The 72089-nt window shown below is 39.1% G+C and overlaps 1 protein-coding gene across 1 annotated transcript; it reads left to right on the top strand.

The window, feature by feature from the left end:
• Positions 1–33268: 33268 nt before the first annotated feature.
• Positions 33269–59700, top strand: EDNRB (endothelin receptor type B; the record flags this gene model as incomplete). The annotated part of the gene is made up of 7 exons (XM_080719922.1): positions 33269–33751; positions 54985–55097; positions 55233–55437; positions 57007–57156; positions 57969–58102; positions 58642–58750; positions 59566–59700. The coding sequence occupies 7 exons, from the start codon at positions 33269–33271 to the stop codon at positions 59698–59700; spliced, it is 1329 nt and encodes a 442-aa protein (XP_080576048.1).
• Positions 59701–72089: the final 12389 nt, after the last annotated feature.

Below are 72089 nucleotides of genomic sequence, written 5' to 3'. Positions count from 1 at the left end.
GAACATTCAGAGACACCATGGAAAAAAATGGATCCAAATATTTGTTTATTCTGAGAATGGTTTTCTATAGTTTTCCATGTAATGTCCAAATTTGTGAGATCGGCGCGCTTTGTGGTCTAAACTCCAGACTTTCCGTATCCCTCTTGCATTCTTCCCCTTTCTGTAGTCATTGGAACTTTTATGTCTTGATCTCTTTTCTGTGAAGAGAACCTCTTTACTTCTAGGATGATTTTTTTTTGTTTTTCTTTTACCAATTTTCTTCTAACTCAATCTTAATGTTTCCTTAAAATTTGGTTCAGTTAGAAATAGATTATTTAATAAAGGGTTTTTCAGGAAGGGAAAAAAGACTATATTTAGGACTGAAAATTAAGTTACATCTTCACTTATTTAAAGTTACTAAAATCAATCTCAGATGCAATTAGAAAGATGTACAAAAAATTAAAAACAGGAGAAAATAAGAAGTCATTTGGTAGTTACTAGCTATATTTCTGGAGGGGGTAATAAAGTATAAAATTAATGTTTACATTTAAAAAGGAAAGATTGAAGGATTGAGTAATAGTTTAGATTTCTGATCGTGTAAACAAAAACAAAAGTAAAAGGCAAATGACAAACTAGAAGAATATATAAAACAGATCATCTCATTCTACTCATGATACATAAATCTATGACCTCAGGAGAAAAAAAAATTAATAAGGAAAAGTCTATGACCTCAGAAGAAAAAATTAAAGGGCATGGATAAACATGAGCATGTTTATTTTTATTTTTCTCTTATTCTTCTCTGTATTATACACACTTCTCACAACTAAATTATATTTTACTTTCAAAAATATAATGTAAAGTATGCATAAAATTGTTCTGTACAGCAGTGTTACAAATGGTGGAAAACTGCAAAGAACAAGCATTAGGAATAGTCAAAGATTACATATTTTTAAAAAGTCTTCTCCAAAAGGCTTCTGTCTCATGCTGGGCTGGGTTCTCACACAGTGTGGCTTCAACCCCAGTTTCTGCTTCCCTTGGGCTAATTAGCTCCTGCTTTTTAAATATAGCTCAATCAAATAATCTGGTGAACTTTTAACTTCCTTCTTCAAAGGTACTCTTATCTCCTGATACCCCAAGGTACCTACAGTTACCCGCAGAGGCTTCTGGCCCTATAACTTGCTGAGCCAATTCCTTGGAGGACCCATCTCTTGTCTGTCAGCAGCAACATACTTGGCCTTCAGGACTTCAAGTATCATTTCAATAGGATTTTTTCTGGCTTCCCCAAGCAGGGTGAGATACTTTGCTTTCCATGTTGTTATAGAACCCAGTGGGTCAGATCAAGACCAAAGTGGAAGAGATTTACTCTATGACAGATCTCTGGAAGATAAAGGGCAGAGAAGTAGGAAGGACAAAAAGGAGACACAGAATGGCCTACAGGTCTGGAAGAGAAGAAAGTGCAGGAAGGAGGAGTGACCAGGAAGATGCCCAAACTGCAGTGCAAAGTCCCAACCTTCACAGTGGGAACTACCTCCCAGATCACCACGGAAGAGCCCAGTGCTGGGCGGTAGCCAGGCCCTGCTGTCCCTGCCTTGCTCAGTCCTTGTCACAGGCTGTCTGTAGCATCAGCCCCACGGCAGTAAGAGATTCTGAATCTCTGCAGCTGGAGGCTGTCACCTGGACCCACTACTAGTCATAGGTTTTATCCTCAAGGACACATTGTTATGACAGCACACCATGTAATATCACCTATTAGTTATCCCTCTTTCTTCCACCATAAGAGCCTTAAAAATAAGCAAGATGGTAAGATTGAAGTGATAAATTTAAACATATTTGTTATGTTTTTATGTGTATAGACACCATCTTCTCTTCATATCCCCAGATAGATGCTCAATAAGCATTTGCTAAACAAATGAATGAAAACCAGCATAGTAATCTCTCCCAAAATTATTGTTTTAGCTTTGTAAGAACATAAACCATAAAGAAAGCGTATTTTCTACTCTGATTTCTCCTTGTATTAATTTCATCTCGCCAACAATTTGCCTGTGGCTTTGGTAGCAATAAAGAAACAGAAGTGGCTAATACAAGTCCCAAGGTTAAGCAAAAGAAACCCAAATCTCAGAATTCTTACAGTAAAGGTATCAAGTTCATGGGGACAGGGACACACAAGCTGTTATAAACCTTCCTGTCATCTCAACAGGTTAAGATAGTCTTGATGCTACCTGTCAGGTATGAACTCCAGATCTCCTCATTATCTATGATCCACTTGAAAATCCCCTGAGAAAGCACTATATGAAGACATACAGAACTGCAGAAGGAGCAGATGCTGAGCAGTTTATGATATGCCAAGCACTGCACTGAGTGGTTCTCCCCAGGCTCAAATAAGGACGTGGACCTAGAGGAGATTATGTGGGTGTCCAAAGCCAGGTCCTATTTTTAGAGCAGAACTTGAGGCCAAGTTTCTTTGACTACCAAACACAAGCATGTGATCTCCATGACACTATTGACTTTAGCTTAAAAACTCCTATTGTACCCAAAAGACAGCTATCTCAATCAAAGCAAATCTCTGTTCTACCTTTTAGAAGATGGTTTGTCAATCACATCAGAGACTTTTGGGAGAATTGTACCAGTTGATCCTTGCAGGCAAAATCATTTGAATGTGGCAGTCTGGTTATAGGTAGTAGTAACTAGATTAATTATAACTACTGGTAGTCTAGTTATAACTAATAGTAACCAAGCTAATGTAGTAGGTATGGCTTAGATAATTTTTAAATAAAAGCAATGAAATATTCTCTCACAATCAAAACCAGTTCTTCCTAATTGTTATTAAGATGATTAAGTTAACAAGATATATTTTATTGATATGTGGCTAGTTAAAAATAAACTTAATTTGTCCTTAAATTTTTGAGGCAATCATCCAATAAGAAATCCCATAAAACCCATCTTCTTAGATGAATGTAGATAGTATAAAGTCAATAAAATTATTGTTAAAGTTACATGTGGTCATTTACAATAAGGAACTCAAATCCACAGTTCAAATAAACATTCTTTAATTTGTTACACTCAAGAGTTGTGACCAATGTCAACATTAACAAAATAGCTTTCTTATTATTTAGAAAAACCTTAATGATTCTGTGGCCGTTTCAGGATAGACTTAGATTGCATTCTTCACCCTGTACGCCCCTGGGACTTGCCTGAAATTTTTCTCAAGTAAGTGCTTGCTTTCAAGAACCATTTCTCACCCTTGCAAGTGTGGAAATAAATCATTTTGTATAAACGTGAAGCTGCCTCGTGTGATTTTTATAGAAATAACAATGGCAGTTCAACAATGGGACGGAGGGCGGGAGTACAAACGGTTATAAATACATCAGTAACAACGTCAGTGTATTTCCCGTGTCTTCCACACAACTATCTCTGGGGAAATAAAAAACTCCACGACACGCTCACTCGAATTCCTGTCATTGTGCTCAGTACATCAGTCTCTGTGGTCTCAAGCTTACAGCCTATGGCTTAAGCTATCACCAAGTATGTTACATCCAGCCACTGACACAGACCTGAAATCAATGGGAAAAGAGATTTGTTTTCCCCTTGGAGCAAGAGAGGAGAATGATTCATGAGCTCAGCAATAAAACAGAGCGAACCAAAAACAACCGAGCGGAAGGACAAACCTCAGCTAGAAAACCAGAGCTTTCCAAAGGAAACGATATTAACTCTAAACCCTTTCCTATGTGTTGATAACTCGATTTGTTTCGAGTTTCTGATGACATATCTAGCTTCACAATACACCAAGTGCATCATTTCCTTCCCTCTCCCTACACCCCACCCCTCTTGCCACATTTAAGAAAAGGGCTAAGGACAGCAAACTCTACAATTTCACTCAGTAACCTCTGTCTGGCCTATCCTGGGAGAGTTCTAGCCTTTTCTCTGTTTTTCTAAATGTACTTTTATTGGTGCATTGTAATTAGAGATCAGAAGGAAGTTCAGAGTGCTAGGGACTTAGGTGCACACAGCACTTGGTGAGCTGCTCGCCGGGTCCCATCCAACTGTCCCCCCTTCCCCATACATGATATTGAGATTGGAGTTGATTTAATATATATATACCTCGTGTACATGGAAGGGTTTCCTTCAAGTCTTCCTCCCCTCCATCACCCTCCACTGGGGTTTCTCCTCCTTTATCTGAAGTGTCTCTTGTATTCCAATTTCTCCCTGGCTTCCACATATAAGGGGAAATGTACAACCCTTCATTTTCTATGACTGCTAACCTTTTCTCTGGATAATAACTGTTCAATACAGAAACAAGTGTACAATTTTTCTGTAATACTTCCAAACTTCTGTAATATTTCTGTATGTATATGATAGCTCAAATATTGGCTTTTCAGTGATTTTGTTTTATAATTATGAGTTCTTCATCAAAGAGTCAGGACTTGTGGCACAGTAGATATCTCAAGCAATGACTGTCTGGGTCTGATAATCCCAATACCTGTGCCATATCTGAATCCAATTCCAATTTCAGTTTGGTCTCTGGCTTAAATTTTTTTCTTGGCTTTTAGCATGCCTTATAGTATTTGGTTGGAATTCTCTATCAGATAATAAGAACTGAGGGACGTGGGTCTTTGGTGTGAGATTTTACATTAATCTGCTCAGGAGATGAGCTGTGTATTATATTTGCTATAGATGAAGATGCCAGAGGCTTTCAATTTCACAGTATCCTTGGCTTTTGCCTCCTATATTAACCTGGAGCTTCCCTGAGCACCACTCCTCAGAGAATCAGCATCATTCCTCTCTCTCAGCTATCATCTTCTGTTCTACTGGATCCCAGCCTATGCAGCCAGATAGACTGATGTCAGCCATGACTCTCTGGCTTTACCTTTCTCCATATATTGTTGTGACAGTTTGCCCTGTGATCTCAGTTCTCTAATGGGTCAAAAGTGTTGTTTATTTTTCAATTTTTCGGCTTATTCTTTTGTCATGAGGATTAGCATGATAACTTCTAAGTTCCTTATAAAATGTTGGACCTGGAACCAGAATCCCACACCATTGTCCTGAAAATAAGCAAAGAAATGTATTTGTTTGGATAGTCAGAAAGAAGACAAGTTATTACCCCAACATTTTCCTAGGATTTTAGGTTTTATTGTTTGTTTTGCTATGCTTTTTATTTAGAGGAGTTTTTTTAACAATAACAAAAATTTTTCTATGTGTTTTCAAACAAATATCAGGTGTATAAAAACATAAAAACATGTACAAAGTCAATGAAACCACATATGCCTCTATTTGTAATCCAATGTCTTTTTGAGATAAAGAGTGTACTATAGTCACAGTAACCCCAATAAGTTCATGCATTCATTTAATAACTACATCACCTCCAACACTTCGCGCTTGGAAATTTTACCTACCTATTAATTCTTTCATTTCTTTTCCCCAAGTAGCTATGGCTAAAGTATTTTATCACTGGCTCTTTTAGTTCAGTCTCACAGCCTATTCATTGCATAAAATTCACCCTTACTTCTGGGACTGGTGCCTGCCCAACTTGCAAGTGCTAATCTCCTAAGGTCCAGGTAAGGTGGATAACTTGCTGCTCACTGAAATATGTGTTGGCTCATTTATTCAGGCAGCTTCCACTGTCTGGAAATACTACTGCCTCCACTTCATTCTCCCTCATGAGTCTATTCAATTCTATATGAAAATTTCTTTCTTTGAACTACACAGTTTTCTTTAATGCTTTTATTATACACTTAGTGTACTCTAAATCTAGGTATATCTGCTTTATCTCTTCTAATAACAAGTGAGCTGCAGTTTTCTTTTAAATTACAGATTATACATGTACTTTATGCAAGGCCAAAATTAACAAAGACTTTCATTCTTCTCTCTCTTCACTGATATTTATTAAACTGCAACATGATACTTAATTTACCCTGTTTCTTTATTCAAAATGACACTGTCTACCAATACACTATGTTGGTATTCTAAACAAAGTCTTTGCTTTATTTGATCACTAGTTCAATAAATAGAGATTGAGCGTTTATTATGTGCCAAATGGATTTCAGTGTATAAACAATTGTCCGTGCCCTGTTCTCCATACTAATATGGCTAGATCCCCATTCCTAACATCTTGAATCCTCTTTTTTTTTAGTTTATTTTTATTGGTGCATTGTAACATACATCACATTGGAATACAAGTCTTGAGAGGACATACAAGCACACATCATCCAATTAGCCCTCATCCAGCCCCCATCCCATTCCCTCCCCCTCCCTCGATCCCATGCTTGTTTGGTGATTAACTTTGATACATTTGTTTATGTACCTCCTGCGTTTTAAAGAGGCTCCATCCTCCCCTATTCCATACCCTCTGATTGGTCACCTTAATTGATTCACTATAGGGCCCTTTCTATAGCTCGACCACTTCCTGTTGCCCCTTTCCTCCTAGTTATTGCTGATTAGGGGAAGAATCTGGTTTTAATTTTCTGCGATATTTCTGTGCATGCCACGTTGAAAATACTGATCCCACTCTTGACGGCCCCAGTTGTAGCCTGGCTACCCGGTGGACTGATCCAGACCTCGCTGGCTCAAGCAGTGGCCTTGCCTCACGGGAGGCCCCGATTCTGGTCTTACTGGCCCCGACACTGGCCTAACCCCTCAGCTGGCTCCGATCCCTGCCTCGCAGGCCCCAGCACCGGCCTTCCTCACGGCAGGCTCCGATGCTAGCCGATGGCCCCGGCATCAGCCTAACCCCTCGGCAGGCTTCAATCCTGGCCTCTGAGACCCCGGCACTGGCCTTGCCTCACAGCAGGCTCCAATCCCAGCCTTGTGGCCCCAGCACCGGCCTAATCCTTCGGCAGGCTCTGATCCTGACCTCAGAGGCCTCAATAGCGGCCTTGCCTGACAGAAGGTTCCGACGCCAGCTGCTGGCCCCAGCACCGACCTAACCCCTCAGCAGGCTCCAATCCCGGCCTCAGAGGCCTCAATAACGGCCTTGCCTCACAGAAGGCTCCGATGCCAGCCGCTGGTCCCGGCACAGGACTAACCCCTTGGCAGACTCCAATCCCAGCCTCGGAGGTCCCGGCACTGGCCTTGCCTCGCGGCAGGCTCCAATGCAGGCCGCTGGTCCCTACACCGGCCTAACCCCTCGGCAGGCTCCGATCCTGGCCTCAGAGGCTCCAGCACCAGCCTTGTCTCACAGCAGGCTCCGATGCCGGCCTCGTTAGCTCCAGCACCGGCCTAACCCCTTGGCAGGCTCCAATCTTGGCCTCGAAGGCCTCAATAGCGGCCTTGCTTCACGGAAGGCTCTGATGCCGGCCGCTGGCCCCAGCACCGGCCTAACCCCTCAGCAGGCTCTGATCCCGGCCTTGGAGGCCCCAGCACCGGCCTTGCCTCACGGCAGGCTCCAATCCCGGCCTCGCTGGCCCCAGCACCGGCCTAACCCCTTGGCAGGCTCCGATCCTGGCCTCGGAGGCCTCAATAGCGGCCTTGCCTCACGGAAGGCTCCGATGCCAGCCGCTGGCCCCAGCACTCGCCTAAACCCTCAGCAGGCTCTGATCCTGGCCTCGGAGGCCCCAGCACCAGCCTTGCCTCAAGGCAGGCTCCGATCCTGGTCATGCTGGCCCTGGCACCGGCCTGACCCGTCGGCCGGCTCCAATCCCGGCCTCAGAGGCCTCAATAGCGGCCTTGCCTCATGGAAGGCTCCGATGCCGGCTGCTGGCCCCGGCACTGACCTAACCCCTCAGCAGGCTCTGATCCCAGCCTCGGAGGCCCCAGAACTGGCCTTGCCTCACAGCAGGCTCTATTGAATGCTTTTTTAAAAATGGTAAGCCAGCCAGGCGTGGTGGTGCACGCTTGTAATCCCCACGCTTGGGAGGCAGAGACAGGAGGATCATGCAGGTTCGAAGCCAGCTGCGCTGGCTGAAGAAACCTTGTTTCCAAAAATAAAATAGGTCTGGGAGTGTAGCCCAGAGGTAGAAGGGCTTCCAGGAATCCCAATACCACCAAAAAAAAAAATGGTAAGCCATGACTGCCATTCTAATTGGTGTTAGATGGACTCTCTAAAATTTTAATTTAAATCTCACTTATTTCTAATGATGTTGAACATTTTTTCACATATTTATTGGCCATTTGTATTTCTTCTTTTGTGAAGTCCCTATTTAGTTCAATTTCCCATTTCTTTATTGGATTATTATGGTTTTTATTGTTAAATACTTTTTAAAAACTTTCATATTCTAGATATTATTCCTCTATCAGAGGAATATCTGGCAAAAATTTTCTTCCATTATGTGGATTCTCTTTAGACTCTTGATGCTTTCCTTTTATAAACAGAAACTCTTTATATTAATGTCATCCCATTTATTAATTCATCTTTTAATTTCCTGAGCTTTGGGAGTCATATTGAGGAAGCTTCTATCTGTGCCTATATTTTGGAGTGTTGCATCTATGCACTCCTCTAGTAACTTCTACGTCTCTGGGAAGTCAAACAATAAATTCTGGTGAGGATATGGGGAAATAGAAACTCTTCTACATTGTTGGTGGGAATGCAGATTAGTACAGCCACTGTGGAGATCAGCATGGAGATTCCTCAGAAAATTGGGAATGGATCCACCATATGATCCAGCTATACCACTCCTGGGTATCTTTCCAAAGGGACTAAAATGAGAATATTACAGTAATATATGCATATCCATGTTTATAACAGCACAATTTTAATAGCCAAATTATAGAACCAACCTGGGTGTCCATCAACAGATGAATGGATTACAAAACTATGAGATATACACACAATAGAATTCTACTCAGCAATAAAGAACAATAATATTAGGTCATTTGCAAGAAAAAATGGATGGACCTGGAGGCCATTGTATTAAGTGAGATTGATTAGCCAGTCTCAGAAAGGGAAGAAACATATGTTTTCTCTCAAATGCAGAAGTTAAGGAGTAATTAGGATACAAGAAAAACTTTAAGAAAAAAAGAAAAGCTCAAGTTGAGTGAGGGAGGTGGTCTTGGGGTGGGGGAGAATTAACAGAGGAAACACTTCCACTGACATTACGTACATACCTGAGAATACCAATGCCAATCTCAGTATTTTATATGGAGATAGGGGGAGTGGGGAGGGAGCTGGGGGAATCCCATCAGGTGTTGTGTGCATGTATGTCACTACTGCTGTGAACTACATTCTGATGTGAGGCTATAAGGTATCAATAAAAGTATAAAAATTAAAATTAAATGTTAACCCATGGTTCTGTTCCAGCTCTTCTGTCCTAATTCTGGTGGCCCATGCCCCCTCATTTAACCTACTGAAGAGAATTTCCCTGTTTGTAGAAGGGAGATGAGGTTGTTGTAAGAAAAATGAGCCAACGAAGTGAGAGGAACCTTGTGAACATCATGCGAGTATTGGCAACTCAATACAACCCAAAAGGAATTTTGACTCAAGAAAGAGCCGCCAGTCAGCACATTATCAATCCAAGCAGTTGGGCCTCCTTGAGACACCAGTCATTGTCAGATATTCCCCTCAGAACAGAGAATAGACAAACCAATCATACCTCCTCTCCCCTTTTAGAGAGTCTTTTTTTCTAGAAATAAGTATGAGCTTCTTTATTTTATTTATTTATTTTTTGTGTGTGTGGTACTGGGGTTCCTGGAAGCCCTTTTACCTTCGGGCTACACTCCCAGACCTATTTTTACATTTTTATTTGGAAACAGGGTCTCCTAAGCCAGCGCGCGCAGCTGGCTTCGAACCTGCGCGATCCTCCTGTCTCTGCCTCCCAAGCGCGGGGATTACAAGCGTGCGCCACCACGCCCGGCATAAGTATGAGTTTCTATCAGGAGTTACAACAAGAATTTATCCAATGAACTTCTCAATTATCAACACTCTGAATCTCTGGACCACTCCTTGAATCTCTGCCCTTTTTTGGCATCGCTGATTCTTTGCCACTCCCTTCCTTTCTCTCACATGTCTTCTTTTTTGTGTTGTCTGGTATTGACATTCCTCGTACCAACCCTGGCTTACAGCTTCCATTAATTGCTGATATCTCCCCAGCATGCATCTTTATTTAAGACTTTTACCTAATCTCTGGAATCACACCTCCAGTATTAGCTGGTCAGCATTTCTGGCATCATAAACTAAACTAATGCAAACCTGAAGTCTTCAAAGTTTTCTCAAAAATTCCAGGCTCCTCTCTTACTGAGTAGTATCAAAAAGCCTGAACAGCATCTAGATTCCTGTTCTCATTTCCCTCGACTTGCAAACAGAGATCACATCTTGAATGGAGTCATAAATAAACTATTCGACTTCTATTCATCCTCTTTTCAAATACATGAAGCCAAAAAGTCACTTCATCTTACTACTTGACTAGGATCATTATAACCTAATAGCTCTCTCTGTGCATCACAACCACCTCCAATTCTCTCTCTCTCTCTCTCTCTCTCTCTCTCTCTCTCTCTCTCTCACACACACACACACACACACCCTATCTATGGTCTAATTGGCTTTGAATGAGAGTTTCTGATAAATGAATTTGCTAATCACTCCTGCTCACATGCTTCCTACATTTACAAGGAAAACTACAATTGCCTTAGCATGGGTGTTGAAACCTGCAATAGCTGGTCTGGGATCCTCTATGCCTTCCCAAAATTACTCCCCTGAAATCCCCACTTCTCTTCTATATTTAAGCCATACTAAGATTGGAGTTTTTTAGGTAGAGGGTTTCCTTAGGTTAAAGGGGTTTTATATCTGATATTTTCATCAAGAGGCTCCATTTTTCTAAAATTCCCTTCCTCTCTTCTTAGCCTGGAGAGCCCTTGCTCACCTTTCACAGCTCAGCTCCATTATGGCCTTCTGACAGACCTTTATGGTGATAATCATGTCTGATTCCCTTCTATACAAGCAATGCTCAAAGCCTAGCATAGTACCTAGAACCCAGTAGTTAGTTAATAAGTACATGTTTGTATGAATGTACAAACAAATGAATGAATAGCTATAATAATGGTGACTATCACCGTGATGTAAATTATGTAAGCGCATGGGTCTATACATAAGAATTTTAAGACCAATGAGCTACTCTCATATAAGAGTATCTGCGGAAGAGAGTCATGTACCTTTGTTGAGTAGTCACAATGTGAAAACCCTTTAGTATCATTACCTCATTTGATTTGCACAGCAGTTCTTTAAAATAGACATCACAGACTGCCTACCATGTGCAAAGCAGTTTTTGTGACTTAATTGAATCCTCACAATTTTATGGAGCAGTTACTGCTTTCATAAATAGACACATGGCCACACCAAAGCTCAGAGAAATTAGATGATTAGTTGGCTATCAAACAAGTTAAAAGTGACAAATTCAGGCTTCTAAGCTAGTTCTCATCTTACCAGAATAAATTATTTCTCAACTTAAATTTCAAAGTGCAACCAATCTATGATACCCATAGGTGTTTTGAAATGGACATATGAGTCGCTAGTATTTTAGGCTGGCTTCAGAAACAAATTCCAAAAAAGGATATTTGCAGAGCCTTCAAAATAACCCATGTCATCACCATTTCTTAAACATGCATAAGGCAGCACGAGAGACATTTGCACGTTTTAATACTTGGCCAAACATCAAAGTTTGATTCTTTAATGTGATGTATCCTTTACTTGGTCATGACAGATTTATTACTACTGGATGTTCTCCAAAAGTCATTATGCTTCCTGATTTATTCATTGGTTTTAATCTTAGAGAGAGTGGAATTGAACTCAAAATCTGTTTAATTAAAACATGAAAGTTGAGCTCTGTCTAAAAAGGGATCGAAAGAAAAACTGCTTTGGTAAACATCAATTATTAGAAAGATTCACTTAGCATTTTTGGTTTGGGTTGTTTCTGTTGTTCTTTCCAGCAAGTACATCCAGGAAAGGCTCACAAGGGAGCTGTGAGCAGGACCTAGAACATGCAGCGTGCATGTACGCCTGAGAGAAGCACCAGGTCAAAAGCAAGGGATTGGGATCAGATGCGCTTAGCCACAGGTCTCAGATCTGCCTGACCCTTACTTGTTCTCTGGAACAGATTTATCTTCTCTGAATCTCAGTTGTCTTATCTTTAATGCTGTGAAAATAATAGCTATATCTGGGGCTTTTATAAGAATTTAATAAAGTAGCTACGTAATAAAATTTAGTGACTGACACACCATTGAAATTTCACAGAATGAATGAAAGCAATGTTTACCATTATTGCTTTTAGTAATACAGCCTGTTAAATAAATCACAAAGACTGGTGGGTTTTTTTAATATCTTTTCTATATGTTACTATATAGAAAATGGTCTGATAAAATGATTCAGGGGAGAGACACTGGAAAGACTGAAAATGAAGTGAAACTGTCTTTGATGTGCACTTTACTCCAGAAACTTTGGTCCCCAATTCTGGTTTCATTCTCCATGGTGTATATTCTCCAGCCTTCCTCCTCAGACATATAACGCCTAAAGGACAGGAATCTCCTCCATTCTTAGATCTATTCTTACCATGTTCTGAACTTGCTCTCTCTTCACTTTCTTTCTGATGAAATAATACAACAAAATTGTTATGTCTGGATTAAGAAGATTCAAATATTACTCTGTATTACCTTTTGTATAGAAGAGACAATTTAACCAATCAGGCAACAGTGTATAAAAAATAGTTTGGAGCCAGGCTTGGTGGCACATGCCTGTAATCCCCACGCGTGGGAGGCTGAGACAGGAGGATTGCACAGGTTCGAAGCCAGCCTCAGCTACTTAGTGAGGCTCTCAGCAACTTAGTGAGACCCTGTTTCCAAATAAAATAGAAAATAGGTCTGGGAGTATAGCCCGGAGGTAGAAAACCCCTAGATTCCACCACCAGGACCACGCGCGCGCGTGCACACATACACACACACACACACACACACACACACACATACACACACACACACACAAAATTGTTTGGGTATATTTCTTGCTGAAGGAAATTATTATTGTATGATTTTAGAACAGCCAGCACATTTCACTTGATAAACTATTAATAAGCAAGATTATAAGTGATAATAGTATAGAAATTAATTCACTTTAATTGGTCATAACTAATCATATTTTTAGGATACTGGAAATTTCAAGTAGTCAATTCTCATTTTTACTTCTTCAGCTCTTAGGACAGGAAAAGATATAGAAAATACTGAGAAAGCAGTATATATTTCTTAAAGTCAGATTACTTAAAAATGCAAATAAATGCGATTATTTTAAATAACTCACATTGTTCATGGAGGAAAACAAACTGCTTATATTTGCTCACTAAAACAGATTAAAGGAAGCTTGATGCTAAATTGCTCTAAGGACTTGATTCCTAACTCTCAATTACTTCCAAAATATGATTCAAAGCATGTTTCATGTGCATTCATAAACAGACATGCTGATTGACAGCCAAGGATAAGAGTAAGCCTAATTTAAGGATAAGATTAATCTAACTTTCAAGATTATTAAAAGCTAAAAATCAGTGGCTATGTTCCATATATCTTTCATATTTATTTCTTTAAATACTTGTTTTATAAGATGATATACTCTGCTATTTTGTGTTTTCTTTATTCACCTCTTAAATAATCTTATTTTTATATTTTTATAATCAGAGGAAATTTTACCATTTTATATTGTTTCACAAAAAACAAACTCTTGTATTGTGTGTCATATAACCTATATATTATGGGTTGAGAATTCAAAATTGAATTCTAAAGTGATAATGGAAATGTCCACCCCAAAATTATTTAATGCAAGACTTTGTAGTAATTATTATGAGTTTCTTACAGTAAAATTCTCGACAGTACTTTTGCAGGCCAGATCTTTGATATATGATTTATATCCTAAACTGTCGTAACAGGATAGAACTTTGTCCCTTTATATCACCCTAAACCTAGCCACCATCTCTTCTAGGTGATCTCTGATGAAAGGTACCAAACTGAGATTTGACATGGTTTTCTATCAAAGGTGAAGTAGAAAAATACAGATAAAATCTTCTAAACCAGAAAATCTCAAAGAAAAACTTAAAATCTAGAAGAAAATGAGATGGTTACAAATAGGACAATAATTGGCACCATGTAAATTGATTCTTTTGAAGACAAATTGACTTTTTTCAATAGCATACTATAATGAGCTACCAAACACACACACACACACACACACACACACACACACACACACACACACACAAAGCTGGGCATGGTGGCACACACTTGTAATCCCAGCATTCAGGAGGCTAAGACCGGAAGGATCGTGGTTCCTGGCCAGCCTCAGCTATTTAGTGCCCTCCACAACTCAGTGAGACCCTGTTTCAAAATAAAGAATAAAAATTAGGGCAGGGGGTGTAGCTCGGAGGTTGAATCCCGCAAAAAAAACAAAACAACAACAACAAAAGAAAACACCGAATTCAGGCTGGAAGAAAACATCCACTAACCCAACATGCGTCCAAATCCTACAGCCAACACTTAGAGAAAGCAAAACCCTTGTGACCCCTTTGAAAGGAACATGAGATGAGCTAAGTGCTGCGAAAGTCTCCAAGCCCCTAGCCAAGAAGGAAGTATCCAATGCAAAATGTCAGCAGGGTTATGACTGACTGATTACCAGATTGCACCTTACACTCCTGAAGAACCAGGACTGTGATCACAACATTGTTTTATTCCTAATGCACTAGTGGATAGTAAATAAGTATCTATTGCATCCAATAATAAAGCAAGGAGACGGGAAGAAATGGCCTGAGATGAGTGTATCCGGCTACCGGCTACTGAATAATCACCAATGTCCAAAAAAACAGAGTGATGTTTCCTGAAAACTCTAATGCTTTCAGATCTTCATAACTAGCTGTGTGTTTGCTTTGACCTCTCTTCAGCTGCTCTTTTCACAATGTAGCATCATCTGGCATTTCGTTTTGTTTTAAGGTTTCCCTTATTGTGCTATTGTGTAAAGTACTTAGAACCAGATGGAGACGTCTTACAAACTGAGTTTTCCCAGATAGATGGTGACTACTTTCGATGGCACTGCATATGCTCTACCTTACAGTAGAAAGAGAACTTTGTGAACAAAACCAGTAAAGAAACATTTTCTAATCATCGACAGCTGCACAGATATAACTAGATAAATACTCCAGTGTTTCTTGATGAATGAATGAGAGAATGAATGAATAAATGGATGGATGAGTTATATGGAATCCAACCATTTTATTAACAATCTAAGCATCAAGAAAAAGAATTATTACATAGAGGAAAAAAATCCAAGTAGTGTAGCAAACCATTCCTCCCTCAGATAGGAGATGTGTGTTAAAAAAATTAGTAACTAAGCACCCATGTACCATCACTGATGCACTCTTACCCCAAAATGGGCTCCCAGCATCTCAGCCAAAACTAAAGATATCAAGGAAACTCTCAAAAATGACAAAGTAATTTGAACATTCTTTCCTACATAGTAAAAGCAGTTAGTCGTAATGGAAGTTTCCTACATTCTTATAAAAGCAATAAATTTTTCTGCTATCTTTTCTGGTAATAAATATATTGCTATTATTTAGCAAAAGTCTCTTCCCCTCACTCACACTAGGATCCCTTAGCTTGTTAACAAAACTAATATGATCCAGCAGAAAAAGTGCGTCCGATGTACCTTTGTTTTCAATGTGCCTTATAAGCACTAAGCTGTAGATAGGTGGATTTTTCTGAATGTAACCAAACAGCTTCCTAATGAGAAAACAAATATCAATATGTAACATTATTTTCATTGTTTACTCTCATTTGGACTTCTGTTTAAATTTTATTTTAAGCAATGTAATTTCTACTAGCATGTCAAATATTTGGGAATCTGTCTATATACATATATGTGTGGGTGTATATTATAAATATTTATAAATGCTATGTAAAAAACTTCTTTGCAAAAAGGAATAATTCTTTTAATCGAAGCCAGAATCACTTCAATTTTATAAATGATGATCTATGCCAATGCTTCTAGTTCTTTCAAGTATGGTATGAACACCTATGATATTGTCAGATGTTGATACATTTCTTTAACGTTTTATGTGGTGTCATTTTCTTTGCATATCTATAGAGACCACACATGATGGCTTAAAGCTTCCATTAATTCAGCAATATTTAAAATAGATTTCTTTCTCTTTGTGAGCAATTATATATATATTAATTTGGATATTCGTTTAATAAAAAGTTTATTAAGTAATATATTTGTTATTTGTGCCTTAAAAAGGACTAGGAATGAAACCACCATAGGACCCAGCCATATCACTCTTCCTATCTTTTCAAAGCAATTGCAGTTAGAATACTATAGTGATGCGTGCATATCTCATGTTTATAGCACCACAATTCCTTATGGAATAAACATAGCTGTCCATCAACAGACGAATGGACAAAACTGTGGTATATTCATGCAATAAAATTTTACTCAGTCAAAAAGAACAATATTATGTCATTTGCAGAAAAAAAAATGGATGGAACTAGAAAATACTATGCTAAGTGAGATCAGTCAGTCTTAGAAAGTCAAGGGCCATGTTTTATCTCATATGAAGAGGCTAGAACAAAAATAGAAAGCAAAAGGGACTTCTGTCAAATGAGGAGAGAAAATTAAAATGGAGGAAGAGGTTTAGGGGAAGGGGGAAATAGTTCAGAAAAGGTTATCTTATCTGATAAGACTGATAGCCATCCATACAGGGTTTCACTACCAATCTCACTAACATGTATGGGGAAAGGAGGAGTATATGGGTATATGGAGGGATAGACACCAAGTGAAGTATACATGTATAATTTTATCACATTGAATCTCAGTGTGATGTATAATTACATTGCACTAATTAAAAATTACCACAAAATTTAGCAGCTCAAAACATCAAACATTTATTACTTCACACAGTCTCTGAGGTCAAGATCAGGGGTAGTGTGCCCAAGCAGTTCTGGCTCAGGGCTTCATCAGGCTCTGGGCAAGCTATCTGAAGCTTGAGTCAGACTTCAGAAGCCACTACCCTCCAGGTCATGCTCATGAGTGATAACACAGTAAGTCCCAAGTTTTCCATTCTGTGACTATTTCAATTAAATTGACACAGGCATTAGAATAGGTTGGAAATCATAATCCAGAGCTTTTATATCCCTTATTATCATTAAGAAGGGAAAAATACTATCCTATAAACAGAACATTGGGACTAGATAGTATCTTTTTTATATATATATATAAGCCATTCTATAAATTAGGAAATAGGCAAATATGATTTCAACCCTAAGGAAAGTAAGTGTTATAGTTGGACCCTAAGAGGCCTCAAAGAAGATTCAATGTCAACAGAACACTTCTCCATCCATCTTGGCTAGTTGGCTACTTTATTTTAATGTACCCCCCTGTAATTTGATGGAGACCATTTCATATCTCCTATGGAGATTTCCTGGTCTACTTGGTCTGGTCTTTCCTGGTCTACTTGAAAACAAACAAACAAATACAAAGAGCAATAAAATGCAACTTCAAATAAAGGCTTTGGTAGGATAGCTTGAGGAAGGTAGTACCCCCACCCATTGACTAGAGCTGAGTCATATAGTTCAAAAATGGTTTCTCTGGTAGGATGGAGAACCCAGTCTTGGGTGGCCAAGATAATTCCAAGACAAAGAGAAAAAGAAATACCCAAGGATGAAAAGCTTTTTCAAGATAAAATAAAACTGATTAGATTTGTCAAGATATCTAATAGGTTGATTATATTTTTAAATGATTTGCTATATAAAATATAAGAAATTCCTCCACAATGCAAGAAAAGGGCATGACTTTAAATATAAACTCCAATAAAATAAAACTGAGACACTTCATCAGTGTTGTTATAATATATGAAGTCTCGTTTCACTTTATTCTGAATTATTCATTAAAGTAGTTTAGATGTCATATTTTAAAAATTAAAATCTTCCATTATGCGAGGGATTTAGGAAAACAGGCTGAAAGCATCTTAACCAACAACATTATCATGAAATTGGGTAGCAACTCTTTAGATGCTGCTTTTCAAAAACAGCATCTGGAGGTTGAATTCCTACTTCTCTTTGGCTTGCAAAAACCATATTTTGTTGCTAAATATACGCCTATGTATAATGCACATTGAGGGTTTGGGCCTTTTACCTTATAAGGTAAAAAAAAAGTAGGTGTGAACTGTCATAAAATAGATAATGCTACAAATTCCACTGGCATTAATAACAAGACCCAGCTGTGCATGCGAAACTTCTCAAAGACCAAGCTGCAGGAACTGAACGCATTTAGACAAGTCTCACTATTTCTGGGAGCATCTTGGAGTTGCTAGCAGCGCTATTTTAGCATGTAACAGATGTGTCCATAAATGCTAGGCTTTTAAAAATAGCTGTGTGTATGTGGTTCTGAAAAATTAGTAAGTTACAAACTACCAAATTTCTGGCATGACGTTGGTTTCATTTCTGCACTAATGTAGATGGTTTATAGACATTATCATGGAAGTCTCTACATAAAACCATTTCTCCATCCCGATGCTATTGTTTTTCTGAAAGTAAACATCTACAGAATAAGAAAATCAATCATGTGAATTTGTGGTATCATGTTATACATGTTTACTCATATTAAATATAGAGTTAAAAAAGTTTCTGGGAGTAGTGAAACATGCTTATAATCTCCGTATTATTAGGACGAGACAGAAGAAGCACAGGTTCGGGGTCAGCCTAAGCAACTTAGCAAAACCCTCAGCGACTTAATGAGATCATGTTTCAAAAGAAAATAAAGTAGGGCTAGGGTGTAGTTCAGAGATGGAGTGTCCCTGGGTTCAATCCCCTGACCACACACATACATACACACAAACCAAAAAAAAAAAAAAAAATTAAAAGGAGTATTCTGAAATAAAAATTAAACTGAATACCATCACGAACCATCATTTATAGACCCCTCTCTGAAAGTAACTTATTTTGGAAGTACACTTCATGTATGAAATAGACAAGTCATCTGAATCCATGTAGGTCTGTACCTGCCACAAAAATCTGTTGTCCACTAAACATTTTTTTTTACCAATTTCAAGGTTTATGGATTATTTCTAAATGGTTGAATTATCATGAAGACCTTAACCATGTGTTTTCGACCAGTGAATCCATCACCAAGGCAGTCAGTCCCACCCACTCCCTGGTCATCCACACACCTGATCATCAAAAGAAGGTAACCCTAGTGGGTGTGGTGGCTACATCTATAATCCCAGTACTTGGAAGGCTAAGCCAGGACGATCACAGTTTCAAAGCTAGCCTCAGCAATTTAGCAAGGCCCTCAGCAACTTAGTTAATCCTGTTTCCAAATAAGGAGTAAAATAAAAATAAAATAGGGCCTTGGGTTCCATCCCCAGTACCAATAAATAAATAAATTAATTAATTAATTAATTAAAGGTAACCAGCTCAACCAGCAACGCCATTGATTGTACAGACTCAGCTGTCAATCAATCAATCCATGACTACAACAAGCCTCTTAGAAAATGCCCTTGCTAAAGAGATTCCATCATGCAATCTAACAAGGTCTCCATCTTAATAGAAACCTTCTAAGCACCAGAAGGTATATTAATAAAATTATGTGTCTTAATAAAATTGATGCATGTAGTGGTGCACATCTGTAATCCCAGAATTTGGGAGGCTGAGACAGAAAGATTATAGGGTCATGGTCAGCCTCAGCAACTTCATGAAGTCCTTCACAAATTAGCGAGAAACTATTTCAACATTAAAAAAATAAAATAAAATAGGGCTGGGGGAGTAGTTAAAAGGTAGAATATCCAAGGGTTCAGTCCCTAGTACTGCCACAACAAAAAAGAAGTCCATTATTTCCTAGATAATCATTCCATTCAATGCACTACCTTAATATTTTGAAAACAGAGTTTAAATCTTACAACAAAGACACTATCCTTAGTCTCCTGTTCACTCAGGAAATTTACTGAGGTAAAACAATCCATGTAGAGCTTCTTATCCAGGTAAATGGTCAGAAATTAGATGTCCAGGTTCCTCTCATTTCCAGACCCCCACTCTAGAAAAGGGCTTGATTTTATTTCTAACCCAGAAATTTAAATAAAAATTTGTTTTCAGAAAAGTTTGAAATATTTGCCTACCATGCACAAATCTGTGATCAAGGCCTTGAATGACACCTGATTAGAAATAAGAAAGTTGGGCCGGGCGTGGTGGCACACGCTTGTAATCCCCGCTCTTGGGAGGCAGAGACAGGAGGATCGCACAGGTTCGAAGCCAGCCACGCGCGCTGGCTTAGGAGACCCTGTTTCCAAAAAAAATGTAAAAATAGGTCTGGGAGTGTAGCCCGGAAGTAGAAGGGCTTCCAGGAACCCCAGTACCACCAGAAAAAAAAAAAAGAAATAAGAAAGTTGGGATTTATTTTTATTCAAGATTATTTTTAATGTAACTTTTCTTCAAGATCTTAGTTAAAAAATAAATACTAGCAACTATTAGCCACAGAACAGAAATATCTACTATAATGTAAATCTAAAGAAAAAAATAAAGGCCACCTGAAAAGGACAGATGTTATAAGATCAAACTGAAGACAATATGACATCATTAAATAACAAAATATATTCTCACAAATGTACACAAAAAGGGCATCTATTATGATTAGACCTTATGTATCTAACCAACCTTCTTCTTCTGGCACCATATCAGGCAGTGTTTGGTAAGACAAAGTCCTGTACATTTTGTTATGCTATGAGGATTTCTGATAATAAAAAAATTCTTGGTTTTCATTCTGAAACATACTTGCTAATACTGCAGAAACGAGACCGTCTCATGATCATGTTCATTGTCCGTCACTTGCAGAAACTGGTTGTAACAAGCAACCGATTTTAATTTGTCAAGCCTAGTACAAATCCAGAAGTGAATCACCAAACTTTTGACCTTCGTCAATGTCTGCACCTAAGATTTAAAGCTCACACATGTTTGAATATGAGAGAGTTTTTTGACCGAAAATTCCTACTCCCAAACCACCATTATTGCTATGGGCCCTTTTATCTTTTGTTAATAGCACGGGCCTTATGAATTTTGTAACTGTAGAAGTTAAAGTCTGGGGTGGAGGCACATGCCTGTAATCCTGGTACTTGGGAAGCTGAGAAGGAGTATTGCAGGTCAGAGGACAATCTCAGCATCTTGGTGAGACTTTCAGCAACCTATCAAGACCCTGTTTAAAAACAAAAATTAAAAGGGCTGGGGGTAGCCGGGCGTGGTGTCGCACGCTTGTAATCCCCGCGCTTAGGAGGTGGAGACAGAAGGATCGTGCAGGTTCGAACCCAGCCTCACTGGCTTAAGAGACATTGTTTCCAAATAAAAATATATAAAATAGGTCTGGGAGTGTAGCCCGGAGGTAGAAGGGCTTCCAGGAACCCCCGTACCACAAAAAAAAAAAAAAGGGGCTGGGTGTATAACTCAGAGTTAGAATGTCCTTGGGTTCAATCCCCAGTACTAGAAATAACAACAACAACAAGAGTAATAATAATAAATTTAAAAGTTGGAGGTAAAAGATGGTTTTTGTTATTGCCAAATTAAGCATTAGAAATATTTACGGAAATGCTTGGGAAGTTGTTAAATAATTTAGTAAAAATGCTACTGAGACAATGACATTTTCCCTTGCGTCTTACCCTAGAGCAAATTCAACCTTTCCCAAGAGTAAAGGTAAGAATAGCTCTGTGCTCAGACTCAATCTTCTCTTCACTTCCAGAAGCTGTGTTATGTCTGGAATTCCAAAGGAAAAGGCCACTTTTGTTTTCAGGCAAATCTATTTACATTTATATATTACAGATTGAATAACTTAAATATGTTGTTTTTAGAGCTAATTTTAAACCAAGAACATTGTCAATGGATGATGCTTCCAGTGGTAAACATTTTCAGGAAAGACATTCCTCTAAAAAACAAAGCTCCTTAAAAATACTCTGTGCTCTGGCTAATTTTATACCAAAAACACTATCATGAAAAAAAAACAAAATATTTTATAATGACACTGAAACCACCTTGTGGTAAACAAGAGGAATGAAATGTTTCTTCAGGATATTTTGGGGTATAAATAAAGACCACCAAAGGCCAGGGCATGTGGTTCTTGACACAAGTAGTTGACATTACAGCTTCAAAATATGATGATAAACTAGGCGTGGTGGTGCATACCTGTAATCCCAGTACTTGGGAGGCTAAGACAGGATGATCACAGGTTCAAGATCAACCTCAGCAATTTAGCAAGACTCTCAGCAACATAGGGAGATTCTGTTTCACAAAAAATAAAAAGGTTGGGGGTGAAGCTCAGAATTAGAATGATCCTGGGTTCAGTTCTCAATACCACATACACAAAATATGATGACAATAATAGAATAAAATATTATATATATGCATATATAGTAAAAGTTATATTTATCCCCTAGTTGTTTTTTTTTTTTTGTATTGGAGATTGAATCCAGGGACATTCTACCTCCAAGCTATACTTCCAGCCCTTTTTTTTTTTTTTATTTTGAAACATCGTCTAAGTTGCAGGTTGTCTAACTTCCTGAGGCTAATCTTGAACCTGAGATCCTTCTGTCTCAGTCTCCCAAGAACTGAGATTACAGATGGTTGCTACCATGCCCCAGCCCCTGACTTTTTATAAAGAATCAACTTTGTTGTTTATCTATTTACTTGAATATAAATGACTAAAAATACCTAACAAACAATAATGCTTTTCCAACAAATATATGACTACAAATAGGGATTATTCCTGGTTAGTATCTTAGTAACATTTTCACCAAGTAATTCTTTTCTGACATGAAATATTACAGATTTTTTTATTGTTACTTATTCTTATTAAACATCATCTTAATTCTGTGGACAATTTCAAATCAACCCCTCAGCTGCTGGAGGTAGCCTTGCATGACTTCATCTTTCTGTTTGTTTCCATATTTGGTGTAAATTTATGTTAAGTGGGAAATCAGGCTCTCCAGGAATGGGAAAATTAGTGATTTCAAGGGTATATATTTCTTTCTCTTTTGGAATTGCACTTTTAATGTTTCTGTAGACACTCGGAAATTTAGACAGTTGTGTATGCCAAGATCCTATCAGCTTCATTAAAAATTTCATAGTTTTTTTTTTTTTTTTGCCATACTGGGGATGGAACCCAGGGGCCTTTTACCTCTGAGCTATACCTCCAGCCTGTTTTTTATTCTTTATTTTTAAACAGGGTCTCACTGAGTTGCAAAAGGCCTAAGTAGCCAAGACTGTCCGCGAACTGTGATCCTCCGGTCTCAGCCTTCCGAATGCTGAGATTACAAACATGCACCACCATGCCAGCTAAAACTTCATAATTTTTGAAGAAGGCATTGGCCTTGAAGTAATAGGCTTTGTCCACAGTATCTGTATCTTTTGTCTCTCTAGACAGGTAGGTTCTTTGAACTGACTTCTGATGGGTAGCAATGCCATGTTTCCCATGAGTTTGGAAGTTTGGTCCATGAGAGAAGAGGGGTAAGCCAGAGCCTTGGTGAGAACCAGGTTTCAACTCAGAGGGTAGAACCTTATTAAAACATCACATTTCCTGTCTGTGGACCTGGCTTCATCAAATAATATAAGAACTTCCTATATATTTTCTAAAATATTCCAAGTGCTTATTTTAATAATAACAAAAACCATCCTCAAATTCCCAACTATAGATTCATTTTTATAGTTATCAAGTTTTCTTAAGGCCCAGATCTTAGTGACAGACCAAGGTGCTAGAAGAAAGAAGGTTGTGGATATCTAATTATGTGATAGCACCTGCTATAACTTTCACCTAAGCATTCCAGTGACAAGAACTATTCACTGTTTTTTCATTTAACTTAGGACTGAAAGAGTATCATGACTTGAATATACATCAAGTGTCCAATTGTCAAATTTACTTAAATGCCCAGTTTACTTTCTTGTCAAATTGTCAAAAGAAGGAGATTTGTCCCATAATTGTCCTGCACACTCAAGTCTTGTTTGCCCCTGCCTTGCTTCCTAGACTCAGACTTCCTCAGTCTTCACATTCTCAAATGGGTCTGCTCAGACTTTTCTGCAACTTCTGGCCAGCTCAAAGCTTTTATCAATATAGACCAAGGCAGGATAAAGTTCAAGAGCCCAGCCCTCAATCTGCTTCAAAATAGGAATCAGGCTGGATATGGTGGGACTCAAATGTAATCCCAGCACTTGGGAAGCTGAGACAGGAGGATTGCAAGTTTGAGACCAGCCTCAACAAGTAGTGAGACTTCCATCAATCTAACCAGACCCTATTTCAAAAAAATAAAAAAAAAATAGGGCTGAGGGTATAGTCTGGAGGTAGAATGCCCTTGGGTTCAACCTTTAGTAACCCCCCAAAAAAACCATAATAGGAATCCCTGACCTTAGTCCAGCTCTCAAATCTAGTATCTGTTGGCTCTACACTCCCCAGTAGTCCTTGAATCTCAGATTTTTACTACCGGGAATGGAAGCTAGGTAATTATGAACAAATTCTCTCCTAATAGAAAGACAGATACTTGAATGAATGAATGAACGAATAGACAGGTATACATTTATCTACATGTATATATTTAAATAAATGCGTGCATTTTAACCTGTATGAAGCCATGTGAAATAATGTATATATTAATGAGCTAGAGTTAGTCATTCTACAATTTGTCACTATGTTGTATACAGTAAACACAATTTTATCTGTTGATTAATTTTCTTAATTAATTGTTAAGCTCCAGAGGAATAGGAAGCCCAGAGAAATGAATTCTGAAACCACTTTTGCTGCCCCCAAGCATTCCCTAAACTAGTTCTAAGGAAGAGGCAATTTATTCTTCTAACCTTGACTACAGAGAAGGATAACAAAAGTTGGAATCCCTGGTGCCCTGCGGGAGAGAGCCCTTGTAAATTTTCCCCATTTTGAGCAGAGACTCAAAAGTGTTGTTTCTGAAGATATAAAATGTACCATATTAACCAAAAGGCAGTGAGCTTTCTCGTCCACTGTATCCCAGCCCCAAGTCACACATGCAGGACGCCAGCGATGTCTAGCATTAAGACAGTTTTGCCAACACCCCAACAAAAGACACTATACACCAGTCCTAGCCCAAGGCTTTCTGCTCTCCAGATGCAGCATGAGGTCTCCAGCTTGCCAGGCTCAAGCAATATCCTTTGGGGGTGGGGGGTGGAAGGCTTTCTGATTGGGGACCAGTTCCAGCCAGAGCCATGGAGTACACTTTCCTCAGCTGCAACCACACCCTCACCTTCCTTGGGTCCTGGCCCTCGGGGGTTTCTCTCACTCAGATTCTGAGACAGCCTGGAGTCATCTCCTTCTGCTGATAGTCATGCTCTTGTGTAATCCCCTCTCTAAACATGTGGCTAGACTTACTCATTTGCTTTGAATGAACAATTAGGGGGAAAGTGCTAAGGTGCTGCTCTCTTGATCTCTTGCTTGCTCAGTGGAAACCCAGGGGTCTGCTGTGAGGTGTCCTACAGAGAAAGCCCCACAGCAAGAAACTGATGTCAGCGAAAATCAAGGACCTGCCAGTAGCCATGAATGGGCTGCGAGGCGGATCCTCTGCCCTATGAAGGAGTTCCAGCCTCAAGGTGATGGAGGTTCCAGGCCACACTGCAGTCTTGCCAGAGAGCCTGAGCCAGTGCCATTTACTAAGTAGCGCCTGGATTCCTGGTCCATGGAAATTGTGATAATGACAGGCTTGTTGTTTAACATGGCAAATTATTTTCTGTGTGATACTGCCCACTGCCAGAAACTCCCCCCACCACACACACACACAGTCTCTTGCCCGCCTGCCCACCTGCTCACCTGCCTGCCTGTCTGGGGGGTGGCGCGCCCACCTCTGGAGTGCTCTCCACTGACACACTCCTCACCAGGCCGCCCTCTTCTGGAGTCTGTCTACTGAGTGGATTATATTTTTCCTGGCCTTGTCCCTTCACCCCCCAACCCCCGACTCAAGGCAATTCTCTTCACCTTCCGGATAGAAAAAGCCTGCTGTTAAGAAAGGAGCAAAGGCACATTTGCTTCCTCATTGTAGAATATAAGACAAGAGGAAGCCAAAGGGAAAGGTATGCATTTGGGTGACAGTGAGTCAAGGTGGGAAGCTTCTTTAGAAGTTCTAAAGATGTCCCTGCACCACGCCGTATTATAAAGCCAGGCACACTCCGTGCTGCCCAGCAATACTCTCTTTCCATTGCAACACCAGACGATTTTTTTCTTTTCATGTGAGCTAAGGAGGAAAGGATTACCAAAGTTCCCTAATATTACAATTTACATTAGAAATTGTTTTCTTTGTATCAGTACTCTTTGTTGATCACAGTAAGCATGAGTGGAGGACAATAAAAGAGCCATTTAAATCCTAATATACTTAGAGAGATTTGTATCATGACATTTTATAATTTAATTCACATTTTCCCTTTTTAAGTTTTTATTAAAAATTTTAAACTTCTTAATTTCTAAAAGGTAGTTTCCCTTCAATATAAACAGTATAATTGAAAAATAATTATGTCATTTAATTGTGTCATTTTTAAATGTGCACTTGTAAAATAGTATGATGCTATGTTTTTCACAGTATGGTGATTGTTCATATAATTCAGTTATCTCATTTCTTAGTATATATGCTAAACAATCAAAGCAGGGGTCTTAAAGAGATATTTGTATACCCACATTTTTATAGCAGCATATTTATAACAACTAAGAGGTGGAAGAAATCCAAATGATCTACTGATGGACGACAAACATGAATAAACAAAATATGATATCTACTAACAATGGAAACTATTTGTTCATAAAAAGAAAGGAAATCCTGTGATATGCTATCATATGGATGAACTTTTAGGACATTATGCTAAATGAAATACTCCAGCCACAAAAGTACCATATAGTTCCATTTATATGAGGCATCTAAAAAAGATCCTCAAATTAAAAATTAAAAATAGTAATTGCCAGGGCTTCATGAAGATACAAATAGGTAAAAGGTCTTTACAGGTAAAGAATTTCAGATTTGCATAATGGTGCGAGTACTTGACGCTACTGGATGGCATACTTAAAAATACTTAACATGGTAATTGTAATGTGTTTTTGACACAATAAAATGTACATACACTATGCAGATGTTCAAAAGATTAAACAACCTTTGGATTCTCAATTGCTCTATCTTCACCTCTCTTTCTTTAGTCTACTTGGTGCCCGGTTACCTGGCTGATTTCTCTCTCAAAGGCCAGCCTGGCACCCCTGGCTACCCTCTGAGGAGGTGAGTCTCCCGTGCGTTTCCTGAGATTGTGGGAGTACTTTCATGCGAATCACCCATTGCTGATAAAGCTACTTTTGAATTGCTTTCTCCACAATGATAGCCATAATGAAAGCCACTTTTCCTAGAAAAAGCCTAAAAAGAAAGGCAATTTTCTGTGCCTGCATCACCAAAAACCACCTTATAACCTTGAGCATATTTTGAAAGTCCTGATGATCACTCTGCTTCACAAAGGTACACCACAGCTCTGAGTTATTCATTTTATATCGGCGCCAAGATGACATGGTTCATCTAAGGTACAGTAAACACAGTCTCAGGAAAATCCTTGTTTCCCTTTACATTTTAGTTTGGTTCATATAGTTCTAGTTCCCTACAACTAAATCTCAATGCATGATTGAAAATTTTACGTCAACAGATTTTGATTGAAAACATTTCCATTACCAGAGCTTTATAATTAGCACAAATGACATAAAAATATCTCACTGATTAAATACAATTGTTAAAAGGAAAAAAAAACATGCCATGAAAATCTCCTTTCTTGTGTCTCCCAGGATACCCTATTCTGTACTGCAAAGAAGTTTTCCTTTCTTCAAAAGACAGCAACTGTCCTTTATTGGCCACTGGATAAAACTCCCACATTTCTCTTCTTTCTTCTTTCTAACCTTCTTTGACTATTTCACATCTCTTTGGACACTCCATTTAGATCTCAAGAAAATGCCAACAGGGAAAATGAAAATTAAAGAAGACAATTGCAGAGGGAATGCATAACTAAACTCATCATAAATTATATCCCATATGAAGTAATAGAGCTCAAAAGAGTGCCTTGCTCACGATATTACTGTTCTAGGATACAGTTATGCTAGTGTTTTCTCTACGATTGAATAGTCTAAAAGTGGTTTAGGCAAGAATTGTGTACATTGACAAACCAAGAAAGCACAGATCAGACTGCCTGCTTAGATTGGAGTTTCTAATATATTTCTTAAATTGTGCCAAAGAAGCAGAGCATGGTTACATACGCCTGTACTTGGGAGGCTAAGACTGGAGGATTGAAGGTTTGAAGCCCGCCTCAGCAATTTAGCAAGAGCCTGCTTCAAAATAAAAAATTAAAAAGAGCTGGGGGTGGTAGCTCAGAGATAGAATGTCCCTGGGTTCCATTTCCATTACAATAAAGGAAAAGAATAAAATAAAAATAAATTGTACCAAAGAGTTCTATAAACATTTTTTAAGTTTGTAAACCAATTTATACTTACCAATTTCTTTTACTAAGACTGGTATAAAAATACATCAAATAAAGCAATACAGAAATTACTTATATAGCAGGAGGGAAAATCATTACCCTTGTGTGTGGGTATGGGGAGCATACTGGAGATCGAACCCAGAGACATTTTACCTCCAAACTATACCCACAGCCCTTTCTTTAAGTTTTGTTTTTTTGTTTAGAAACAGGGTCTTGCTAGGTTATTGAGAATCTTGCTAAGTTTCTGAAGCAGTCTCAAATCTGCAAACCTCCTGTCTCAGCCTCCCAATTATTGTGATTATAGGCATGAGCAACTGTACCAGGCTACACCATTACCCTTTAATTAAAGTAGACTAGAGCCTAAACTAGAAGAATTATGTTTCTTTCCACAGCAGAAAAATGAAAATATGGTATTCCTCATCCCCATATTCTCTATAAGCAGAAAATAATCAATTACATATTATTTCTAGTTTTAAGCATATGATTACATTAGGGATTTAGACTACAGGCACTATCAAGTAAATATTGATAAAACATAAAAATCTTATCTCTTATTTAAGCCTATCTATAATCTATGAGCCATATTTCAATTAAAGAAGTCAATAATATGCATAAAATAGATAAAGCAGAAATGGTATCTTAATGACAGGCTTAATAGAAATAGACTCCCAATCCAAAATACTCAGATTTTGTTACTTTGCAGAAATAAAGGCATTTTCAAAAAGTCCTTTAGGTGTGGGTCACAGAGTGGCCACATTTGTCAAAACTCCTTGAACTCTGTGATTAAGTCTTACCTATTCATCAGCTGTCTATAAATTATACCTTAATTTACAAAACAGCCTAAGCTTAAGGCCCACACAGCTACGGGCACTAAATGTAAGAGAAATAACTAAGGCCTGGGACTGTTCCTGCTGTTTGCTATTGATTTGTGCAGTCACTTTAAACCTTTGCACGCCCTCACTTCAACCATCAGATCACTGGCTCTGGTCCTCGGGGGATGCACGAAGAAGCCATTGAAGCAACTATGTTTGCATTTTTCACACACCTTGTCCCTCAGCGCTCATGAGTTAGACAGTTCAAGGTGGGTCTCGAAAGGTACATTTATATCAAGAGGATTACATGAAAGCATTAACTTTTTTTGTGGCTAAAAGGGTTTTTCTTTTTTCTCTTACCAAGGAGAAAAAGTGTGCTTTGGGTGAATTCTCCAAGGCAAACCACTTTGAGGAATGGATTCTGAAGAGCATCCAATCCTGTCTTCTGAACTTTCTAGCCGTAACATTTGAGGGGAAATACTGGGACATGGCCCATTACCATCTCTCTGACTTTCGGAGATGACTTTAGCCAATCTGGAATTCTGACATATTTCCTAGAATATTTTGTAAAAGTGTCTTCCTAAAAGCAACTTTGTAAGAGAGTCCACATCAATGTACCCCCTCCAAGAGCAAAAATAAATTATTCACAAATGCAGAAGTAGTTGAAACCCAAATGTTTTCAGGAAGGGATTCTTAAGCTTTGATACAACATTGTGCTCATGTATACAAATGGAATTTACACAGCACTTAACTTCTGCTGAGTTTATAAATAAAGTTTATGAGGAAGAGATTTTAAATCATAAAGTAAAAAAAAAAAAAAAAAACAGTTTCCATAGCTGTAAAGAAAGTAAAAAGGCAACAGTTGACCAAAGATCCATCTGTTCCCACTGCCCTGTGCTTCAGAACACTCAAGGTCAGCTTGTTAATCAAACTGATCTACTCAAGAAGTAGCTTCTCTAAGCTTTTCCCTCCATTTTTATAAAAGAGGAAATCCATACCCAACTTCTTGTGACTTGATAATAATAATAATAATAACCACTCACAAAGGGATCTTTTATTATTTTTGTGGTATTGGGCCTAAGTTTCTGAGGCTGGTTTTAAACCTGCAATCCTCCTGTTTCAGCCTCCCAAGTGCTAGGATGACAGGTGCCACCACACCTAGCATAAGCAAATTTTTGAGATTTAATTTCCAAAATAACACTAGGCTTCAAGATTGCAGTTAGGCAGTAAATAAGCTTCTATGATGTACCCATCCCACCCTGTGTTTTGAGTTCTAGCTGAGAAATGTGCATGTTTACCTTAAAATTAATTGGCTGTGTTCTTGAGCCCACTGACTAGACTTCCTAAAACATAAGTAACTTAAAATGTAATCATCAATCAATAAAAATATCTGGAGCATGACTTTGTGGCAGGTATTGTGGTGGCACAGAAAGAACATATAATTCTGTCCGTCCTGCAGGAGAAATGAATTCACATGAGCGGTAACCCACACAAAGTCTCTATGATCAAGTGCTAGGTTTTAGTTAAAAGTCAAAAAGTTCTGTGAGAACAGGAAAGAGGTGGATCTCAGTGAGGGGATGGGAAGGAGCATCCATCACTTGCCGGAGGACAAGGGGATGGGGGTGGTGATGAAGTTGAGTGGGAGGAGAGTCGCCCAAATGGAAGAAATCTAGTGTAGGACAGGCACATTCCAAACCGACCCTGATGTGTGGAGCCATCAAAGAAAAATATGCATACTCCAAACGCACCTGTAAAATTGTTCAAAATAGCCGGATTTTGAACTACTATTTACAACCCCAGACCATATTTCCCATTCCTTTAACCTTACTCTTAAATCATGTTTTTAACCATATTTCACATATTCTTTATTTTTTTGAAACGGGGTCTCACTGAGTTGCAAAGGGCCTAAGTATTTGAGGCTGGTGGTGAATCGCAATCCTCCTGTCTCAGCCTCCCACATGCTAGGATTACAAATGTGTCCCACCACGCCCGGCTTTAAAGTTCACCTTTTTATAGAAGTTGATTTTCTACTTCCAGTTTCCCATGAAGCCTTGTACAGGTGCCGAGCATGGAAGATTTCTCCTCTCATAGGTGTTACCTAGCTATGAAGCCCAAAAAGCGCCACCTAGGTTCTAGGGGAAACTGTTAACAGGGAATGGTTCTTTCTGGCTCGGAAATTTCACAGATCCTATGGGATTATGCTAACTAGAAATATATCCAGTGCAGTTCTGAGTTTTTACAATCTTTGTCAAATCTGCCTATCTCTATCATCTCCCTCTATGCCATAAAAAAATGGATTGTAAGGATGGAGAGGAAAAATTCATTTTATTGCTCTGCCTGGTAAATAAATGTTGAGTTTGCATGGTAGCTTTCAGATCATCTTGCATGTGTCCTACAAATACCAGGTCCTTCGCGTGAGCAGTATAAATATCCCACAGAAGGCCTGAGGATGCTTGGACACTAATCGCCTTATTGTGGCAGGACATCTCAGGAAGTGCGAGAAGCCAGAGAAGAGATGCACAAGGCCTAAAGTGGGAGCCTTTCCTGAGATGACAGGATTGCTGTCTTCTGTGTTGGGACCACGTGAACTTGAAACTTAGGGGTAGACACAAAAACAGAGTAAAAAGTGCATCCAAAGGAACCAGGTCTTATACTATCACCACGCAACATTTATCTGAAAGATAACTAAGGTCTGCGCGTGAAGCGTCCAGACTAGCACATTTAATACACAGGCTCCTTCTAGTCTGGAGCCGGGGAGCACCCTGGGGTACGTGATAATTTGCTCATGATTTCGGCTCTTTCTTTGAAGAACTTGGAAATAGAGCAAATAAAGGGCCTCTGGGGATGTGTCTTTGGCCAGGACTGCCCTCCCCAGGGCGCAGCTCCCGCTGACGCTGTCCAGACCTTACCCAAGGGGAAAGGTTGCTGAGCGGTCGGAGGCACGGGAGGAGCCTGGCAGAGATTGATGGGAAGGGACAAGTGAATAAAAGTACTTGTCTGGGGACAGCGGGGACCCAGAGCGAGCTGTGGAGGCTACAGTGTCTGGCATTCTCTTCCCCTTTCGTCAGAGCCAGGCCGGCCCGCCCTGCTGGGGGCTGTTATAGGAGGAGGAGGCTGGGACCCTGCGCCCAGCGTGAAGCTGCAGCTCCGTGCCCCGGGAAGGGGGTCCCGCCGCTGACTCCGCGCCTGGTGCTCCGAATCCATCCGAGAGGTAAGCTTTCTGGCTTGGTGTGGAATTAAAATCAGTGGCTGAACTTTGTCCTAGGGTTTCCGCTTGTCTGACTAGTTTGGGGGAGATTTTGTTAAATAATTAATTACACCGATCAGACCCATAAAGGAAGCAAATTAAAAAAGGGTTGGGGGGAATAGTAGAGCGCTTGAGTGTTGGAAGCCACATGGAAGGGTCAGAAGCTTCCAACTTAATACTGATACCCTCCCCCCGCGCCCCGAATTCGGACTGAGATGATAAGTCTGCCGGGTTTTCCCAATCCTCAGGCGCACTGGGGCGCGCCGGGGAAAACTTGGCGCATCCAGCCAGAGGGTAGCAGCTTCTGCTCACCAGGAGGAATCGAGGTTCAACGCTGAGTAGCCGGGGTTCCCTTGCCGAGTAAAATGCAGAGATTGGCACATGCCTTTGGCCGCTAACTGCGATTCACTAGTCTCAGCGCTTAGTTAATACAAGTCCACACACACCAGAGTTTGGCCTGGGACCCCCCCCCCCCTACCCCGCTGTCACACCCCTTCCGCGATTAGAATGCCCCGCCCTATTGCGATTGATTTACCCCTTGGCGGAATTTAAGGGGAAAAAAACACCCTGGACAGGTCCAGAAGAAGATTCTGCGCCCCCTGACGGGTGACGCAAGCCAAGTTCCTCCCGGGCGCGCAAACTTGAGTTACTTTTGCGCGCCAGGAGCGGCAACCGGGGGCTGAGCTCGAGCTAGCGTTTCAGAGGCGTGGCTGGGTAGCTGACACAAGTGTCCTGCTTTCATTCCCCTGCCCGGCTCCAGACCGAGAACAGCGAAGCGGACACCAGGACGCCCGGAGCAGCTAGCAGCAGCATGCAGCCTGCGTCCAGCCTGTGTGGACGCACCCTGGTGGCGCTGGTTCTTGTCTGTGCAGGGACATGGGCCTGGGAAGAGGAGAAAGGATTCCCGCCTGCCCAGACCAGTCCTTCACTCCTGGGGACCAAGGAGATGACTTTACCCACTAAGACCTCCTGGGCCAGCAATTCCAACTCCAGCCTGCCATGGTCGCCAGAATCTGCGGAGATGCCTAAAGGAGAGGGGCCGGCAGGAGCCCCCTTGCATCCCCGTCTTCCTCCCCCATGCATAAAAAATATCGAGATCGATGCGACATTCAAATACATCAACACGGTGGTGGCCTGCCTAGTGTTTGTGCTGGGCATCATCGGGAACTCCACACTGCTGAGAATCATCTACAAGAACAAGTGCATGCGAAATGGTCCTAACATCCTGATTGCCAGCCTGGCACTGGGAGACCTGCTGCACATCATCATTGACATCCCCATCAATACCTACAAGGTAAAGGCTCTTGGGGATGAATGCTCTGGCAGATTAATGGGAGGGTCCAGGCTGTAAGGAGGGAGCCTTTAGAGGGAGCTTTCTCACTAAGATTTTTTCCCTCCTCATTTAACAGTCAGGTATCATTGGAACTAAATTCCCTCTGCTCAGCCTAGGACAAGTGTCGTCCCCTGACCAGCAGCATTACTATCATTGAAAACTTGTTAGAAATCATTACATTTAGATTCACCCTAGACCTACTGAATCAGAAACTCTGCGGATAGGGGAGGCTGTACAGTAATTTGCAGTTTTAAAAGCCCTCTGTGTGATTGTGATGAAATGTAAAGTTTGGAAAACACGAGTCCTGAAATCCAGTGGTCCGGGCACATCTTCTCTATTCAAACTGGTGGCACTGACATCAGCTGAGAGGTTGTTAGGAATGCAAGTATATCCAAGATCAGAACCTACATCTTACTGTGTCCAGGGAACTCGTATGTGTGCTAACTTTGGACACGCCTAAAAGTAGGGAAGTTGGAGTGAGTTTTTAGGAAACAAATGACCTGGAAGAAAGAAGTCAGACAGGTGAGTAGGCAAAAGTTCACCTGCTGCAAGCAGCTTTGGCTCTGCTTCACTGATGCCTCCAGTGGACCATGCTCTGGGTACAAGGATCATACCCTGTGCTCTTTCCTGCAGCCCATCAGTAGGAATTGCCACCATTTTCCAGAGGACTAATAGGATGCCCAAGGTCTCACAGTGCGAGGTAGAGCTGAAGATCATGGCCAGTTTGTCAGGTTCTAAAGTACACACCGTATGACTGCACCCTATCAATGATTCCATGGACAAGACCAGGGAGCACTCAAATAGGTAATAGTTTCATTAGTTAAAATTGTATTGTGGTACTTTGGAGGATAAGACAGGAGAATCACAGGTTTGAGGCCTGTCTCAGCAGCAACTTAGTGAGACCCTGTTTCAAAATTTAAAAGAATAATAATAAGAGCTGGGATGTAGCTGGAACATAGAATGCCCCTGAGTTCAATGTCTAGTACCAAAAATAGAGGAGGAGGAGGAGGAGGAGCAAAAGGAGGAAGAAGAAGAGGAGGAGAAGGAAGAGGAGGAAGGAAGGAAGGAAATTATAACATGATTACTATAGGCATCAGAGTAAACAGACACAAGGAGCCAGGCAGGACATACGCACCCACACTCTGACTCCTTGTGGTTTTGAAACTCTGAACATATCCCAGCACTTCTGGGTCTCAGTTTCCTCAATTCCACAATAAGGCTGCTAGTGCAAAAAGGCTGCTAGTGCCCACCTACTAGAGATTTGTGGTAGTAAAAAAAAAAAAAATTACCCTAAGTGAAAAAGCTAGGAAATTTCAAAGACCCATTTAAATATTAAAACTGCTTCTCTGTCATCAATAGTAATGGACAGTCACATATTAAAACACAACCAAAACATAAGGAAATGAGAGCACTCTCTGCGGAATGACCACGGGCCAGCCGTGGCCTCTGTGGGTGGTTGGGTGGGGGTGCAGTTGAGAACAGTTGTAGGGAATGTTTTGAGCCCTGTGGTAGCAGTGATTAGTCAAACCTGTATTTCCCTTCATGAACCTCTGGAAATCCTAATCCCCCACAGCCATATTTTAAGGGAATTCAAAGCATTTCAGGGATTTAGAGATAAGACTTAGATTAGGATCCAGGCTCAAGAGGGAAACAATTCCAGAAATGGTGGATAAAACAAAATCCTGAGCCGGGCATGCTGGCGCATGCTTGAAATCCCAGCATTTGGGAGGCTGAGACAGGAGGATCACGGTTTGAGACAGCCTCAGCTACTTAGTGAGGTCCTTTACAACTCAGTGAGACCCTGTTTCAAAATAAAGAATAAAACATAGGGCTGGGGGTGTAGCTCGGAGGTAGAATGCCCCTGAGTTCCATCTCTAGTAATGCAAAAAAAAAAAAAAATCCTGATGGCAGTTAGTATCGAATTCTGAAGGTTTGCTTAGAAGACGGTGGGCTGAAAATGGCTTTTTTAAATACAGTCACAGCTTCAATGGAACCAAAAGTGATCCTTCTTTACTTCTTAAGGAGTCCCACACACTAGGTCCCTCCATGGCAATTTGACAGAGGTGTCTCGATTCATCAGAACTAAACTGAGAAACTTTTGAATACAAGGTGTTGTGAGAAGTGTTCTTTTTGTTGATAATTCGTTTCTCATTTATTTTTAATTCATTTATTGGTACGTTGTCATTATACATCATCCTGAGGGAGAGAGTGATAGGAGTATACATGCACACAACATTTGGGATAAGTGAAACAAGTCGTTCAGTAAGTCAAACATGAGAAGGAGGGAGGAGGAAGGAATGGGGTGGTATCTGGGGAAGGGCTAAATGAGTGATGTGTGCGTGTGTGCCTCTACCATCTTGTACTCCATTAAGATGTATGACTGCAATGCACAAATAAAAAGAAAAAAAAATAAGGCTCTGCCCTAAAGAGAGATTACACTTTAGTTTTGCTAAATTTGCACAAAATTTTGTGCAAAAAAAAAAAAAAGTTGTGTTTAGAGACATCTTGGGAAATCCCACACATTTAGCCCAGGTTTTTTTTTTTTTTTTGTGTGTGTGTGTGTGTGTGGTACTGGGGTTCCTGGAAGCCCTTCTATGTCCGGGCTACACTCCCAGACCTATTTTTATATTTTTATTTGGAAACAGGGTCTCTTAAGCCACTGTGGCTGGCTCCGAACCAGCGCGATCCTCCTGTCTCCGCCTCCCAAGCTGCGGGATTACAAGCATGCACCACCAGGCCCGGTTTAGCCCAGTTTAAAAAAAAAAAAAAAAAATCTCTCAAGCTGGGCGTGGTGGCGCACGTTTATAATTCCAGCATTCCAGAGACTGAGACTGGAGGATTGTGGTTCGCGAACAGCCTCAGCTACTTAGTGAGGCCCTTTGCAACTCAGTGAGACCTGATTTCAAAATAAAGAATAAAATATAGGGCAGGGGGGTATAGCTCAGAGGTCAAATGTCCCTGGGTTCCATCCCCAGAACCAAAAAAAAAAAAAAAAAAAAAAATCTCTCAAAGATTCAGCAGCTAAAATGCTGTGTGGAAGGTGGGCTTGAGAACATTGTCTTTTGTTGCCTCCAGATCAGATGTAAATCAGCTCTTCCAGGCCCATCTCACTTTCTGTCTGGTCAACTGAGTGTTTTCTAAAAACCAGAAAATATCTGACAGCACACAGATTTCCTTTCATTCCAGCTCCTTTATTATTTCCCTAGGAAATGACATCCTTTTCCCTGAAGCCATCCAGTCTGTTAAAGTTGTGTTTTTACTTCTGAAATCAACTCATGAGTCATTACAAATCTAAGCACCCAACTGCCTATGTTGGTCAGAAACAAACCCATCACAGAAAATTAGGTCCCTTTATTAGGTTTGTGAACCTAGAACCCTACATTGTTGCCTTTGGTTTAACTCTAGACATGATAAAATAATAGAGGTCCCACTGATTATGCACTAGGTGCTTGAGTTACTTCCTTAAGTCACCATAACAACTTTATGGAGGAGGTACCGTTATCATCTCCATTTCAAAACTAGGGAAATTACATCTTGGAAAGATGGAGAGTCCCTTGTCCTATGTTGTACCACCAGAAAGTTAATCTGTGCTTGAACCCAGCCATCTGGCCTTAGAACCTGTGGCTCTCTCTATCCCATGGCACCAAGTATACTTAGTTACAGCATGGCCTCCAGCTTTGAACACTATTAGACTCTTGCCCAAGGCTCTAGTGCACTTTTAGGACACATGGTTGCAAAGTAGGATACCTGGGTAAATACTTTTAGGATTAATTAAAATCATCTGATGATTTTTCTATCTCTTGAAATCTGCTTCATATGGTGTGTAGTGTTTATGCTGCTATCAAACAGGGCAGACCACCGCACAGAGGCGCTGCTCTGCTGAGCTGATAGCCCTGCAAAACTTGCTGGCCCAGCTCTGCCTCCAGGAACAGGGTCCCTAGCAGCATGCAGGTAAAGTCACTCCATACTCTAGTCTCCTGTGTTGGGATCTTGTGTTGAAGCCCAAGGAGGGGTCTAAAGGCATGGAGCAAATTGAAGCTATTGAGGCCTTTCAAATTCTTGTGCAAACAGGCTGAAAACAATGTCATGTTTACCCTTCACATGAGTACACATACAGCTGTCCCCACATTACACAACAAAACCTAGATAAAAAGTGAAAAATTCAATCATCCAAAGTGAATATTCAAAAAACAGATACATGCATGCAAAAATACAAAATATAAAATAGATATATGCATGTAAAAATAAAATATAAAACCAATAAATGGGCCGGGGGTGGTGGCGCACGCTTGTAATCCCCACACTTGGGAGGCAGAGACAGGAGGATCGCGCTGGTTCAAAGCCAACCACGCTGGCTTAAGAGACCCTGTTTCCAAATAAAAAAAAATAGGTCTGGGAGTGTAGCCCGGAGGTAGAAGGGCTTCCAGGAACCCCAGTACCACCAGAATAAACAAACAAACAAACAAATAAATAAATAAATAAATAAATAAAGCATGTAAAAATAAAACCTAAAATGTAAAAGTTATATGAGTGCCTAGATAAGTAGATAAATGAATATCACTTGGAGCAAGGCTTAGCGCATAGTAAGCAAATGATAAATCCTATTGGAATGTGTATGTACCTAAATAAGAATGAAAATTTCAGACATAAATTATCACTGTTTTCATTACAAGCATGACTACAAATAGCCCGTTTGTACATAGCCCGTTAGACACATGTATGACTACATCAAAAGGGTAAATTTATAAAACTAGAATTACTAAATCAAAAGGTGACTGCATTTGTAGTTTTGATAGATATTGCCACAGTGCATCTAAAATAAGCATTATTGCCATTAGAAGCAATATCTCCATATAAATATACATATATTAATATCCATCTCAAATGCATCTGAGTCACCATGCCCAATATTTACCTGATCTGTAGTTACACCTGAACCAAAGGCAATGTTTAAATATCTGATCATAGGGTAGATCTCTCCTTATTCCCAGGCTGTTTGCAGTACACTTCCTATATGTGCTACAATGAATGGGATCATTTAGCTTGTAGGTTCTGTGACAGTTTTTGTGCTATTGGTTGGTTGATTGGTTGGTTAGTTGGTCTGGCTTGGTTTGGTTTAGGAGTGATGTTTAAAAAGACTTGATTAGCCAGGCGTGGAGCTCACGCTTATACTCCCAATACTTGTGAGGCTGAGACAGGAGAATCTCAGGTTCTCAACCAGTCCCAGCTACTTACACCCTTGTGACTTAGTAAGACCCTGTTTCAAAACAAACAGTTAAAAAAATAGGTCTGGGGATGTAGCTCTAGGGTAAAATATTTCTGGATTCAATCTCCAGTACTGCAAAAATAAATAAATAGTTAGATAGATAGATAGACAGACAGACAGACAGACTTGGTTACAAGTTGGGGAGAATTTTAAAATTTTTGAGCACAGAATGAGTTTTTAAAATTACTTCTGGAATTTAACAATTTAACTCTCTTTGTGCTGCATTTGCATGGATATCTGAGTCAATATCACTCTCAAATTAGCTTCTTTTATGTGTAAACAAGTTGAATTTGAAAAAAAATTATTTTTTGCTTGTAACCTGATATGGCAGATGTCCATATCTACATCAGCTAGCTGCATAATGGTCCAAATGTAATCAGGTATCCAATAATGGTGGAGAGCTAAAAGTTAGCTTAGTGACCCACTGAAGTGCTTTTAGATGATTTTGCTGTTAAGACCTTGTAGGCCACCCTAAAAGACAAGGTGGCAGCCTTCATAGTTGTAAAAGTCAAAGTTGCTGATCTTTAACGTTTAACTAGTTAAGACAAGGTACACAGAACATTAAAATGCTGTGATGTCAAATGTGGAATTGCTTCGCTGAGCCTGCAAACGAGTTTTGAGTGAAGTAATCTCAGCAGTAATCAGATGTTTTCTGTTCCTGATACAATCAGAATTCTCCTGTTGACCAAATTTGCCCTTCTTGCTATCCTTCACTAGACTACTTCTGGCTCTTAAGAAGCTTGTGTATAATTGATATGTTTCATAGTTAAAAGTAAAAATTGATGGAACACCATCAAATTTAGCTTTCAAAGTTGTAATTTTCTAATCAGAAAATTGAAGTGTATGCACATATAGCAATACAAGAAGTCTCATTAGAAGGGAATCTTATTTCTGCCGACATAATAACACTGTTCTCATTATCAGGCAAGTAACTAAGTGGATTAGAGGCAAAGATAAGTGGCAGAAAAGCATTTGTACCAATATATCTTTGAGATTTATTTAAAGCAAAAAAAAAAGCTTTTTCAAGGAGAATCAAATACGAACACTTAAAGTTATCTTTTAAAAAGTATTAAGACGGTTACCTCTGGTTGACCTAGAATCCATTAACAAATAAAACAAATACTTGACAGCCATTCATTATCGTAGGACAGTCAATAGAATAATGCTTGTAGACAAATGATGTTATAGGTATGACATAAGATTAATGAGTTGGCTTTTTCTACTCATACTTTTACAAATATTCAAATAAAAAAAAAGGAGTAAGCTTGGTACCTTTTTTTGGAGAATACTGGCCATAACCAAATAACAGATCAATAGTAGAATCCAAATGACCCCAAAATGCAAGGCTTCTTGTTCCCATCCTGTTTCACAAGTGGGCCATAGATTCCTGTGAGAAAACGGTGAGCAAATACTGGGCCCCGGGCAATGAAAGGCTGCCTAGGTGGACTCTACGGTATTTGTTGTGTTTGCCTTTGATCTGACACTTGGTCGGTCCATAAATCCAAGCCTCTAAAAATGCCAAGGCAGTGTTCAACATGGTAAGGCTTTCCAGTGTTTCTTTGCTCACTTAAAGTGAGTTTCTCAAGCTTGGAGATATTTCCATAGTTGTTCAAAAGGATAACATGTCCAAGACCCTGTTGTCTCAAGGCCAGGAAGCCAAGTTCTTCATTTCACAAAGAAAACCATATAAGGTTCTCCGTGTGGCTAATATGCTATAGTTGATTATTTTTAGAGAAACATGTCAAATGCTAATAAATGATTAAGTGCTTGAAAGGGTGTTGACAGATAAAACCCGAGCTGAAATGAGATTGGAAATGTAATTTATGATGTGACACTGCCTCTTTCAGAACTTTGAAGAGTTAAGAAGAGGTTGGTTTTGTTTGGAAGATAGCTCAGTGTGGTGCGTGGGTATACATTGGCCAACAACTTAACTAATTTTAGGCTTCTTTTATTCCAAATGCTTTTATATTAGAGATAATTTTTACCCCTGTCGACCCTTTGGTGAAAATGTAAAAGAAGAAAATAGCCAAAATGTGATTAAAAGTATGGAGATAGGAGGGGAGTAGGGAAAAAAAAAAGAGGAGAGGAGACAAGAATCATTCTTCCAGAAATTTATTAGCACAGTTGACTGGAGCATTTTCTAACGAATTTTCCTTCCTTAAGACTCAAAACCATATGTATCTTTCCTGACCCGTGTCCCTTCTCTACTTCTCTCTTCAGCTATTTTAGTAGTCTCCAGAAAGAAAGAAAATTATGCTTGGGGTTTTCACCCTGTTCACTGTCTTCTCATTTTTACTCAGTGCTGTCAAATTATTTTAAAGACTTCTAGATTTCATAGTAATCAGATGTCCTGAGGTAGTAGCTTATCAGTATCCCAGAAGATATTTCACAGGCAGAATTAGGTTTAAGCAAGCCATGAAATTACATGATAAGGATTCTTGAATTCATTCATCAAGCCTTGTTCTGAGCCCTGAGGTGACTTGTTTCTCCTTCTCCGGTTTCTTCAGGTGTCCTGGTGATCTTCTTAGAAGATATAGCCCAGATAAATGAACCTAATGGCTTTGTTGGGTTGTTTCTAAATACACAATGTGACATTTACACCATGTGTCATGTTTTTAAGCACAAGCTGTGGATATACTTTTAAATTTAGACAGTAGAAGAGTAGGAATCCACCTCTTTATTGGTCTGTTACAGACTTAGAAATAAATTTCATTGTGATGTTTGTAGGGAAATACATTTAGGTCAACTTAAATTTCTCCTAAGAAATATGTTTTAAAAGATGAGTGTGATGGTGCACTCCTCTCCTGTAATCCCAGTACCTGGGAGGCTGAGACAGGAGAATTTCAGGTTCAAGGTTGCCTCAGCAATTTAGCAAGGCCCTCAGCAACCTAATGAGAACCTGTTTCAAAAGTTGAAAAAAAGATTAAGGGCTGTGGGTGTAGCTCAGAGGTACAATGCCCCTGAGTTTAATCTATAGTACTAAGAAAAAGAAAAGGGGGGGGGGAGAAGAAGGAGGAGGAGGAAGAGGAGGAGGAGGAGGGGAAGGGGAGGAGAAGGGGGGAGGAGGAAAAGAGAGATGTTTTAAAGCATTTTTGGCGTGTGTGTGTGTGTGTGTGTGTGTGTGTGTGTGTGTGTGTGTGTACTGGAGTTTGGACTCAGGGGCAATCCCCAAGCCCTATTTTTTATTCTTTATTTAGAAATAGGGTCTCACCAAGTAGCTGAAGCTGCTATGAAAATAGTCCTCCTATGTCAGCCTCCCAAGTACTGGGATTACAAGCATGCACCACCACACTGGGCTTTAAGGCATTTTTCTATCTCTGTTTCTCTTAGAGCTTTTGTTTTAAGAACTTTAGTACAACATCATAAGACTGTTTATATTCCAGTGACTTATAGGCATCTTTCCAAAGTGGTGGGGCACCCCCTATTTTGTGGGTGTGCATGAAACAGACCCCATGGCCTTCCCTGCACACACTGTAGGTTCCACTGTGTGCACTATACATCACAAACTATCTAAATGCTGCCTCTGGGGGGATAAATTGATATTTTTTCTGACCCACATATTTCTAACCCACACAGCCTAATCTTTAAGTGATTAAATGCATTTTGATGGATGCAGAGTAGAACTTGTAATTTATATTTGTCCCCGAGGGCACGGGTACAATGAATGTCAAAAAGATGCTCTTTTCTGTGCATTTGACCACCAGCAGGTTACTTTGAATTTTATGTGTGAATATTGGGGGCGGTGTTCTTACATGGAAATGCTTGAATGGGGATGTCTTATCTTATTAAACTGCTAGTTCAAACACAGAAAAACTTATCTGCTACAGGAAACCTAGATAAAAACAGAATACACCCTTATCCAACACTGTGAAATGCAGCCACTCCATTATTTCCTTCTTCTGATGCTTCTGTAAAAAACATTTCTGTAATGCCAGTCATTTGAAAGAAATGCTCGCAGTCAGCATGAGATGGAGCAGACCTGTCCCCTTCTTTATGCGTTGCTCACCACCCTCTAAAATGATCATCTCTTACAATGCCCTTGTTGACTGCATCCACTGCACCAAATTTACAACCCTCGGCGAGGAAGGCTCCCCACAGACTCCCATTAGACAGTGAGAAACAGGAGGATCTGCTTTGTATCAGACATTTCCTTGACAAGTCTGAGTAGAAAAGTGGTAGATAAGTTTTTGTGTCTTTCACCTTTGCTGGCCTGCTGAAAGGACAGAAGTCCAACAGGAGTGCAGCCAGCTGGCAAGCCTTGATCTCTGAGTTCCTGGCTCTATATGTCAAAAAGAACTGATTGGCCAGGCATGGTGGCACAAGCCTGTAATCTCAGTACTAGGGAGACCGAGACGGAAGGATCGCAGGTTTGCAGCTATCCTCAGCAACTTTTTAAGGTTCTCATCAACTTATTGAGACCCTGTTTCCAAATAAAAAATAAAAATAAAAAAGGCCGGATGTATAGCTTGGAGGTAGAATGCCCTTGGGTTCAATCTCTAGAACAACCTCCCCTTCCAAAATAGATCATATATTTTAGAAAGACAAATGCACAGACATCACAATTATCTGGAGACTCTCTATGGACTATGGGACTGAAAAGGTCATGACAAAGTCATAAGGTTCTGCCTTATAAGCAAGTGCATTTACTCATTCACTCATTCATTTTTATTCAACAAGCTCTTAATGAGTCAACTGTGTGAGACACTGTGCATATTATAAACGTTATATGATATCCTGAAATGAGTAGCTAGAGCTCAGCATATACTCTTAAATTAAAAACTAGAAAAAGAAAATGGCATGTATGGCTAATGAGGCAAATGAACATTTTAGTGCAAGAAGATTAACTTTAGCATTTCCTGATTTTCTGAGGCTTGATTCTTTTTGGCATTAACCCGGGCATGTATTAACAGGCTTTAAAGAAGAAAATTCTCAGGAATGTAATTTTTAATTAAAAAGAGAAATGAATAACATTAGTCTTCAAGTTGAAGAGATTTTATATTTTCACAATATCTTTAAAGAAAGGATATTTATTTCCTAGACATGCTACCTGTCTTTTTTGAGTTCTTTTTATTTAAACTATAAAATACAAAATTAATTTTATAATGTTATATAGAGATGATTTATTTGAATTCTCTGCCCTTTTCCTTCTTCGATCATTCCAACATAAAGTTGTGTAACTGTAGCCATCCTGAGTAGAAACCTTAGAAACAGTATGTTCAGGTATTTTTACAATCTATATTTGTTGGCTTTAATCATCCAAAAGAAATGTCCCTAGTTGAAATATCTAGGGACATTTCTTTAAGGCCAAGGGGAAATGGGGCCAGGATAAACAAAAGCTATGCTTCTGCCCTGTGAACACCACACTGCCAGGAGGACCTAGCACTAATAATGGCTACTCAGACGAGACAGGACAGGATGGTGTGAAAACCAGTGTGGGTTATGGTAGGACCTGCTAACTGGCTCATTTTTTTCATAACGACTGAGTAATATATAGTCAAACAATGTTAAAAAGGGCCCCATATTTTAATTCATGTGGAAAGAATGCAGTGTTGAGACTGAGCTCTCATATCCCTTTTGTGGTTAAAGAGGTTGACTTTCCCTTTTTCATGCTGAGAATTGAACCTAGGATGTCATGTCCCTACCACAGAGTCATCTCAGCCTGAGACTAACATTTTGAATTAATATTTGGCTTGTCTTCAGTATTCAGTAAGTTATCTAGTTAATGGGCGAAAGTCCAAAGAAAAAACTAAAAATAGGGGATAAAAAAATATGTTATTGCTGAGTTTAAAGTTGCTTTCTCTTGCAATAAAGGCAATCAATTTCCTCTGCAGAAGAGAACGATTATCTTGTTGGATTTGAAACCATAGATGTTGGGATGCTGTTATTTTTCCCAATGAATAGTGAAAGAATGAATTTCCAGGAATAATAAACATCAATCAGAAACCCTCTCACCAAATTTTAAAGATGTCATCTTGGTGAAGAGGGATTGTCCATACCCAGGACTTTGTTTTAATTAACAGAAAGTTGATTATTTTGCATTTGAAATAAACTCCAAGCCCACTTGCCCAAAGACTGCTTTGCCAGAAGCCATCACAGAGACAGAGATGAGCATCAGAAGTGGGCATGGTTCTGCTATAGAGTAGTAGGCTTTGCGGTGTCTTCACCCAGAGCTTCTGATCAGAAAGAGGAAGAAATGGAGCTTTTTAGAGGAAGAGCACTTGGAGGCTTGCCACTGTTATCCTTCTCACTAAAAAATAATGAAATCAGCAGAAGACACTCTTCCCCTATCTTATCTGGCCTCTTAAAACCAGTAGCAGCCAGTTCTGAATCTGAAACACAAACTACTAAGACCTGATGAAGGTTAATGCCATCTTTTCTGCAGTTCTTTTCCCTTCAAAATTGCAGATTGGAATGCTACAATCTCTCAGTTACCATTAGGTGTCTTATTATCTCCATGTTGAATTTGAAGAGCACTGTTAACAATTTTCAGTTTATGTTTCCTTGTCTTCTGTGATAGTTTGGGTCAGAGGTTGGGCTGCAGGCCTCCCAGTGCTATGAAGAGCAATAAACGGATTGCTATGCTGAGCCAAAAACAATAGCCACCTCCAAACAGCCCAGATTCAGTGCAGAGATAATTTTCATTGGCCAGCCTGCTTCCCCTTCAATGGCCGGGACACTCACTCATCTTGCTTCTGTTGGTGGTACAAATGGAATCCCACTTGTAGCATATTTGGAAATAATTTGAGAAGAAATAAACATTTTAAAAATATCCAAATGTTTGAATGATACTAGTAAAACAGCTAGTCAAGTTTTTCCAGAGCAGGAGAACCAGTAGAATAGATAAGTGGATTAGTAGATAAAAAGAAAGAAAATGATAGACACAAAGATAAATGACAGATGATTAGACAGATAGAAATACATGATAGATGGGTAGATAGATAGATATAGGTAGATAGAGAACAGATAGAGATAGATAGATAAATGATAGATAGATGATATTTGATTCAAGATATTATGGAGATTATTTGCCATTGTTAATCTGTTGACCCAGGAAAGCCAGTGGTATAATTTCAAAAGCCTGGGAACCAAGAGAGTCAGTGGTGTGAATCTCAGTTCTTGGACCAGAAAAAAGGAGAGAAGCTGTCCAAGCTCAAGCAGCAGGCAGGAAGTTAACGGGGTGAATTTCTATTGCCTCCACCTTTCCGATCCTCAGCAGACTGAATGATGCCCACCCAGATGAGGAGGGCAACCTAATTTCCTGAGTCTCCAGATTCAATGCTAATCTCACAGACAAACCCAGAAATGTTTAACCTTGATGCAAGTCAGGCTGACAGAAAAAGTTAACCATCACACCCCAAAAAGAGCAGAGAGGAGGCCCACGTGCCTTTGAGGAACTAGTCACAAACATCACACATCATCATTTATATCATGCCCTATTTGTTAAAAGATCACTAAGTCCAACTCACAGTCAACATAAGGGGAATTAGACTTCAATATTGGAAGAAAGAAGTATAAAAAAATTATGTACAGAATAGCCGGACATGGTGGCGCACACTTGTAATCCCAGCATTCGGGAGGCTGAGACAGGAGAATCGTGATTCATGGACAGCCTCAGCTACTTAGTGAGGCCGTCTGCAAATTAATGAGATCCTGTTTCAAAATAAAGAATAAAAAATAGGGCACGGGGTGTAGTTTGGAGGTCGAATACCCCTGAGTTCCATCCCCAGACCCGCAAAAAAAAAAAAAAATTATGTACATACTTAAAACCAACACAGCAAGTTAAAAAAAAAATCTAAGTGTTTCTGATGTATAAAATGGGGATTACAGTAGCACTGTACTGCTTCACAGGATAGTTTTAGGAATTCAAAATCATGTGTAAAGTGCTTACTATAGTGCCTAGCCTGTTAAACCTTAGTTTTATAAACCTAGCATGTAAACCTTAGTTTTGTTTTGTTTTCTTAATTCATCTAAGAATAATGAGAATGATTAGACAGAATATGGTTTGAGTAATTTATACCCAACTGGGTCTACCAGAATCTTTGTAACCAATTGGATCCTTTTTTTTTTTTTTAAGTTATGTTTCCAGGGACAATTGGCAGGGTTTTTTTTTTTTTGTTTTTTTGTGTTTTTTTTGGTGGTTCTGGGGTTCCTGGAAGCCCTTCTACCTCTGGGCTACACTCCCAGACCTATTTTTTTATATTTTTGAGACAGGGTCTCTTACACCAGCACGGCTGGCTTCGAACCTGCTCGATCCTCCTGTCTCCGCCTCCCAAGCGCGGGGATTACAAGCGTGCGCCACCACGCCCGGCTTGGCAGTTCTTTTAAAACAACTCCAATTCCACATTTATTCAGACCTGTAATCCCCATAGTCCCCTCCACCATTTCAGTAATCCATAGTTCCTCAAAACAAACTTGTAAGTCACCCTGTGATTATATTAGTTCCTTCTTCTGCAATAAAGATAACAAGGTTATCAGTGATAATTGACACTTATAGAAATGGGTCATTTCTATAAGTTCAGCTTGACTAGTGGAAAGAAAGAACATGTTCAAATTTTCAACTTGATTTCATTATGGGGTTTTAGATATAAATCCCTACTGCTTATTTTGCATTCCCCAATCTTGTAGGAATAGGGATGTTGACCCATCTGACCAATTCCTGCTGGGAAAAATAGAATAGGGGGATAGGAGATGGAGAAATGACGTCGTTTCACCTGAAATTAAAAATATATACAAGCTCCTGGGATGAATTGAAGGCTGTATAAAATCACAGCGTGCGGTCTCTGAGCAATTGTCTTACTGCCACATTTTGAAACACATCTAATTATAACATAAATCACCAATAAGAGCAGCAAAATGGACATAATAATTTATGCAGCGCAGAAAATGTAGACTTAACATGCTGGGGGTTTGAGAAAACAATCCTGAGCAACAGTCATTTAATTTCTGGCGCTTCTGATGATATTCATTGAAGTTAGGATGCCTGCTTTTAATCTTAACAAGGTGAGATCCAACTTCAGCAAAAGTGTTATTACAACACAAAAGAAAATATTAGGATAGCACAAACCCACCTTACAAAATAAAGGTACCAAGCACTACTTGAGCTCAAGTTTCCATTTCTCTTTGCTCAGTGGAGATGGTTACCTGCAATTTCCTGGGTGATAGGCAGATTTATGATCATGGATTCTTGGACTCCCAACCCCCACCCCATCAAGGCAAGAAGTTCTACTAAATGTATATCAAAATCTATCTTTATGGTACCCAGTAAATAGTCATAAAACTCTCTCATATTTCTTGAGAATAGTTAGAGTTGGCTCCATGAATAGTTTTGGGGGCTCAGCAGATGGAATGAGATGTAGCCAGATATCCCAGGAGACAAGTTCCTACTATTCTCCAGCTATCTAAATATGCAGATGCCATGGGATCCCTTTCAAGGCCCCCACAAAAACCAGCATCTTGTCTGAGTGCATAGGATCCCCAACAAATTGTTTAAATTATGTCAGTAACCATGCATGTGAAAACATACACAGTCTTAGTTACACATCTTTAGAAGTGGTTTTTTTTTTTTTTAAGAAAGAATTTGAGCCTGTGATCACATTGCTTGCCTATTGGTCTTCAGATGCTTTGGTGTCAAAGGAGCTGGAGGAGGAGCTGGTGAACTGGTGGGGTGAGCTTGAGCTGGGTGCAATATGTCCCAGGATTAATTCCTGCAAGCAGCACAGACTAATAGGGGAACATCACAGGGTTGTTGCCCTTGACAGAAAGTTGGTCCTCAGGTCCTTGTTTTTTCCAGAACTCAAGAATGACTTGGTCTCCAGCCTTAAACTGGTAGAGGAGGACATTTGTGGGGGATAAACCTCTATTGTAAGCAAGCTCATGAATAAAAATTAGCTCCTCATTTAAGGTGCTTAAATAACCAGGATGGAGTTCTCTTCCCAGAGTCAGGTCTCCCTCTGGTGGGGGTGCTTGGAATGATCTCCTATGTGTTAATGCATAAGGGTTGACCTGGAGCCCACTTCTGGGTGTCAACTTTACACAAAGCAAAGCAGGAGGCAATGCCTTAGCCCATCTCAGGTTTTTTGGGGGGCAGATTTTTGCAGTGGTTCTTTTAAAAGCGAGATTCATCTTCTCCATCTTTCTGGTAGATTGTTTTCTCCATCAAGTATGTAATTTCCAGGTGAGACCTAAAATTCTGGAGACCTCTTGAGTTCTTTTAGCCACCAAAGTATCCCCATGATCACTTTGTGTAAAAATAGGCAATCTATGTCTAGTAATTATTTGTTTGAATAAGGCTTTAGTTATTTCAGAAGCCTTTTCTGTCTTGGAGGGGTAAGCTTCAACCTAACCAGGCCAGGTGTTTATGAAAACTAACAAGTATTCAGAATTCCTAGGAGTCCTGGGCCTCACAGTAGTCTCTTTGCCAGTGTTCACCAAGGCTCCATCCTTGGTGTTGAATTTCCCTTCCCAAGCTAGGGGTTTAGTCTCTGGGTTACTTTTGGCACAGACTGCACATCATAGAGTTGGAGAAATCTCTAAGTTGAAGCTTCTGGGATACCTTTGAACCCTTTCAGGAGTGCTACCTTGTCCTTTAAAATAGCCTCTGACACTAAGACTAACACAAAAATGTTGCTTGGCATAGAATTTGGGATCCTATCATTCAAAGATCAGTATCTCCTGAAAATTTTTTTATAATGGAGTGCAGAAAAAGCCATCGTTTTATTCTATTATAGTGAACCAAAGAAACACAAGGGTTGGGAACAGCCAGGTATACAGTCTACATGTTTGATTAATGGCTCTGAGGCCCTGTGCAAACTTATATTCTTTGGAATTTGGCTTTTGCACTTGGAGAATGTGCAAATTATATGTGAGTCGCGGCCGGTAGAGGAACACAGGCATATAGAGAAAAATATGCTTTGCGTTCATGTCAAAGTGGCATTCCGGCTGCAGGAAAGGCTGGGTCAAGACTTCCCCTGATACCCAGTTACAATCATATGATGTTTTTGAATCAGGAGAGAGTCATGTGTTAGTGACAGAAGAAATGGCCCAAATCTACAAGGAAATCAATTCATTTGTTCTCTGCTGAGGCTCCTATGGTGATACAATGAGAGGTCATGTTACGTCTAAGGGGGAACCGGGATTCTACATTCTTTATCAGAAATTTCTCTAATTACACCATTTGGGTGGTAAAGTTCTTACTTCATTTTTCTGTCTTTTAGCTTTTTACTCCTAGGTAATCTGTAATACAATGTCCTTTCTTATAATAACCTCATTGATTTTGTTCTAAAAGGGGGTTGGTTTTTCTTTGAGTTCCTCACAAAATCCTTTCCATTTTTTCTTTTTTGGATTCTAAGTGAGTGCTGTTGAAAGCAGGGACGGCTGTTGTTTCATTTCTTTCTGGTTCCTCGAAATCCTGTGCCTGATCTCTGTTGTTGAACACCTTAAAAGCCCTTTCTATTAGTTGTGAAGTAGACATTCCTAAAGCACCATCCATGTTTTATAGCTCTTTTTTTCATATCAAGACCACTTTGGCTGATAAAAAAAATTATGTTTATCTGGGGATGATAATATATACCCATAATCCCAGTACTCAAGAGGCTAAGATAGGAGGATCATAGGTTCAAGGCCAGCCTCAGTCACTTAGCAAGATTCTTGGCAACTAACAAGATCCTATTTCAAATTTTTTTAAAAAAAAGGCTAGATATTTAGCTTAGAGGTAAAATGCCCCCTGGGTTCAATTCCCATAAAAAAGTTATGTTTACTGCATGATTTTCTGCAGTCTTAAGATTGTACTTCATATAGTATTGGTACACCAGATAGCTGCAGTCCAAAAGTCCAGAGGGATCTTCCTGGAGTCTTTGTTTAGTTTAGTTTTTTAACATCGATGCTTTCTCAAGGCCTTTTAATGGAGCAACCCTCTTTCGATGTCTTACCAATAAACATCTAAAGCATACTAAGCAAGGGTACCTTTACCAAATTTTCCCAGAAGCTCCCTGTACATAGAACCCAAGAAAACAAATAGAAGTGGAAAGAAAGAATTCTGCAGCTACATGCGCCAAGGCAACTCATGCAATTGATTCCAGTCGAAACCAAAGGGGAGTGTGGCTCAGTAGTAGAGCACTTGTTTAACATGCACAAGGCCTTAAGTTCATTGTCCAGTACCGCAAAGTTAATAATAATAAAACCAGTAACAGTAATAATGGAAAGAGAATCCTTCAGAGCTCCAAATTTTCTCTGCTTCAGGAGGTGGGTTTTAAACTGGGAGAGTGGATAATATCATTGCAGAAAACAATCTGGAGATGTCTCCAGGACGAATAATGCCCTAGCATCCAGGGACTCCCTGAATGTGCTACCCAGTATCAGGATCAACCTTCCACAGGTACAAAATTTATTAACAAATAAGTAGATCACCAAAACTTATTAACAAATCCTCAAATTATGTTTTTGTGCCCAACCTGCAGCAAACATCAACAATGAACACCAGTTTTTAGAGGAGCAATTTTAATTAAGACAGTTCTAGTTGAAAAAAACAGGAGACAAAGCCTCAAAGCCACTTTCCCCAGCAGGCATAACTGTGGGCTGTATGAGGGGGAGAGGATAGAAGGGGAAACTGGTCATTTTACAAATTTTGCTACAATGAAGGTTTTTAGACTTCTTGATGCTACAGTTTGCAAACCTAATTTGCATATTGCCCCATGACACCTTTAGCTCCAACTCTGCAACAGAAATGCTACGGTTATCAGTGAGCATTGATAATTGTTAGAATGGGAACAGGGAGTATGGATCAGGGTCTGGTTGGCTTTACCAGAGGGCAGAAAAATATGCTCTATCTGGTACTTATTTATTTATTTATTTATTGCAATACTGGAGATGGAACCCAGGGGCATTCTACCTCTGAGCAAAACGCCCAGCCCTATATTTTACTTTTAATTTTGAAAAAGGGTCTCACTGAGTTGCAAAGGGCCTCACTAAGCAGCTGAGGCTGTTCGTGAACTGCGATCCTCCTGCCTCAGCCTCCTAAAGGCTGGGGTTACAAGTGTGTGCCACCACTCCTGGCTTCTGTTTTTTAAACTTTAACTGGGGAAGGAGAATGGTCCAAGTTGCTTATACAAGAAAGCATTTGATTACCTTTATATGACGGGCTCAGTTACAAGGGCACCACGTGGCACCGCCCACCACCAGCTCTGACCAATATTTCTCTTCCACACTCGCCAGCCAGAAAGGCAGACTAATACCTTGCTGTTTCCCTACTCGGAACTTTGCAATGCATTCCTTCAAAAAGCATTCAAATTCCTCTTTCTACAACTTCATCTGTTACACAGCCTGGATCACCCCGCTCCATCCTCGATAACCTTTTTGCTGTTCCTTTAGCTCACCAGGCTTTGACTTCAGGGCCTTTGCACTTCCTCTTTCCTCTGCCCAGCATGCTCTGATTTCAGCCAAGTCCCTGTTCAAATGCTATTTCTTCAGAGAGACCTTACTGTGAAGCCTATTGAGAAAGCACCTCGAATCCATGATTGCTCTCTTGATAAGACAGCTTCTGTGTGACAGCATGTCAAGTATTTGTGTGGTTCTCTTTTGTCTGCCTCCCTCATGTAATTAGCCCTGTAAGAGTAGGGAGCTTGCCTGCTCACTGATGCACGTACCACGATTGTCTTTGGCACAGAGCAAATATTAAATAAATATTTGTTGAGTGAATTAGCAAACAGTTATGAGTCAGTTGCTTAATCCAGAAGTTTTAAGATGGGGCTAGTCTATCCCACAGATGTCTTTTCTTAACACAACATTATATGTCAATGGTTTTAAAAAATATGAATTAGCTGACAGCTTTTATAAATTGTGAAATTTCATATAAAATTCCAACTTCTGCCTTCTCTAGAAAAAATTGAGATTTTTATACTTAAAGTCCTTTAAAAATATGAGGTTTATTAGCAGCCACTCCTTTCACCCCTAGGTTACTCCAGACTCTACCATTCTCTGTTGTCTTCCCAACACCAATGACTTGCTTATACCCGGCTCTCTTTATTGCTTTACGTTGATCTGACTGGCTGTTAAGGCCTTACATTAAAACACATGTGTGGTATGTCTTCTCCCAACATGAGCCCCACATATCTGTGTAATTTTTCATGTCTAGTTTAGAAATGAAATTGGAGCCGGGCGTGGTGGCGCACGCTTGTAATCCCCGCGCTTGGGAGGCAGAGACAGGAGGATCGCACAGGTTCGAAGCCAGCCGCGCTGGCATAAGAGACCCTGTTTCAAAAATATAAAATAGGTCTGGGAGTGTAGCCCGGAGGAAGAAGGGCTTCCAGGAACCCCAGTACCACCAAAAAAAAAAAAAGAAATGAAATTGGTTCTATGTTCATTCTTCAAGTCCTCTTCATGATCAGACACATACTCTAGCCTTTGGTACAATTCTAGTTATAGCACAATCAACCCAGCTTGACACACTCAGCCAAGGCTTCATTACGCTTGAAAAGACAGGAACAGTCAATTGTGTTTCAAAACTGTTTTCACTTTTAGAAGGTTATTTTTGAAAACATTTTTCAAAAACACATAGATTTGAAATATTTGTCTTTATTTTCAAAACCTCATGAACATTCGATCCAGATGTTTACCTAAAGTGATTCATTTACCAGTGTGGGATACACCCAGTTGTCCTAAGAAAGAAAATAACCACATTTAATAATGGATGATTACGGTTACAGTTAGATAAAGAGAAATACATATATATGTATATAATAGCAAGAACTATGTTTTTTGCTTGTTGTATTGCTGGTGTCTATATATTTTAGGGGCACAAATATTAAGCATCTACAGTGTGTCAGGCACTATTTTAGGCAACTGTGGAACCCATCCTTTGTCTTATATGCTATGGAGCCAGATGGTAAACATTAAACAACCAAAGAAGCGTTATAATACATGTAGTAAGAGTTGGTAAGTGCTATTGATAAACAGGAAAGTTTATCTTTACCTACCACAAGAAGTAGAGTAGGTAAAGAGGAGAGGCCTGGCCAGTTACTGTATTTAGTTAGTAGTGTGACCAAGCCTGGTGTGGTGGCACATGCTTGTAATCTCAATACTTAAGAGGCGGAGACAGGAGGATCGCAGGTTTTAAGCCAGCCTCAGCAACTTGATGAGGCCCTCTGCAACTTTAGTGAGACCTGATTTCCAAATAGAAAATAAAATAGAGCTGGGGGTATCACTCAGAGTTAGAATGCCCGTGAGTTCAATCTGCAGTACCCCTCCCCAAATGAAAAAGTGTGATCAAGGTAGGTAACATTGAAAAGAGATCTGAACAGGACCTGAAGGAAGTGAGGGCTTTAGCCAAGTGGGTCAACCGGGTCTGTAGAAAAAGTGCCTTCCCAGATAAGGCAAGACCTAGAGCAAACACCCTAAAGTAAGAATGTGCCTGGTGTGTTCAGGTAACAGTGTGGCTACCCTAGCCACGTGACTAGCTGTTCAGTTAAGTAAATGGACTACAGTAAAGAAAAACTGTATGAAGGATTTACTTTTCTCTGTAGGAGTAGTCTATTCTCCTTGACTCAGAGGAGAATATTTTGGTCATCTATTTTTGATTACCTTCATTTTGATTTGGCCATGACATGACCTCCGAGGCTCTATGACACTAGGCAGGTTCAGGTTTCTAAGGGAACTTGAGCAACTGGCCCCCAATGGCCCTGCAGAGGAGATCCGGACCAAGTTAGTGGATATGCATGATGGATTCTCATAGACGGGCTGCATTTTTATTACTGCAAACACATTCTCCTCTTCCACCTAGCAAATGCGAGTGCTTTCCATAGGAGCAGTCCATGAGAAGAATAAGAACCGGAATGTCCCATCTTACTCTGCATGTTAACTGCTCTGTGCCAAGTCCTGTGTTTCCAAGGGCATCCTGTGCGAGCCCCTAACCAAGCTCCATGTCTCCTCCCTGCAGATGCTGGCAGAGGACTGGCCCTTTGGGGTTGAGATGTGTAAGGTGATGCCTTTCATTCAGAAGGCCTCGGTGGGAATCACTGTGCTGAGTCTGTGTGCTCTAAGTATTGACAGGTAAGAATTTATCCGTATGCCAAAAAGATCCTGAATCCTTTAATACTGTTTGCTATGTTACTTAGCTAATAAACTATGTAATACAATTAAACTAAACTCTACCATCTTGAAAAACAATTCTATTTTCATCTTCAGATATCGAGCTGTTGCTTCTTGGAGTAGAATTAAAGGAATTGGAGTTCCAAAGTGGACAGCAGTAGAAATTGTTTTAATTTGGGTGATCTCCGTGGTTCTGGCTGTCCCTGAAGCCATAGGTTATGATGTAATCAAAAGGAACTTAGATGGAATAAATTTAAGATCCTGCAGGTTTCATCCTGTTCAGACAACAGCCTTCATGGAGGTAAATTTTACTTCTATTTTCCCCTTTCTGCCCCTACTTTATAAATACGTAGCTATTTTCTCCCCTATCACCCTCTGTGAGAAGCTATTGATTTATGGGTATCCTAACGTTGCATATATACCCCAAGACTGTAAAATTAACAGTAACTAATGACCCAAGCCACAAGCATCAGGATCACTGCTTCCCCAAGAACACCCTATTTCTCAGAGAGACAGATAACCAGGAGAATTGATGTCAACTTATAGCTTTGCTCCAGATAACCCCATAAGGACTGGCTACTCTTATGTAATCTGCATAAGACAACACAGCAGTCATTAGATAAGTGAGCGGTTCTGTAAATATTCAAATAGAAGACACCTGATTATGAATGGCAATCCTGCCCTATCTTTGATGCAAAAGGGAAAGTTGCCTTTGCAAAGAACTTTTCATCTTAGCCATTTATTAAAGAATGTGCTTTGTTCATTTTGCAGTACTGGTGATTAGTCCAGACCTTCATGCATGAGAGGCAACTGCTATATCCCCACTGAGCCACATCCCCAGCCCTTTAGATTTTTTATTTTGAGACAGGGTCTCACTAAGTTGCCAAGGCCAACCTTGGACTTGTGTTCCTTCTGCCCCAGACTCCTGAATAGCTGGGATTACAAATGTATACCACTTGTGCCCAACATAAAAAAAAAAGTTAGATCAGGAAATTCAGGAAAATAATGACAACTCTGGGCACCAAAAGACATATCCTAAATATTTAAAGCTCCTTTCAACAGAAGGGGTTAAGAGAAGTTAATGCAAAGAGGTTGACCTATTAGCAAAGATTATTTTCCATTTTATAAATAATAAGACTGCACAAAACTTTATGAACTGTGTATATCGTAGTAAATAAACAGCAAAAAGGCATTAATTGGAAATTGAGAATGAGACTATTATTTATTAGTAATAAGTGGGGAAAAGTGGTGTATAGGTTGCACAAATTATTCTCCAACACAGATATGTCTGGAGTACCAACTTTTTAAAAAAAATAATAAATATAGCAGAAAAAAATAAAAGTCACATCATAAGCAATATGATTTTTTAATTGAGAGTTTAAGTTTATACATTATTGACCTAAATAGGTAACTAACACATTTTCATATCTTTTCTCCCATTAAACATAATAACTAAAAACTGAAAACTTCACCCTATCAGAAGGATAGCTTTACATATTCAAATGCTTTTCACACAAAGAATACCTCAAAGGTAATTTGCTTACATGAAGCTGAAACATGGAATCACCAAATATTTCAAAGTTTGCCCAACTGCTTAAATTTTATGCATAACTATACTGCCTCAGGAATTGAAGTTCTGCATTACTTTAAGGAAGTTTTGTTTCATATAATATATACAATTATATGCTCAGTTCAAGTGAGTTTTATTTTAGAATAAAGTGGGGAATAAGAGGAAAAATGCAGGAGTAGGAGGGAAATGACATTGATGATTTTTTTGAAAGTTTAACATTTAGTATATAAGATGTGTTTGTTTTGGGGTTTTTTTTTTTACAGAGGAGTACTAACTTTAAAATTTTCCTCTTCCCCATAGTTTTACCAGACAGTTAAATATTGGTGGCTATTTGGCTTCTATTTCTGCTTCCCACTGGCCATCACTGCATTTTTTTATACCCTGATGACGTGTGAAATGTTGAGGAAGAAGAGCGGCATGCAGATCGCTTTAAATGACCACATAAAGCAGGTAAGAAGTGGAGCAATGTAATGGATCGTGTCTATAATTATGAGCTTGAGCTGGGCATGGTGGCACACACTTGTAATCCCAGAACTTGGGAGGCTTAGATAGGGGGATCATGGTTTGAGGCCAGCCTCAGCTACTTAGTGAAGCCCTCCACAACTTAGTGAGAACCTGTTTCAAAATAAAGAATAAAAAATAGAGCTCGGGTGGAGCTTGGAGGTAGAATGACCCTGGCTTCCATCCCCAGGACCACACACAAAAAATAAAATAATTATGAACTTGAAAAAAAAACAGTGATGGATAAACTAAAATTACATACCTAAGCTTATTTCAATTTTTTTCCTTCTGGTATATTTGAATCATAAGCAATATTTTACCTATCTAGAAGTATTCTATATATTCTAAAGGACTTAAAGAGAACCACCACATTTTTTTGTTTTTGTTTTTGTGATACTAGGGATGGAACCCAGGGGCATTCTACCTCCAAGCTAGACCCCCAGCCCTATGTCTTTATTCTTTATTTTTGAAACAGGGTCTCACTGAGTTGCAAAGGGCCTCACTAAGTAACTGAGGCTGATCCTCCTGTCTCAGCCTACCAAATGCTAGGATTATGAGCGTTGCCCACCATGCCTTTATAAAGATGAGTCTCTCATTATTCTAGATCTACTTTATATTAACTATTCAGCAGAAAGCTCAATGTCTTGAGTTTTTGCAAATATCACTGCTTTTTGTTAAGTGACATCAAATGTTCTGTTTGGGAGCATGCACATTGAATCTAAAGGGTCACAGTCTAAAGTCTGACTATGGTTTTATTTCAGAGACGTGAAGTGGCCAAAACAGTGTTTTGCCTCGTCCTTGTTTTTGCCGTCTGTTGGCTTCCCCTCCACCTCAGTAAGATTTTGCAGATGACTCTGTATAATCCAAATGACCCCAACAGATGTGAGTTTTTAAGGTAAGAAAATCAGGACAGAAATTATTTTGTAAGGAAGTGCCATTCTGGAGTGTTTCCATCCATCCCTTTCCTAAACATTGAGAATACCACTTTTCTAGTCCTTAGGAATCAATTAAGACACCTAAGTTTTACTTTCACTACTGATTTAGAGGGAGCAGTATGGGGGGGTACACAGAGGACCCTGGGAACTCAGAGGCAGAGGTCAAAATGATGACTGATTGAGAAGCCATACTTGGACATATCAGGTCTGATTTCTCTTGCGCCTCTAGATGCCCCTTCTTGCCAGTCTCAGAACTTCCACTTGAGTTTTATTTTAAAACGAATAGTTGGCCATGGGAAGGAAAGTTAAAGAAGGCAGTGGAGATGACAGAGAAAGTCAAGAGACAGGGCCCATTCCTAGCAAATGGATCATGAATTCAGAACCATTGGATCCATGCCATTTTCTTTTTCTTCACAAAAACACAAATCTACAATGAATGCCTGCTCCAAGCAGCAGATTTTTCAAAGTCATGTTTTGAGTTTTTTTGTTTCTTTTGCAGCTTTTTGCTGGTACTGGGCTACATTGGCATCAACTTGGCTTCCTTGAATTCTTGCATTAATCCAATCGCTCTCTATTTGGTGAGCAAAAGATTCAAAAACTGCTTTAAGGTAAGAAAAGATTGCACAGTAAAAAAAAAAAAAAGCTCTTTGTAATCTGGCATTAAGTACAGTCCTTCAAAATCATTAATATTTCTGTTCAGAGAGATCTAGTCTCCATTGACATGGAAAGATGTTTATGATACTGTCAAGTAACAGAAAGCAGTTTATGGAGTATGTATATAGTATGATCTCATTTAACAACTATACAGCTGGGCGTGGTGGCGCACACTTGTAATCTCAGCATTTGGGAGGCTGAGACAGGAGGATGGAGGTTTGCAGACAGCCTCAGCTACTTAGTGAGGCCTTTTACAACTCAATGAGATCCTATTACAAGATAAAGAATAAAGATAGGGCTAGGGAGTGTAGCTCAGAGATAGAAAGTCCCTGGGTTCCATCCCTAGTACTGCAATACACACACACACACACACATACACACACACACACTCACAAACAAAGGCATGTATGTGGCAATATTTCTGTTTGCAAGAGAAAAGGCTGTTAATTCTATATTTATCAAAAATTAGGAGTGCTTGTCAAATAATCAAATGTAAATATCAAGAATTAAGATATTAATTCCTCACCAAGGCTTCGTCTTGGTGAGGAAATTTAATTATATAAATTTTTCTGCATATTTTTTGGTGGAATAAAAACCTTATTCTATCTGATGAATATAATTATGTCTTTTAAAGAGGAAAAATAAAAGAGCAGGGAAAGAAAGGGGCTGAGAACTCCCCACCAGAGAGACAGACAGAGCCCCAGAGAGCAGGAAGATGGGGACAGAGGGGCTGGTGTAAACGTGTAAAGTTCGGCTTTGTTTTACACAGTCCTGCTTGTGCTGCTGGTGCCAGTCATTTGAAGAAAAACAGTCCTTAGAGGAGAAGCAGTCATGCTTAAAGTTCAAAGCCAACGATCAAGGATATGACAACTTCCGTTCCAGTAATAAGTACAGCTCATCTTGAAAGAAGGAAGACTCAATTCCATCTTCTTTATTTTGGACAGAAGTCATTAACAGAAAATGAAGCATTTGCCAAAACACCACCAACAACAACAACAAGAAATCGTATGTTTGCACAGAACCATGTGAAAATGTAAGAGGGATTATTTTAACACTCGTGATGACACCTGATATTTTATGAGCTGTTTACAGAGTGGAAGAAGAAAACAGTGAGAATTCAGAAAGCCTCACTGCGAAAGCACTTAATTTTCTACAGTTAGCATGTCAACATAGCTCCTAATAGCTTCCAATATATTCATACACCACTTAGACTTAAAAACAAGTTCACTTGAGAATTTCTATTAAAGAGGTTCACTTTTAAATCATATAAATCTGAATAAAGCAGAAAGAGATAACTGTAAAACAGGATTTTTTAAATAAAGTTTCAAGTATTCAACTTGAAACCTTAAAAGTCTTTTTAAGAAACAACTTTTTGATGATTAGGGTCACACTGTTGGTCAGACTGTAACTGGATGCAAAGTGGGAAAGCAGTTCGGCTGGTGTGTTTTTTGGACATGAGAAATGTTTTAATGATCAGGAGGGAGTATTAGAAAAGAGATCCAAGCTAAGTTTGAGAGTCATAGAGTGTACTTTACATTCAGATGAGATGTCACACACAAAAAAGAGGTTGGAATTGGATCACAAAAGACTTCTTTGAAATCTCCCATTTATGTGGTTTACGAAGAAAATACTATCTACCGTTTTTTCAGGATGATTAAAATATTCTTCCTTTAACTACTATAGTTTTAATTCTGTCTAGTTTTGACATCTGTAAATACTTATACACTACTTATAGATGACTGAACAAAGGGCAGGCCCCAGCGTTCACAGCCTCACCGTGAAGCGAGTCCAGTGACCTGGAGTACCAGAATGTGAATTACGCGGTGCCGTGTACACAAGGCAAAGAGCATCCTCTCTCTCACACGTACTATCGCTAAAGCGGTCTCTGGCTGAAGTGTAATATTATAGTTACAATACGGCTTTTTAAAACCACCCAAATCATTTTAACAGTTATAAGGCTTGTCACTAATTTTTATATTTTTCTAAATAACCAACGGAAAGGTGTTATTGGCAGGGTGCTTTTCTATCGCTGTGGAGTAAAATGGCTTTGTAGGGGTACAAAAACCACCTCATCGTGTGTATTCCCATTTAACTTTTTAATCTCCTCTGCAGAGTGCCTTTGGTTGACTTCGGGGTGAGATGTGTGTATAAGTGTGTACAGAAGAACATGGGAGAGAGGAAATGTGGTGGGGTAGGAGGAAACCCACGGGACCGAGGCCCATTCTTAGCCTGGCCTTTGTCATTTCTCCATCACATCAATGCAAAAGGTCCTGATTCTGTTCCAGCAAAACAGTCCAGTGTTCTCAGAATGACTTCAGGAACAAATTGGACCCCAGAGCTTTAATTCTGCCTTAAAATACAACACAATTTCCAATTATACTTCTTTTAGCAATCCAGCCCACATGTTGGAAATCAGCTAGGAATGTTGTTTTCTGCCAGAATCCAATGTGACAATACAGTAAAACCAAAACCCAATAATCTGGCCCCAAAGAAATGACAATAATTAATTCATATGTCACATGGATGGTGAATCACCCACAGCCGTGTTTATTAATTTCTTCCCAATCTCTCCATCAGTGGCCTGTCATCATAAAGACATTTCAGACTTTCAGCAACAAACTAACTGGGTCACTAGTGTTCTCATAGTTCATGGATATACTGTTATTCCTATTTCAGTTTTCGATCATTTTTATTACCACATGCTGAGATTTTACATCCTAAAACCCTCCTCATTTACATCCAATTCCCTTTTCTCCTCCATGTCAGAATCCTGCTCTGTAACCATCTTGCCAACTTAAAAACTGCATTTATGTAGAGTATTTATGTACTATTTGTAATGAAATTACATTCAGTAGCTTTAAAAATGATTTTAAAATGTTAACATTTTGATAAATGATGGTGAGAAATAGACATGACTCCTTCCATAACTAAAATCAACTTAGAAAAGGTGCTACTGTTTAACTTCAAAGTATATTACCTAGTGTAAAGTATTATTTAACATAGCAATAAAAAATAGTGTTAACACAGATGCTATGGCTCAAAAAGTTTATAAGTGATTTTAACCCATGTTATCCCTTATTACCCACTGCTAATATGAACATGAATTCAAATACCTGTCAGTATTCACAGTTTACATATGGCCAAAGGAACACAGTTTATAAGAAAATATGGGTATGCTGTAGCTAACTTTATAAAATTGTAATATAACCATGTAATATAATTATATATTTTTTGTGGTCACTTAATGTGGCAGCTATTGTAGTTGCTGTCTGTTTATTGTGTAAACAAAACCAATAAAAAATCAAGTTGTATTAAAAAAAAAAAAACAGCTTATCTTTCACTGTGGACTCACTAGTCATTAAATAGTAATTGATAAAAATACAGATGTTAGCCAGGCGTGGTGGCACACGCTTGTAATCCCCACGCTTGGGAGGTGGAGACAGGAGGATCGCGCAGGTTCGAAGCCAGCCGCTCTGGCTTAACAGCCCTGTTTCCAAATAAAAAGCGTAAAAATAGGTTTGGGAGTGTAAGCCCAGAGGTAGAAGGGCTTCCAGAACCCCAGTACCACAAAAAAAAAAAAATACAGATGTTACAAGTGGACATTATTTATGGTAAATGAACACTTATCAAGGAAATATGAAAGTTGTTTAATTAAAATCGTGCATTCTTGATCCTTGGACTACACTGCAGTTATATTTCATTAGGTTAGGAACCAAATATACAGGCAGACATTCAGCTTCCTGAGGCTGATAAGGGGGTTGGTAGTTGCCAGTGTCTTCATGCCCTCCTTTCCCTGGCTGCCTGCTAGTGGAGCGTTTCACTCTTTAATCATTAGACCATAGTCAAAGGTAAAAGGTGGAAGTGGATTTGGGGACTACTCATTACATTTAGAGTGTTTCTTTTTGTGTTTACTTTGGGCAAGATGCAATGGAATTGTTACCAGTTAAGTACCCCTCATCAGAAAATCTGAAATCTGAAATGCTTCAAATGAAAACTTCTTAAGCACAGACAAGATGCCCCAAGTGGAAAATTCCATACCTGACCTCATGTAACAGGTTGTAGTCAAAACTCAGCCCAGCCGGGCGTGGTGGCGCACGCTTGTAATCCCTGAGGTTGGGAGGCTGAGACAGGAGGATTGCACAGGTTTGAAGCCAGCCTCAACTACTTAGTGAGGCTCTCAGCAGCTTAGTGAGACCCTGTTTTCAAATAAAATATAAAAAAGTTCTGGGAGTATAGCCCAGAGGTAGAAAGCCTCTGGCTTCCACCCCCAGTACCACCAAAAAACAAAAAACAAAACAAAAAAAACCCTCAGCCCAGCAAGCATGTTATGTAAAATTACCTGCAGGCTATGTGTGTAAGGTGGATGAATTTAACATGGATGATTTTTTTTAACCTGGGTCCCATTGCCAAGATAGCTCTATATCTTGCAACTATTCCAAAATCTAAGAGGTAATGCTCAAGGGAAGTTAGAAAAAAAAATTTTAAGAAAAAGTAGAGGAGATAGAGAATATAATACTGTGGATCCGAAATACAAGAGGAATGTCCAGAGAAGAGAAATTCAGAAAAGACTTTAAGGAACAGGAAGACCAGCATCTTAAACTAATAGGGGGGAGTGGACACAAAATGAAAGGAGTAGGCAGAGAAGCAAAATGGGAGCAACTTACTTAGATTTCTACTTTTGCTGTGAAATGTCCACCTGTGAGGTAGGCTGGCATGTTTCACAATCCAGGATGCACTCAGGAGCTGGGTGCTGCAGGTACTTTTGAAGACAAGAGAGTGAAGTGAGGCTAAAATCCTAAGACTGGATGGAATGTCGAAGATCTACAGTGGCCTTAAACAACTGATGGCTGCTGCTAGCCAGCTAAAAGACAGGTGGCTTATTCTCCAGAGGTTGTAGTAGAAATGGAAATGTGGCCCCTTATTAGATTCAAAGATTAAACAAGACACTGCCTCATGGTAGGAGCTCCAGACCTCACCCTTCTAGCACTGATCAGCAGCCTGGTATGTTCCAAGCAGAAGAATAAAGATTCTATTCTGATGAAATCATCGACCCACCAGAAAAAAAAAAAAAAAAAAAAAACACCTACAGATACTAGCATTGAGGGTGAGGGGGGATCTCACTGAAATGAGTTATGTCCCTGCTCCATACTGTCCACATTCTTAGAATTTCCAAGAAGCCTCTCAATGCCGTGTTTTTAAATATAAAATAAGTAGGCAAAAGCTAGGAGACATTTTAGGATACTATGAAGTGGAAAGACAGAACCAAAAATAAATGGAGGGAAAAAGAAAGAAAAGAAAAAATCAGGGATATTGATAAAACAGAAAGAAAATAGCAAAAACAAAACAAAACCCATAATTTTCCCAGAGCAGTAAGAAACAAGAAGCAAAAGCAGATGCTTAACAAGCAAAAGAAGTATTCAGGGATCAAGAAACTGCTCTTCAGAACGTAAAAACGCTAGAACATAGAATGTGCTAGAAGAAATAAAATACACAATAAAGAGTTTCAAAGTTCAGAACAGAGAGTAAGTAGAATAAGAAGGTATTCAATCAAAGTGTGCTTCAGCACGTTACGGAAGGAAATTAAGCAATTCAGGAAACAGGTGAATTCAGCACAGGAAAGAGTCAAAACTGTTCCCAAGATGATGTGGGGTGGAGGGCATCTTTAGCCTGTCTATGAAGCAAGCAGTCTGGTTAGGACCAGAAGAGCAGAGGAAGGATATCTTCAAGAAAAAATAGAGCAGAGAGATTGCCAGTATACTGGGCCACGTTCACAGGTGTTTGTAGCAAAGCAAACAAAATATGGACAATAGTCAATGTTCCCCCAAAATTCTTTCTGGCATAAAAATAAATATATCCTATAAATATACATAACATAAATATATAAATATATGTATACTATAGCCATATTCCTATCTATATGGCTTGAAAATATAAGTAACTTCTAAGAATATTTACCTGGTAAACATAAGATCATTTTAACCAAAACTGATAGAAATAAATAAATTAGTGAAAAGGGTGTTTGATGGTTATGGAGTAAGAAAGATAAAACTTAGTTTTCTAGATTAAAAATATAACTTGAAGATATAATGAACAGAAACTACTCCAATGAGAGCTCAAATAACTCAATTATGCAGTCCATCATGCGCAGCCATGCACTTCAGCTGACTGCTCAAACTCAGCACTACAAAAATTTTGAGCCAGAAGATTGCTTGTTAATGGGATTGGCCTTTACATTGGGTATTAGCAGCATCCCTGGACTCTACCCTCAGAAGCCAATAGCAGCCACCCAAGTTGTGAAAAAACAAAATGTTTCCAGATATTGTCAATATCTCCTGGAAGGAAAGCATCCCCATTGAGAACTACTGTGTCACAGTGTGAGCCCATTAATGTAAAGTTCAAAATCTGGCAAAAGTATCCTGTTTTTACAGGGATGCACTCATAGTTGATCAAAATAAAGAAAAGCAAGGAAACTGTTACACAAATAAGAACAGTTGCCATTCTTGGTAGCTGGGGGAAATTTGTGATTTGGAAGAGATAATGTGAGGAGCTTCAGGCCTTAGAGCTGTGCTTATAGTTATTACTTATTACATTATTAACTGATGTATTTATTTTGCAAATAAATATTCACATTAGTGTAAAATAGTTATATTAACAGGGCTAATGTTCAGAATATACAAAGAGCTCAAAAAACTCTACACTAGCAAAACAAATAACCCAATCAATAAATGGGCAACTGAATTGAATAGACACTTCACAAAAGAAGTGATACAAATGGCCAATAAGTACGTGGAAAGATGTTCAACATCGTTAGCCATCAGGGAGATGCAGATCAAAACTATGCTGAGATTCCATCCAACCCAATCAGAGTGGCAACAAAGAGTCAAATAACAACAAATGCTGGTGAGATGTGGAGAAAGAGGAACTCTTTTAAACTGTTGGTGGGAGTGCAAACTAGTTCAGCTGCTATGGAGATCAGTGTGGAGATTCCTTGGAAAACTGAGAATGGATCCATTATAAGATCCGGCTATATCACTCCTGGGTATCTTTCCAAAGGGGTTGAAATCAGAGAACTGCAGTAACATATGCATACCCATGTCCATAGCAGCACAATTCGTACTAGCCAAAATATGGAATCAACCTAGGTCTCCATCAACAGACGAATTAATTACAAAATTATGGGAAATACACACAATGGAATTCTACTCAGCAATAAAGAAGAACAAAATCATGTCATTCACAAGAAGATAGAAAGACCTGGAGAACATTATATTAAGTGAGATCAGCCAAGCACAGAAAGAGAAGGGACATATGTTTTCTTTCATATGCCCAAACTAGGAAGCATTAGGGATACAGAGGGACTCCAGATAGTGGAGGGGAAACCTCAGCAAAGCTAGAAAGAAAGAGTAGGGGAGAAAGAAGGCTGAGGTTGATTAATGGAGGAGCTACATTTGAATATGTGTATAAGTGTGAATGTTGCATGGTCAACTGGACTCTTATTGTTGGGAGGGGGTAAAGGGGAAGGGGGGCACCAAGCGCTGTGTGAATGTATGCCTTTTCCAATATGATCCACATAAAAATAGTTATATTAATATACTATACCACATATTTATATAATATCTGAAATTTTATAACTTTCTTCAAGTAGACATATCTTATGCCCTTTTCTGTATGTGTCTATATGTCACAATTTAAAAAATAAGCAAAAAACATGAAGTATATGGCTAACATGTAATTGAAAAATTAAGAAATAGCAGTAAAAGCATGTTATTTAGCAGTACTAAGGGGAATTCCTGAAAAAGCTAGGTGAGATAAAGAAAAAAAAAAGAAAGTTATTGTTTTAGGAGTATGGAATTCATGAGAACAAAGGAAGACAGGGAGGGAGATCCTATTATTCATTATGAGCACTGCTGCACTAACCTCATGTGTGTGTGTGTGTGTGTGTACACATACATATGTTATTCGTTATGAGCCTGGGTACACTAAACATACATGTGTATGTTATCTATATAGATACATGAATACATGTGTATTTATGTATATATAAATTAATTTTGAAATGGAATAATGGTATAGTGGGGTACTTGGTCACATTTCCTGGACCATGAGCTCCTTAGCTATTCAAGCTAGGTTGTTTATACTGCTTCCAAAAACCAATAATAATAATAATAATAATAACGACAACAACAACAACAACTTATTACTATAGTGGCACCAAGTGTCTAGATTCTTTTGGGTTGACAAAACATATAAACAGGTTATTTTACTAAATAAGCAATATAGAGGCATTATGTTAGCTGAAGATCTATTATGCAAACAAATCCTAAAGGGGATTTAAAAATATAATACTATCAAAATAAAAACCAAGAAAATTAGGAATGCTTTACTAATTTACTTCTCCATAGTTCAAACTTTTGGCAGCAGAGGAAACGGAGAGGAAAAGAACAATGCTGAGGACCTGAAAGTGAGCTTCCTTTCATCATCTATAGGTGGAACTTGGGAAATAATTTTTCAAGAGGGTTGAAACATAAGCCTAATAAATAATCACTTACAGTTTCGCCTTAGTATACTTTTAGTTTCTAGTGTATTTGCATATAAACAAATACATCAGCATAAATTATAGCTATATTAATGTGTCATGTAACATTTTTATATAATAAACATTTAAAATTACCTCCATATATACTTTATCATTTATTTATTTATTTATTTTGTTTTGTTTTTTTCTTTTTTGGTGGTACTGGGGCTCCTGGAAACCCTTCTACCTCCAGGCTACACTACCAGACATATTTTTATATTTTTATTTAGAAAGAGGGTCTCTTAAACCAGCGCGGCTGCCTTTGAACCTGCGCGATCCTCCTGTCTCCGCCTCCCAAGCGTGGGGATTACAAGAGTGCACCACCACACCCGGCTATATTTTATAATTGAAAAGGTAAAGAAAACATAAAATGTATATAACTAACTTTTAATTGAAGAAAGAAATAGCAGTAAAACAATGTTATTTAGAAATACAAAGAGAAAATCCTGGAAAAGCTACAGGGAAAAAAAGAAAAAAGAAAGGTATCAAAAGGAAAAACAAAAATCAAGATACTGCCAGTTTTTCTTCCTATGTAGAGATTGTTTAATATGTAGCTGGAAAATAGAACTGAGAAATGGATACAAAGAGATGAGTTCCTTCAATTGTGTACAAATATGAGTAAGGTGACCTCATGCAGCTGGTAACTGCCTCTGGAAGCCAGTGACTGCATAACCATGAAACTATGTTACTTGTGAGTGGCCCAATGAGACAGTTTTTCTATCTATCCTACCCCACTTCTACCCCAACACACACACACACACACACACACAATTATTATATTATCAGACTTCCCAACTCCAACTCCATAAAGCATTATTAAAACCTAGCCCTTTCCTTTCTCCAGCAACAGTCTTTTTATCTCACAGGGAGCAGCAGGTCTTTCAGTCCCATTTTCAAGAGGATAAAAATACCTCTTGAAAACCTGTGGAAACCCCTATTATAAAGTTAGCTAGGAAATGTTCCAATCTTTACACTCACTCAAATTGAAGCAACTTGAAGTAATTCATGAAATGTTAGAATTACACTTGCATAAGAACATATTTGCAACTAAAGCACATATAGAGTCTCATCCCAAGCTGGGGCTGTATCATTTTAAATTCTTGTTCTTCCTGACCATACTCAGAGGGCTGCACCATTTGGCATACCAGGCAGGGTCTCCAGACTGGGGCTGTAGAAAGAAGGCCCTTCAAGTTCTGCTTTACAACTTGGATATTTAGCTCCCTAATGCTGGTTCCTCTAAAAAAAATCAAGATTTTTCAGTGAAATAATTATAGATACTAATAGTCAAATAAGTGAAAACTCTGTAATTCTAAAGTTGAATCAAAAATATCAATGTGAAGCCATAATGTATCTCCTCTTAAAAATATGTATTTTCTAGTTTTGTCCACTAAAAAGACTAGAGACAAAGAACCAACATGGTAACAAGATGTACCTTAACTTTCCCAAATTTTGGTTTCTAAATAACATTTGCGAGTGGAAAGAAATTGGCCTTTTTGGAGAAATGGATGATTCCAGCTCTGGGGCAGGAAATGTACGACATGGGTCTGGACCCTCTTTTATTACCAGAGAGCAATAGCTCTCTGGTAATAAAAGAATTATCAAAACTCATAAGTGTGTTATCAAAACTCATAAGTGTGTTATCAAGTCGTAGGAGTCAACTTGAAAGGGTACCCCCTCGACAGAGAAGGCACTTGAATAATAAAAAAAAAATGAGGGTAACGGTTTAAAGTATACCAGATTAGAAATTAACAACCTCAAAATAATAGTTAAACGAAAACAAAACAAAACAATGGTAGCCAATCACAGTGGTGGATGCCTGTAATCCCAGTACTTGGGAAACTGAGATAGGAGGATTGCAAGTTCATGGTCAGCATCAGTAATTTATTGAGACCCTCAGCAACTTAATGAGATCCTGTTTCAATATAAGAATAAAAAAGGGCTGGAGATACAGCTCAGAGGTCAAATGACCCTGAATTCAATTCTCAATACCAACATTTTTTTTTTTTTTTTTTTTTTTTTGCGGGTCTGGGGATGGAACCCAGGAACATTCGACCTCTGAGCTACACCCCCTGCCCTATTTTTCATTCTTTATTTTGAAACAGGATGTCACTAAGTTGCAGAGGGCCTCACTAAGTATCTGAGGCTGTCCGCGAATTGTAATCCTCCAGTCTCAGCCTCCTGAATGCTGGGATTACAAGCATGCACCACCACGCTTGGCTAATACCCAAAAAGTTTTAAGAATCAATGATTTATATTGTACTTTACTCCTATTAGAGCTCATAACCCTATAATTTCTTTTTCAACAACACATTTGAACTAAGTAAACATAAGCATATCTACCTACCACCTGAACACTATAAATATCAACATTAAAAATGCCTAAAGAAATATATATCATTTTATACTATTCTATGATATTGCATAACTTCAGGTGCAAGAAGAAAGTTATTGTAATAGTAAACAAAATTTCAAAATAACAGTAATAACCTCTACTTCACGCAGTCTTTTCTTCAATTCAAGGAACTAATTATATCTTCATAAAGTACATGAGGAAAGAAAAGTTTCTTTTTTCTAAATTTATAAAGACAGAAGGAATCAAGCTAAATATATGTACTTAATTGGAAAAAATACACAATTTGAATGTGATCTGAATTATTGACTCCTAGGTCCTAACAAAGTTCTAGGAACAATAAGAGTGAGTATATGAGGCAATAAAAAATTAAGATAACTTTCTTAGAATTTACTCAAGTCTATATTTCTCATATAAAGAAAATAAAAATTTGAAGTTTTGAGTATAGGACCATGTTGCCATTTTTGGAATTTACTGGTACTCCTTCAGTAATCAACCTGCACTAATGGGAAAGAAGATTCTATTCCAATTTTTGAAACTGTAAAATTTACTTAAAATAATTTCTGGGCCAAATTCCAACACATGTAGAATCTTTTATTTAATTACAATGTCTATTGTTTGGTTGTTTTTTTTTTTTTTTTTTTACTAATCTCAACAGCTTTTAAAAAAATTTCTACCTGTTTTTTTCAAGAAGTAGGGTGTAGCCTTCTCATTTTTACTTTACCTATGATATTATCAAATACTCTGGGTTTTTCCAAAGGATATAGATAAATGTATCATAAAAATGAGGGAGAATTATAAAAAATTCTGAAAATTCCCTTAACAATAAAAAAGCTAGTCTTTTTGTTTAAAAAAAAATCCAGTAGAATATGGTAGGGATACCATTTTTCCCAAATAAAGGAAATTTCAAATTTATTTATTTATTTATTTATTTAATGCGGGTCTGGGGATAGAACTCAGAGGCATTCTACCTCCGAGCTACACCCCCTACCCTATTTTTTTATTCTTTATTTTGAAACAGGGTCACACTAAGTTGAAGAGGGCCTAAGTAGCTGAGGCTGTCCACGAACCGCGATCCTCCTGTCTCAGCCTCCCTATTGCTGGGATTACAAGCGTGCTCCACCACTTCCGGCTACCATATCTATTTAATAGACTCCACAATACTTGTTTCAGTGGTACGGATATACTATCTGTCAAAAATTTTGGCCAGGGCATGGCATCATTCACCTATAATCCCAGCACTTGGAAGAGTGAGACAGGATAATTAAAGACTAGAGACCAGCCTTAAACAAATTTGTGAGACTTTCAACAACCTAGAAAGAACATGTTTCTAAAGCAAAAAATAAAAAGGGCTGGGGATATAGCTCAGAGATAGAATGGCTCTGGATTCAATCCCCACCATGAAAAAAAATTAAAAGATATTTTAGCCAGGAGTAATATTGCACCCTTAAATTCCAGTATATGAGAGGCTGAGACAGCCTCAGCAATTTAGCAAGACCCTCAGTAACTTAGCAAGACCGTTCTAAAATTAAAAAGCAAAATAGTGCTGGTGGTTTAGCTCAAAGGTATAAAGCCCCTGAGTTCAACCCCCAGTACTGCAAAAAATAAAAATAAGAAATAAAAAATAAAATTTTTGAGTTGGGCATGGCATACACTGTTAATCCCGTACTTGAGAGGCTGAGACAGGAGAATCTCAGATTCACTGCCAGCCTCAGCTACTTAGTGAGGCCCTCCACAACTTAGTGAAACCCTGTTTCAAAATAAAGAATAATTTTTTTAAAGGTCTGGGGGTGTATCAGTGTAGATCAGAGGTAGAATGCCCATGGGTTCAATCCTCAGGACTGCAAAAATATAAATAAAAATAAAAATTTTGGCCAATACAAGAAAGTAGCCCACTCATTTGGGGAATTAAACTGGGTTGGAAAAAAAACTCTTAATCCTTTATGACAATTTTTTTTCAGTTCTGGGAATTGAACCTAGAGGCATTCTGCCTCCAAGTACAATCCCAGTCCTATTTTTTATTCTTTATTTTGAAACAAGGTCTAACTGAGTTGTGACAGGCCTCACTAAATAGCTGAGGATGGCTGCAAACCAGCAATTCTCCTGTCTCAGCCTCCCAAGTACTGGGATTAAAGCGTACACCACCATGCCCAACCCTTTATGACATAATTTATGCCTTACAAAAATATTTTAGATTATCATTAGCATCTAAGTCCCTTATAAATATTATGTGAAATATTAATAAATTGTTAAGAGCTTCCCTAAGGCCAACTGTTTACTAACAGTGGTGAAATCCCTGCAATGGAAAAGAAAATCTTTCCCAGAAATGGAAACCTATTTACTGATGAACTCCAAATTTTTCAGTGGG

Source organism: Muscardinus avellanarius (assembly GCF_963383645.1).
Source record: "Muscardinus avellanarius genome assembly, chromosome: 2".
NCBI classification, from domain to species: domain Eukaryota; kingdom Metazoa; phylum Chordata; class Mammalia; order Rodentia; family Gliridae; genus Muscardinus; species Muscardinus avellanarius.
The sequence above is the reverse complement of the archived record's forward strand: the minus strand, read 5'-3'. Positions and strand labels throughout refer to the sequence as shown.